Here is a 72,089-nt window from a genome sequence, read left to right on the forward strand (position 1 = left end):
CAGCAATATCTTCATTACAACAGTTGCCACCCCTCCCATACCTAGTGCTCCCTCTCTATCTGCGGTCATTGTATTTGCAACCATCCCGAATCCCTCACAAATACCTCAAAAACCTACACCACTCCCTTCTCCAATGAGGATACCCAGATTCTCTCCTCCATAAAAAAAGACTCAAACGTCCTACACCCCCAAGCCTGCCTCAACCACAGACTCCCACCGGGTCTAACTGTCCTTTACTGATGAGAATGGTCTAAATTGTCACTTTGTGGAAGTGATGTATATCGGAGAGGTGAATGCTTTGTTTTTCCACATGAGTTTTAGTGTGCGTGGCCTTTGTTTCAACTTGCAGGGTCTTGATCATGACTTTGTAAGTTGAAACTTGGGTCTTGGATGCTGCAACAGTTGTGGTGAGCAGATTGTTTTCTTTTCTGATTTTGTGTCAATTCCACCTCCTCCCTCTCCCTCCTTCCCTATCTCCACTCCCCTCTAGGCTCTCCTCTCCCTTTCCTCTCCCCCAACCACTCCTCTTGCCCCTTGTCCGCCTCCCATTCTCCCCTTCCCCTGGCCCCCTTCCACTGGCCCCCTTCCCTTTCTCTCGCTCCCCTCACCTCTCCTATTCCAGTGGTCATTACTTCTATTTCTTCTGATGAAGATGGAGTTGAATTCAGTCAAAATGATCAAGAAACAACGTGTGAGTGATCTATTTATGTTTTTTTATATTGTTTGTTGCTGCCAAAGTTTGTTATTCTACATTTCTTTGTTACCTGGACGAAATCATCCATATGTATGTCTGAAGAATATGGTTTTTCTTCTTCCCCAATCATCTCCTCTGGTAGAAATATGTGGCAGCCCCATAGATGTGATGGAGGAAGTGGAGGGGTCAGCGGGAGGTCACTGGCTTATTTCGGAAGAATGGTCCGCTAAGACATCCTGCACAAAGTAATTGCACACCCACACATCTAAGTCTCCCGAGGGAATAAGTGATAACTTGTCCCTCTGCACCCAGACACAGCTTACCCACCAGAAGGTAAGCGGTGTATGGGTGCAGGGGGACAAGTTATCACTTATTCCCTCGGGAGACTTAGATGTTTGTGTGTAGGTGTGCAATTACTTTGTGCAGGACATCTTAGTGGCCAGCAGTAAGGACTGCATGCTAATGATTGGTGGTAACTAAGCGACCAAGGTCTGTTGAATGTTTCCTTAATTCCTCTGCAAAACGAAACAAAGGAAGGATATTGGAATAATCTCATTATTTTTGTTTAATGATTGAATTGATTTACGGTAGATTTTGTTTGGGTTCAAGGCCAACAATCAATACATTTCTTAATGCTGTTCAAAAGAGCACGTCGTGACACTCTACTATACAGCGCAGCGGACCATTCTTCTGTAATGCATTAAGCCTTTCTCTTCCCCTTCCATCCAATTGGTCCTATTCCTGCCTCCTTGCTTGCCCAAAAGTTATCCCCTTTATAAATGTCTTCTAGATTAGACTGACATTTGTGCAAAATGCAACGTTTCTTTGAATCAATCAAGGTAAGTGCATTTAATTTCTCGAATTACTCCTGGCTCTGATTCACTGCAATATTTGTGTCTAATGTTGCATTACTGTCTTGTCACTCTTTGATGGGTGGCTCTTAACCATGGCCATCAAGGTTTAAGTTTTTCTATTTTACAGGCACCTGCTTGGAAATCTCTTATGTATTTTCACATTACAATAATGATGCACATTATTTTCTATTATTTCAATTTCTGTTCACATAAAAGTTTCTCGTATCACAGTGATCGGCATTTCATCCATTTTTTGATCACTGAGTCAATTGATTCTTCCTGCTCCTAATAAAATCTTTTCCAAAGGAATGTCAATTTTTGGTTGCACCACTAAAATTTTCCAAAGATGCCTCCTTATTTTCTAGTAACTGCCTCTGCAATAAAGAATGCATAAATTTTTACGTCGACGGAGGAGAGTTGAGTGTATATGTTTTTCTGATCTTGTTCAGCTCCTCCTTCGATACAGTCTTTATCTCGTCAATCGTAGCATAGCATCATCACACCTTTATGGGCCTCTTCAGTTTTGGGAACGAGAAAAAGTCACTGGTGGCCAGATCTGGGTAATACGGAGCTGCAGCATCAGTAATAGTTTTATTGTTAAAAATTTGTGCTTGAGTAACTGTGTGAGCAGGGGCGTGGTCATGGTGAAAAAGCCAATTTTGGTTCTTCCACAAATCAAGCTGTTTGTGATGGATGATTTGGTGCAAATTGGGCATTACTTGCAGGTAATATTCCTTAATTACAGTTCTACCCTGGGTCAAGAACTTATGATGCACCATGCCGCTGCAATTGAAGAAACACTTTCACATTCAACCAAACTTAGTGCGCTTTCTTTGGTCTTGGTGCATGCTGCAGCTTCCATTGAGATGATTGAGCTTTAGTTACCACGTCATAACCGTAAACCCATGATTGGTCTCCAGTTTTGACCCTCTGGGGCAAATTTGGGTAACTGCGGACAGAGTCATCAGCAATGTGGAATGTGCTTTGCTGTTTCTGGTCGAAATTGAGCACTTTTGGTACAAATTTTGCGGCAACCCGTGTCACGCCAAAATCATTGGTAAAAACCGAATGGCATGAGCCAATTGATACGTTTAGGTCCTCAGAAACTTCTCTAATGGTGATTTGACGGTTGGTCAATACTATTTTCTTTACTTCAAATATGTTTTTGTCTTTTGTTGATGTGATTGGGCGTCCGGCATACTCTTCTTCGTTCACATATTTTCGGCCCTCTGAGAACATTTCTTACCACCAATAAATGTCTCTTTGGTCCAAGGTAGCTTCTCCATATGCCACAGTCAAAATTTGGTATGTGTCCGCGCTCTCAATTTCATTTTTCACACAAAATTTGATACAGATTCTTTGACCCATTTTTTGGAAGGGGCAAAAATCAAAGATAAGCCAAAACACGTCAAAGCAAAATAGCTGTCAAAAAGTAATGGAACATTCAAAGTGTCGGAATGTTGCGGAATAATTGAGAGACATAAGTACCAACATAATGCCACAAAAAAATCAAAGATCAAAAATTTAGGTAACCCTGCAGAAATTCAAAATTCACAATACTTTTTGAACAGACCTTGTATGTCTAATATTATATTACTGTGTTTCCTTGAATCTCTTTGATCGTAGGCCATTAACCTTGGTGTTCAAGGTTAATCTCCTGCTATTTTACAGGCACCTGCTTTGAAATCTATTATTTATTTTCAAATTACATTAATAATGTGCAATATATTAAATTATTTCAATGTCTGTTCAAATTAAGTTTCTTGTTTCATTGTGATTGACATTTCATTTATTTTTAGATCAATGTTTCAATTGATTCTTCCAGGTCTTAATAAAACTTCACCAAAGGAATGTCTTTTGATGGACAGTACTAAAACCTTCCAAAGAAGCCTACTTCTTTTCCTATAACTGGCTCTGCAATAAAGAATGCATACATTTTTATGTTGACAGAGCAAAGCTGAGAGTGTAGTGTTTAATTAGCCAGGAGTGTAACATGCAGACGAAGCAATTGAGGCCCTCGAGGCGATTTGAGATATATGGTTACTTGCCGATAACTCAGCAATGGCGATAAAAACTTCTTAAATAATGAGGCAAGGCATTGGGGTGCCCAAGGAAGGAAATACTACCTCCAAACTGAAGAGGGACGATGAATAAGATTCAATGTGTTGATATACAAGTGGGGCCCGATAATAAATAAAACAGTCTTGGGATTAATTCCCAAACATTGCTACCAGCTGCTTTTTGCTTAAGAATAACATCCACGTGAATTGGCTCTGTGAAATGACATTGGAAGTTATTTCTTTAAAGACACCATTGATGCCATTTGAGTGTCTGGCTGCAGATGCCATGGCATTATGGCATTGCAGAAATAGCATCGACAGGCGCATTGCTTTGTGATAAATCATTTGCCAAAATCATCTCACAAAACAATGCCAACATGAGATTTGGAGAGTTAATTCAGGGAGTTTTAATGCACTGGATTTTTATGCTGTACCTAAAGACTGTGAAAATATAAGTTTTAATAATTCAAAGGTTAAGCCTACAAGATAAATCAAATTATTTTGCAGCCTGCAACGAAGATTTAGTCAATTGTATTTGAGTTCTCTTTAGAATATTGAAGACAGCGATTGATGGGAGATTGTTAAGTAAGCAAGGAATGGGAAAGAAAAGCATTGGGATTAAATGAAATAAGTTCGAATTATGGATGAGACAAATTGCAATGATGTCACTAGATAAGATTATTATTGCTGCCCAAGTAGATGAATGATTCGACGTCATTCCACTAGTTTCACTCCTCAAATTGTGATATCTCTGGATTCAACTTCTCTCTTTCACACACAAGGATTTTTGTTTTCTTCTTGTTGATGTTAATATTATATTACCAAAGTACTTGGTTTGTTGTAATCAGATTTGCTTGCAGGTCCTCTTGCATCTTTGCTACTACTGCGATCATCGTCTGCGAACCACAGCATGTTAATTTCTTTGCCATTCACCTTGACTCCTTTGATGACCAATGCTTATGCTTCCTTCATCGACTCTTCTACATATATGTTAAATAGTGCTGGCAATTGGCATCCTCGTCAAACTCCTTTGTTTATTATGGCTTCTATTTTCCTTCAGATTCACATTTGCATGGTGGTTATTATTAGTAGTAGTAGTTGCTTATCTGATTACCTTTAAAATTGTGTTTTAGCAAGAGTCTGATTCAACTAATTTCTGTTAAATATTCAGTAGTGCTTGGGTTAAATTATTCCTAAAGACATGGCCTTATTTGTTTTCCTTTGATAATTTATATGCCTATCTTTTCATGAAGAATGTCTAGCTACTTTTTATCATCATGATTAATGAATTGCCTTGTTATATGAAATCTACATCTGTTCTGTATGCTGATGACAACGCTTCAGTCTAAAAATGTCAACACCTAGGAGATGCAAAGGTATGATCTAGCAAGCTAAGACAGGCTAAGGATGGTAATGGTTTGTTATCATTCATTTACATATAAATACTCAAAAAACTAAACATTTTGTATGCAGTTTTATATGAAAAATTACTGATGTTGAAAATGCTAAAATATTATGAATTTATATTTTAACAAAACTAAAATGGGAGACCCACATCAGTCAGATCTGTAATTGACTGAGTAGAGCTCTTTATATGTTATGGAAGCTGAACTTTCTCATTTCAAATGAATATTGTTAAACACTTTGCCATGCCTTCTTTCAATGTTATTTGAATTATGGTGTTGAGTTTTGTGGACATTCCCCCGAAATGTGTCATAAAAATTTGCTAATACGACAGAGCTATTTGCTCTTTTGCTTATGTACCAAAACATGATACCTGCAAACCTTTTTTTATTAGGTAAGGAATCATGACTGTATATAGGTTATATATCTTTAAGGCTCTGATTCATGTAAGAATTAATCTAGAAACTTAACATTTAAGATCTGACATCCATAGCAACACCCCTAGAGATAAAGCAAATCTAAGTGTTACTTGTTGTAGATTGTCATTTAGTTCCAACACATTTCATAATGTGAGCATTTTTTTTAAGGTAATCTACCAGTTAAGGTAGGTTTTTGGATGGACACAACTACCAAACAAACATTTTATTACTCCTAACAAAACACAAAATTTATCATCCTACTCTATATCAGGTCCCTCTTCATCTCTGAGTACTTTCTTCCTCCCTTTATCCCATCAACAATCCCTATCCTGTTCCTTTCCTTTCCTCTTTTGCTCAACATTCTCCCCTCTATCACAGTCTTCAACATCCCACTGCCAGTCAACACCCCCTTCATCCACTTTTCCTTCCTCCATAGGATTTCTCCCAACAAACCCCTCTCTTCGCCCACAATACCAAGTACTTCCTCGTTTTCTTCTCTGTCCATTTCACCTTATCCATTCTTCTCCACACCCACATTTCAAAAGCCTCCAGTCTACGTCTATCCTCCTGCTTCAATGACCACATTTCCGCACCGTACATAGCTACGCTCCATATCAAAGTTTTTAAAAGTCTTTTCTTAATATCTTTGGTCAACGTCCCTGTCATCAACTCCCTCCTCCTTGTGAAAGCCTCATTGCCTAGCGATATTCTTCTCCTTACGTCCCTACGACTTTGACCGTGTTGGTCCAAAACACTACCGAGATACGTAAACTGTTCTACCTGCTCTAGTTTTGCCCTCCTATTTTAATGTTAAGCCTAGCCTTTTTCTTCCTAGAATATTGCATAACCTTTGTTTTATTAATATTGATTCAGAACTAGAATTGCAAATAGGTACACGTTAGAATAACAAATGGAAGAAAAATATCTTGGGGAATATATTATTTTCTTTCAACTTTGAAAACTATGTTGATTAATTTCCTTTATATTGCAATATAATGCAAAGTATGTAGTTTTTTAACATGGATAGAACTTGTGGTAGAAAAACAATACTTTACCCTCATTTTTATCAATGCCACAATTATTCAATACTTTTAACCCAGTGTTATGTTTTCTTAAGTATTTAATTTGCACATTTCTACAGTCATGTGATATTGTCCTTTGGGGCTAATGTTCCCAAATGAATGATATTTTTTTTAATTGGAAGAAAATGATAAAATCAATGTGTAATGTTAAATCAACTTTTTTAAAGAACTGGGATTACTTAGTGCACTTTCGATATGTTTTCAAATGTTATGATTTATGTAAGAATAAACCTCACTTCTTTTGTGAGGAATGACAACAATTGCAACAACTACAACAGAAAAGTGGGTGATCGATCTTGCTGTTGTGTGAAAGAACATAAAAATTCATTATCTGGGACCGAAGGTGATGTGCTTAAAGCTGTACCTTGATGCCCTTCCTACTTCTTTGAAAGATTTGATAACACTTGTGTCATTGAAGCAAGAGTCGCATAAGTTCTAATTAGAGAAGTTTCTGTGATATGTCGATATTATCTTAAACATAATTGACTTTATATTTGGTTTATATATTATATTTATCTGAAAATATGACATTTCCTATACATTCTATGATGTGCCTTTGAAAAAGAAAAACAATAAATTCTTGAATGAAAGAAGAATACTAAACATTTTCTACATACCTTTTATTTGGAACAACTAGAGTCCACACATAGGCATCATCCTCAGTTATCTGAGGATGACTCCTATACATTGAAAGTAGTCTTACAAAATAAAAAGTGAGCAAAAAATGTGTAGTATTCTTCATTCATTCAAGTTGAATTTCCATGTAGTCAAGCCTGGTAACATTGAGTGTTCAATAAATTTTCTTTGACTGTAGAAAGGCAAGTATTAATAATCCGCTGAAATTGCCATTAAGTGGAAGGGGTGTACCTAACCAGAGTAATCAACCTGAGGGTTCCAAGGAAACTGTGGGAGATGCCGCTGCAGTAACTTTTGATGGAGTCATCTGTTGATGTGCATTTCAATGCAACAAACCTGAGGGTTGGTTGAATGAGGATAAGTGCAGCTTTCCAACCCACAATGAGGATATAGCCCATGAAGAACTGGCCCATGACTCTCTCTTGCCTGGAACAGACTCTAGATTTTACAGTAATACCATCACATGCATAATGGTATCCTCTTTTCAATCAGATTCCATAAAGTGTGCGACTATATCTCGTAAACCAGCTAATTGATCTCCCTGAGATCGACAATTCTCTGAGTATTACTCTTTCCATTTGCCTAATTATGCAAACCTTAGGCTCATGATCTAGTATAGGATATATTTGTATACATTCCGAAGTTTCTACATCCTGATTTTTACTAATAGGCTTAAGGTTATTCAATAAACTTCCCCATGCAATCAAATATGAAACAAAATGTACCTATTTTCAAGAAAAAGCTGTTCAACCTACTGAAAAATAATGTTCTATTCTGTAAATGAATACCTGGAATTGTCACTATGCATTAATTCTGGCTTAACCAATGTAAATTTACTAGTGCATTGGTATGCTTATACATATATATTGTATTTATTTTGAAAATGTGAAATTTATATCTGACGTGCTCTATATTTGTGTAAGTATGACTATGCAACAAATATCCTGACAAATAAATGCATTATTATAATAATTACCTTGGTCTGTAATTTGAAATTATTGTATAGCACCTAGGTGTTACAAATATTTATATTGTTCAAAAGTTGTTCATCATTGTTTTGAAGCCATAAAAGCTCCCCTTTCATGAATCTTTGATACAAGGGATTTTTCCATCTCAATTAAAAGAATCAAAAGTAGTGCCCATTTATAAAAACCATGGCTGTGTCAATGATTTGAACAACTACAGACCAATAGCCGTCCAAAATACATTTGCTAAAATATTCGAAAAAGCCATGTATATGCAAATAGCATCTTATCTCGAAAAAAACTTCATACTATCAAATTCTCAGCATGGATTTCGATCTGACAGGTCTACCGCAACGGCCATATGTCAGGCAATAGACAGCATACTTAATTCATTAGATGCTAAACGCAAAACTCTTGGAATGTTTTTTGACTTGTCAAAGGCTTTTGACAATGTTAACCACAATAGACTATAAATTAAACTCAATAGAATAGGAATTAGAGGAATTCCTCTAAACTGGATGAAGTCCTATATTTATAATCGCACTCAGAAAGTAGTGTTATCAGTTGATGGGTCAAAATATTCATCTGAAGCATACCAAGTTAACAAAGGTGTTTCACAAGGCTCAACCCTTGGGCTACTCCTCTTTCTGATATACATCAATGACCTACCCAACTGCTTACCAAATAATGATGGAATAATACCAGTGTTTTATGCTGATGACGCTAATTTAATAATATCAACACAAAAATATCCCAGCCTTGTGGAAAAATCTAAGTCTGTCACACTTGCAATAAACAAGTGGTGTACAGACAACCTTCTAGATTTAAATGTAAATAAAAGTAAAATAGTATACTTTACACGCAATAAGAACGTGTCAGATGATCTGCTGGTAAAAATCAATGACCAATTAATTGAGCATAACACAGAACAGAATGCAAATTTCTAGGTATTTCTCCATGGGCAAATATTTCATGGGATACTCATGTAAAAGCCCTTCAACACAAGCCCAGTTCAACTTGCTACTTATTAAGACACCTGTATGAAACTACAAGTAAAACAGTACTACTCAATTTATACTATGGGGAAACGTTTTCAAATATAACTTACAGTATAATATTATGGGGATCAGCTGCTATTTCTCAAACCATCTTTAAAATGCAAAAGAACGCTATTAGAATCATCACCAGGAAACTTCACAATGCTCCATCAAGGCCTATTTTCCATGAATTAAAATTTGCTACCACTCCCGTGCATCTGCATTATGTTTTTAATTCTATATATATAAAATAACATTGGCAACTATTCTCTTTACTCTGGCTATCATCATCATTACACCAGAGGCAGGAATGACTTCCATTATGGGAATATAAGAACTAGACCATTGAAATTATGACCCAATGAAATGGGCATCAGATTATATAACAAACTACCCAAAAGTATCAAGGATACAAAGGGAACTGCTGCATTCAAGCACAAGTTAAAAAGATATCTACAGCGCAATATGTTCTACTCGGTTGACGAATATCTCGACAATATTCCCAACCAGTAAGTTCATACTTGTAATTTCTAGCAATGATCATGGTCAGATTTATGTTGGTGATCAATGATTTTTCTGAATTTGATATTGCATGTGCATGTTATAGCCTATGTTCATGGGTTTGTGCCAAACATTTATGTAACTATAAGCATCATTTCTTTTTTGTATCTTAATTGAGCCTGTGTCTTTGCTCCTCTTTGACGTGCCTTATATCATGTACATACGCCACCCACCTGGTATCTTTGTATTGTGATCTCTGGGCAAATAAAAAGTAATAATAACAATAATTCTGTGGAGTATACCAACCATTCGTGGTAGACAAATTGTGATCTTTCATTTGCATTATTATCATTACTTTATTTACCATAAACCAGAATGATTAGATTTTATGAAATGTTAATAGAACTGAGATATTTTAATCTTCGTTTGGTGAATTTATAAGGATAGGATCTTCTTATTTGTGTACTTCAATGAGACTGACTGAACAATCTATCTCCGTGATTAAAGGTATCATCTTTTTTTCCTCTCCAGACCTCATCAGTGGTTTGTGCCATCATAGGGCTCCTGATAAGCTCATGACTTGCAATTAAGGGTCAAACCACCGGCAATGACACGTAACCTATACCCGAGGCTGCACTCAACCCATGCTTTGGGTTATCAGCATTCTTGCAAAAAGGTATTTCTATAATATGCGTGTATTTTTATTTTCTAATTTCATGCATTTCACTCTATTTTCTTTGCAACATCCGGCAATATAACCCACAAATGGTGGTTTTATACCGCTCATGCCTAATTTTAATATTCAGATCAATATTGATCAACCGCAAATTGGGAGGTGTAATTTTACTTTAATTTTTTATGTTCTCCTTTTAAATTAATAAGTTCGTGGAAAGGTTAATGAAATATAATCATAGAGATTATATTGCATGGCTTTCCAACAACAAACTTTTAAATGAATAGGTTTGACGTAGATATGGAATTATATGTTTTTTTTAATATTTCACATCACATTCATTGACTAAAAGGCAACAAGCTGGATCACTTCTACACTCTGCACCCTGGAATCACAAAGCAACACTTTCAGCCCGATAGTCATAGTTATCTCCTGGGTCAAGCACATTGCTCATCCTTACCATGACCGCATGAATGTTTCAAAGATCAAGGTAAAGTTCTTAGGGCCATTATCTGAAGTAAGAAAGAACACCCAATCTATTTGGGCAAGAGAGTCGGCACAATAGATACTAAAGGCTCTGGGTAAAATATCAAGTTGAGTAATGCACCTTGAGCACAGGTCACATCAACGTTTAAGTCAGTCCCTATGATAGTATTAGCATTAAACTTTTGAAGAAAGATCAAGACCTCCTCTAGTTGATTACAGAAGATACTACAATCACCTTCAGGTGAGAAATAAATGGAGCCAAAAATTAAGTTATAACTCTTAAAGAAAACAGCAATAATTTCAAAGTGCAAGTCAACACAGAAACACACCACATCTTAAGTCTTACACTCTAATATGTTTTATGTAAATAAATATTTACATAAAACGACCCCATTTTTGAGTGATTTGCAACAGTATAGAGAGCTAAGAGTTAATCTTCAAAGTTGATACAAGTTTACTTAATCCTAATGAAACCAGGGCTCCATTAGACCAGAGGATATCGCATTTCATAAGATATAGCGAGTGTTCAATTTGATACAATTCGTTTCTAAGGTCTTTCCCGCAATAGACAGCATTCTAAATGGATGAGAGTGGACACTCTTGAACCCAAATCAGTCTGAGCGCATGAAACATGACTAAAATATAAATAACTCTGTAAATTTCCACCTCTCTTGCACTTTTTTCCCTTTTTATGTATCTCCATCAGCCTTGATATCACATGGGCATGGTCTGTACAATATCACTTGTTACTACTCAGTATACACATTAGGAGAATATGTGACCTTGGGATTACTTGTGACCACTAAAATAGTTGAAATGTAATTTACCATAGTCATATGCGAGATCAATAAAGGAACTTAAATGGTGCGGTGGCTATCATACTGGCTTCCCATCCAGAGCGCCTGGGTTCAAATCCCGGCGGTGTTGAATACTTTTCAGTGGTATCCCAATCCCTACTTGAGGTACTTTGTGGAGGGTCCTTTGAGTAAGTATGCCATCCATCGGATGGGATGTTAAGCTGCGGACCCCTAGGCACCTTTTGTAAAGAGTAGACTAATGTTGACGCCAAATTTCTCTCCACCTTTCGTCCTTTCCTAATGGCGCAAATGACCTCAGCTGTCGGTCGCCTCTCCTAAATACTACTACTATCAAGGAACTTGGTCGTTGAGATAAGAAGATGAGCATAGATGGTATGATAGGGTTTTGAGATGTGGTTGCGAAGCAGGACGAACAAGTGATGAAAGAGTAGAAATACTGGCTTCCCATCCAGAGGGCCTGGGTTCAAATCCTGGCGGTGTTGAATACTTTTCAGTGGTATCCCAATCCCTACTTGAGGTACTTTGTGGAGGGTCCTTTGAGTAAGTACGCCATCCATCGGATGGGATGTTAAGCTGCGGACCCCAAGGCGCCTTTTGTAAAGAGTAGACTAATGCTGATGCCAAGTTTTTCTCCACCTTTCGTCCTTTCCTGTCCATACCTAATGGCGCAAATGACCTCAGCTGTTGGTCGCCTCTCCTAAATACTACTACTATCAAGGAACTTGGTCGTTGAGATAAGAAGATGAGCATAGATGGTATGATAGGGTTTTGAGATGTGGTTGCGAAGCAGGACGAACAAGTGATGAAAGAGTAGAAGAAAGATTATTGCAGCATAGAGTGTCACGTTATTTAGTTTCACATTAGGTAGGGCTTAAAATGGGAGCATAGCATAGTGCCTGGATTAAGAAATAAAACACTGACAGGCAGAATACTGTTAATTGATCTTTGAAATAATGATGGGATGATATCTGGTAAAATACTGGCATTACTTCTTACACAGTTTGCTAGCTCAGTACACTGATTGCACCATATGGATTCCTTTTCTTATAACCCAAATACTGGTTGAACAAAAACACATTCTCATTTATTAAAAAATGTTTATGTAAAAAAAGATAATTTATCACAAGAACTTCCTCTTACATAATAATTTCTATGTATTTTAAATACAATAGAGCTGCAGAAAACTGTACAAAGTTAGAATTATAATTGTCAGTAACAACAATAGACTTTATATTCCATGTCAAATTTCAACAGTTGGTTTTTAGTGATTACAGAAACATTTTATGGGAATCTCAAAAGAGGATCGGAAGTTTGGTGGAAATAGATTTGGGGAGAAGCAAGACAAGTGAGAACAACTTCAAGTCCCATTATAATGCATTATTTCCAAACATTGCAGAGCCCAGAGTTTAGCTTGGAGAGTAGAATCATACAATTAATAAGGAAATGGAAGAGAACATTTTTCAAGACACGAAGTCAAATAACAATTTCCATCAAATGGAAATTTGCAGTTATGAAAATTCTGCTAACTTGAGGTGTCATATTCAAGAATAAAACTCTTTACACTCTCACATGACATCCCCTTCAGAATCCATATAATATTATAAATAGAACACATACTTAACACTCATCACAAAGTAGGTAGTTTCTTATGGACCCAAATTATGAACATGAACAACTGAGAATAAAAAGAGTAACACTGCAGTGCACAAATTTATTCACTATGATCTGGATTCCAACACGTTCCTCTTTAATCAACCAATCTAATTACTCCTTTTATTCTCAGCTCAAAAGAATCCCACGATGTGATGCCTCAGACTATTCAACTTAAACATGAACAAATACTCAATATGTCTAAACTCATATGAGTACATCCTTTTGAGTTACAATTCTAACACTATGATGATGGAAAAGAATGATCATTAAGAAATACCAAAACAGTCATTATAAAAGTATTTATAGCAACATATCAACATTATTGCTTCATATAACATGAAGTGGCATTTCTTCCAGAGAGCAACATAGATAAATATTAATAAAAACTTAAGACAAGATACTAAATTAAATGCATTCAGAACCTGTTGGAGCAGGAAATGCCACCTGTCCAGTATTTATAAGGACCAACAGAAAACAATCTTTGAGAAAGACAAAGATAGCACGAGGAAATCACATGCAAAAGCCCTTACGAGCAAACCTTTTCTTAAAACACCCAAAGCAGATGGAACAACAATTAAATAGTCTCCAAGCAAAGGTGACTGGCAGCACAGAGCTAACTATATAGAGTATAACAGAGAACACTAGCCCTTAACCCAGATACAGGATATTGTGATCCTTTCACTGTCAAAAACAAAATATATTCAGCATAACACTGAGTTGGTTAATTCTAGTACACCAAATAAGTGTCTCCTTGAGCACTGGAAGAGCAACATAAAGATTTGTGATCACTAAGTACAGGCCCACCACACATACCATCACATTAAAAATAAATGCTGTTGCACAGAAAATATCCTTATACTCATTAAAGAATGCTGAATTTGGCCCCAAAAGTATGATTCCTAATAAGTTAACTCAAGCAACAACAGTTCTGATAGCATCAACTTCATTATTGATATGTCAAATTTCACCTAAACAATAACCAAAGACTAATATTCAGCAAAAATTTTACAAATTTCCAGGATTCAAACATTAAAAAAGTTTGTTTGTCTGGAAACTGAAGCTTGTGTATAAAAATTCCATTTATAAAATTGACCCAGGACTATTATAGCATCTTGCAGCATCAAGCAAACCAATGAATCAAATACCATAACAGTATCACTCACTGAGGAAACAATAACTTGGAGGAATGATATTACGAAGGATACGCGGGTTAAGTTAAAAAAATGATGCATTTTCCACAGTTTAAATTTGGTTATTGAGCGCAACCACTTAAAAAAAATAACATCACAATCTGTCCAGTTCACATAGTAGTCGTGTTCTGAAGCCAACTTTCATTGAACTAACTTCGGCACCAATATGATTCCAGCAAAAAATACACCATATTCAAACACACTTTGATTTAATGCACATGCAAAAAAGGACCAATTTATTCCAAAAAAAAACTTATGGATGAGTCATGAAAGTGACAATATCAGAATGCAAATATCTATGAATTCATAATCAATCTTCTTTTGTTATATCACCATTTGTGAGTACCAAATAGCAGTGGTAATGTTTTTTGGGGGTGCCCTGAATAGCATGAGATCAGATGACACAGTGAACTCATTCTGAGAAAAACCCACTGAATAAATGTTCCACACACATGCTTAAGATGGGATTTGAATTTTTCATTTTGGGCACATTAGAATCTTTAACTTTGTGAGCACATCGCTTGCTGGGTTGCTCTGCATCTCATAATTTAATGCAAAATTTACAGTACTTTGTCTTATTTTGGAAGTCTTGGTAGTGCACCATCAACGTTGTGCATATATTCCAATAAGTTCTTGTTATAACACAATATTGATGACTATTGAAATACAAGGTATTTGCAATTAGTGGTGAATAAATTATTTGATCAACTGTGAATGGTGCCTACAAAAATAATGAAATACATACACTAACCTCAAATCCTATATTAATTATACCAATATTTAATTAAGGATAAAAATTGATTCATATCAGCAAAAAAAGCAGAAGTAAAGGGGCAGCACATTTTTAGATTCTCTAAATTTCCAAAATCCTTCTATTTCAATTACAAATTTTATGCATTACCAATGACCTTTTCATGAATTATCATCAATGGAAGTCTCAACTTTTGAGACAATGAATGGGCAATTTCAATGAAATTAGAATCTTATTTGATGAAAGGGATTAAAGAATCATATTATCAATGGCATCCACATCAATATTAGACATGAGCTGGAATTGTATTGGAACTGTATCAATGTACTACAGCTATTCCATAATCCACTTTTCCCCAATAACCAATTTTGGACTTATGAAATTACATGTTACATTGAATTGACAACTTCTTGCAAAATAGCTTTTAGTCAACATTAAAGGAGACACCTAACGGGGAACTTGAGGTGACTTCTAAAATATTTGTTTGGTTTAACCTCATACAAATGGTTACCTCAGCAGTGTTTTACTTAAGATAACTCAGAAGAAGATAACACATAAGTCTGAATTTAGGCTGACAGGTTCATAAAATGACACAAATCAATAGTAAAATTGTACACATTAAATGCTAAAAACTCAACAGCTAGTATTTTTTTCCTGGTCATTTTCACACGAGGTTATATCTTTACTTAACTGTTTGAATCAAAATTGAAAATTAATCATATCAACATTGCAAAGCAAATTTTGTTCCGTAAGACCATGAGATATACCATCACAAATTAGAGCTGTTTTCTGTTTATATTATTTTAATGAAATCTCTCTCCACAACTAACTGAGGTTTTAAATCAATTTTTTTTTTTAATTTCACCATTTTCCAAAATTACGTGCATATTTAATGCTTGGATGTTAACATGCAAACTGTACAACCTAATTATACACAGTCATAATCATAAAATTTCTAGTTTCAACATAGGTATCACAAAGATTGGTCATGAATTCCATCTTTATAAAAAGAGATTATTCAATTAAATAAATAATTATTTGAGCAAGACTCAGAATATTAGATTATTAAGTATAATCTAAATTGGAAAACAAAGTGATCTCAATAGTATTAAAATACAATCTCCATTCAGTGTTTGCACAAGATTATTTACCAATGGATTTTTTTCTAATTGGGTTCACCTTTCCTACCAGAAGGAATAAAGATGCAATTTCTTTCTTACCAGTCGAAAATGTAGTGGCAACAGATAATATTTACTATTATCACCCTCATGTGCCACTGAAAGCCTATTTATTCAAAGCATCAATGCATAGTGGTCAATATTTTTTCTTCAAATGCTTTAAATGGAGAGTCACTTTGTACTTAACAGTTTTATAAATAATTTACTTCCACACAACCGCAAATTCCAAATAGGAATGTCATCCCATTGTCATTATTTTACTCTGCTTTTTTCTGGCAAACACTTTTCCATCCCAGAGTATTTAACTTCTCCAGTTACTGATTACTAACAAGTAAAAGGGCCATTAACACATGTAAAAAGACATATGCCAGCAAGAACAATACATTCAACAGTCAAAACTTCCTCATTAAAAATAAATTCACTCTCCAAGCTCTCTTAAATTGTTTCTCATTCACTTCATCTCGTTCCAAAATCTGAGTAAAACAACAGAATCAACACGTATGGGACAGGACAAGCCTTGCGTCATCGTAAAACAACTATCAGCCTAATGGACTCATAAGTCTCATCACAGCTGCAATCACAAGGAAACTCTTTCAGCAATAGCATTTGAGCCAGCCACGCAAGCCCAAATTGGCCAAAATTGAACAAGAACATAATATCCAAAACATCAACAATGGAAATGCACACTTAGTCCCATGACCTTGGTAGACTGTACGTTTTTCTCAGCAGGTGGCCATCCTTTGGTCCAGCTTGGGCCACCAACATTAGGTAGTTGTCATCACCAATTGGAGCTTGTCTGAAAATGAAATGAATCAACTATTAGCACCAGCAAGGTCGACACATGGCAATAGGAGGAGGTTAAGGTCTTTATTTTCATCTAGGGACACAATGGATGTAATGGATATATTAATCTGAATCAATTTCCATAAAACATTATGCCAAGCACATGCTTCTTCCTGACAGATTTTCGTTATTTATGGGTTCATGTTCTGACCCCAGTCATTACGCAGAACAAATTTATAATCTCTCTTAAAGACTAAAATCTTCAGAACTGACAGAAAATTCTTTTAAAAATATGCATCTTGCCTACTTTTCAATTAACACCATTCAATTTGATCATCGACCATGATAATAAGAAAATTTCCCACGGTTGGGTGACCAACAAATACTAATAACTTGATGTTATGGGTTTTAATACCCATACACTATGCAAGTGAGAATGAGAGCACAAATCATTAATAGATCAGCCACAATGAACTCTCAGTCAGTACAGACTAAGGACACAAGGTACAAAAGCGAACAGTGCTCATGAACTCCATAAATTAATAACGCTGACAGATATATTAAAAATATGCAATGATTTTATAACATGGATATTTCCACCATGGGATTAAATTATCCTAAATCAATGAAAGATACCCATGGAGTACTTAATATTTTATTTTGAACAACAATAAAGTTCAGTTTAATTAAGAGAGACATGCTTTTATAGTCACAAATAGTTTTTTAAAACAGCATTTATACTTCATTATCAAATTCTCTAAAAAGGGCAAAAACCTTGACAAGGGGGAGGTATTCTTATGACTTAAAATTTGATTGGGATGGGAGTAAAAGGGATCTAAGCCACTCGATAGACCCACAATGCCACTTGATTCAACTACCAAACCACACAGCAGTACTGCCTTGCAGCTTATGGCTGAAGGAAAACATGAAAAAAGCATACAGCTTTGAAAGCTTACAATTCCACGTGTTTGAACTACACACCAGGGACACAAAATCTAACAATAAACATGGAGAGACCACCCCTTCTGAATCTAGGGCCAGCACCACTACTTACTTGCTCCCAATAGTCATCTCTTGTGCTGTGCTCTGCAGGTACCTATTATGCTCCATCTCCAACTTTGCCACAGCTTCCTGCAGCATTGCCACGGTTCGGAGGCACGAAACTGGATCTTCTATTGGAGCTGTCCAACTATCCCTCAACTGGTTACGTGGCCCTCCATAATCCTTTGTTCTCTCTGCAAGACAAGATGAAATCTCCATTAGGTTCTGGTACTATTTCCAGAAAAGCAGGAATGGAAAGTGGGTCCCCAATCACGAAGAGGGAATTTGAACATGCCATTCAAAAGCTGAATGCTGGAAAAACTACAGGTATAGATTATGTAACGGCTGAGATATTGAATAAACTTGGAAATAAAATGAAAAAAAGATGCTTTAAAATTATGCATGAATGTTTTGAAAATGGGGAGATACCTGGAGACTTAATTAAAAGCAAAACTATTATGAAACCAAATCCTAGGAAAGCAACTGAATGCATGAACTACAGAACTATTGGTATTCAGTCACATGCTTCCAAGGTTCTTTTACATACATGTACAATACGGAACAGAATCAAAAAGAAAGAGGAAAATGTTAGAGAAGATCAACTTGGCATCCGGGAAGGTAAAGGAACAAGAGACACAATACTGGCAATGCGTTGGATCCTAGAGAAAAGGCTAGAAATGAACAGGAAAGTTTTCCTTGCCTTCATTGATTTGGAAAAAGCCTTCGATACTGTAGATTGGAAACTAAGAGGAGAAAAGGAATAGACTACACAGTCAGGAAGCTTACTGGGTGTGGCATTTACATACGGACAAATTTTAAGTTGAATTTTCTGCCATATCATAGTTTCACTGGAGGTTGCGATTGGCATTCTTGAAAGCTATAGGCATCTAGTAAACAGTCATAACCTAAAAATGGCCAAGATTAGTACAATCGAAGAGCCGCTATTATCAAAATTGTTCATGCAGGGCATTATAATTCGTAAAGGTTCGATTCTTCTGGGACCCCAGATCAACTGTTTCCGATATTGTGGTTAAGTTTAATCATTTGAAGAAGTCTGGGGAAGGTTTTGCTAACCCGGCGAGGAAATCTCATTTGAGGAAACACTTGTTTGTCCAAATTTAAGCACCGCACTGTGTATATCGGTATATTTAAGCTCCACTAGGACCAAGGCACTTTTATAGAAGTAAAGGGTTGTGAGAAAGAAGCTAAGATTAGAAAAGGAGTAATACATAGATGTCCAATTTTGACATATCTATTTAATTTCTATATTGAAGAAGCTATAGAGACAATGAAGGAGAAAACAAACTTCATAAAGATAAATGGAAGAAAGATACACAGCATTAGGTTTGCAGATGATAATGTGACCCTGGCAGAATCAGCCAAAGATCTGAATAGAAAGCTCAAAACTCTGTCTGCAGCTTTGGAAAAAATGGAAACTGAAAATAAATGTGAAGAAAACCAAAGCTGTGATAGTTTCTAGAAACAGGACAAAACCCCCTGTAAATTTAATAATATGGGAGTCAATTATGAGCCCAGTAGAAGAGTTCTGCTAACTTGGGAGTGTAATTACAAGAGACAACAGATGCACCTCTGCAGTGAAAAGAAGCCTCGGCAAAGAAGCCATATGAACATAAAAAGAATCTTTTAGGAAACAAACATTTGAAATTGGAAATTAGAATATCTTTGGCAAAAACGTTAATTTGGAGTACATTAATAAATATATGGATACAAAGCTTGGACATTGGGAAAGAGGAAAAAAAAATATTGAGAGAAATTAAAGAGGAAAGGAATTTTATAAAAGAAACGGACAAAAGGAAAATATAATTTTTTTGATGGGTTCTCAAACATAACAACTTCCTAAAAAAATATAATCGAGGGATAAATAATGGAAAAAAAGAAAGAGGAACACCAAGACAAATTTTTAGATGATTTAAAAAGTACTGTGAGAGTAACAACCTACAATGAATGGAAAATAATGACAATGCAGAGAGACCAATGGCTGAAACGACAAGGCTCAGCTTTAAGAAGATGATGAATATTTCCAGAATACTTTTCTATCATAAAAAATTCAAATTCAATTACTCATTTGCAATTTGACTTTCTTTAGATGATCTTAATTTACTCAAATAAAAATCTTACGATAACATTTTTATTTAACTACAACTTGAGTTATCTGCAATGGCATATCTCTTCAAAAACAAAACTTCTTTCTCATGTTGGTGAATTTTTTTCCTATCAATTATTATTATTATTATTACTACATGACATCATACTGAAAATTTTAATACAAAGTTACCTGTGGGGAACATTCACCAATCTACATAAATAAAAGTATGATTCTGTTTCTCCATTACTCTTTTTCAACGTTCCCTAGCATCATCAAAGGAATTTGTTCAACATTGCTTGAAATCACCAGATAAATCTGATTATTACTACATGCATAAAGGGTTGTTGATATAAGTCATATGGAAGTAAGGGTTTGTATGGTGCGATAGTATAGCCATTGAAGCAAGATGATAGGTATAGATTGGAGGCTTTTGAAATGTTTATTTTGAGAAGGATGGAACAGAAGAAATGGACAGAAAGGAAAACAAACGAGAAAGCGTTAGGTATGGTTGGAGAGGAGAGGGCACCGTTGGGATGAATTTATTGGAGGCACAAAAGATGGATTAAGGGTGAATTGATTGGTTATGGAAAGTTGAAGACTGATAGAGGAGAGAAAGTTGGGCAAACGAGGAAGGGGGAGGAATAGGATAGTAGGTATTTGGGACGGAATGAAGGGAATAAAGAAGTGTGGATTGAAGAGGGGCTTACTGTACTACCCGAGTGCCAGGTTGTGTTTTTTGTTAAGGAAGGCAAGTGAATGTATCTTCGTAGAATTGCTTAGGCTGTGTCCATCCCAAAACCTACCCTAACCAGTAGAATACCAATATTAATAATTTACAATACGTAGTCTCCTCCAATGCATGCTGCTGTCCCACTATAGAAATTTTTTAAAAGGAGCGTCAATAACTACCAAATTAAAATTGATTCTCTGATGCAAAGAGAACCTGACTTGTCGATTAATCCATGATCCCACCTACTTATTTTATGTGGGACTAATAATTAGCAATTGTGCACAATGACTCCAGGACCACCCAGAATAAGTCTAGCAGAGCAAAACTTAGTCATTTCATACGCTTAACTTTATCAACTTTATCAACGTTTTTGATTCCTTTTTTCCCATTCTGACCAAGCACCACCATTCAGCAAGTACCCTCAAAATACAAAAAACCACAGGGTCAAACCTTTCGCATCCTCCGCATCGTCACCTTTGCAGCTCAACCTCCTCCGACACACCATGGCAATTGCTTCGAGACGTCCCATGCCAGACACCAAGAGAGATCGAATCCGCTCCAGCTGGCGCTCTGGGTCCAAGTCCCTCTGGCCCTCAACGCCACAGAGTCCATCCTCGCTGACACCCTGAGAGACCGCTCGGCACCCAGGGGCACCCTCTTTCACCTCCTTGCAACTGCATGCAGAAGAGTTATCAGTGAACAAGGAGAGCAGAGGAATTAGAGAGCAAACCAGACATTTATTTGAATAAAACCATGCCAATTTTTCATTCCTTCGCCTAGCATTCCCCCATTTTATATATTGCTGGGGAAGTGGACACAATTGTACACCCACTGCTGCTGCCACTGAAGGATTAAAATATTGGGTTTTGGAGTAGGCTCTCAGAATTAAATTAGATCATACTCAGTTCACCAGAATTTGACTAAACATAATTATGCTATGAGAATTATCATTATCATAGGAAATTTGAGAGAGTATTAGCATTGCAATGTCCACAAATAACTTTACTTTCCACGACCAGAGCTTCATTGCCATGCAACATCATCAGAGCATGGAAAATAATGTTATGTGGAAATTGTCAGGCTAGAACTTCTTCAAACTTTCGCAGTAAGAAAGATCCACCAAGTTATACCTGAGACTGTATCTCACAGAATAATTACAGTGAAAACAATATTTCAAGGCAAGGTATAAGGGTGACACAACTTCTTATGAATACACAAAGTGAGTTAATTAAAGAGGAAGAACCAAGGAAAGAAGAATAATGACACCATAAAAAAGTAGAAAAGCTAGTGGGATGAAAAAATATAGCCACATTACATAGCTTAGACAAAACTAAATGTTGAATCACTGCATAACTTTCACACTGCTTACATGATAATATAATTAAAGCCATTGATGTATCAAGGAATCTAGTAAATGAAACATTTGAAGTCAAACACACCAACACTTCTCACACAAGCACCATCATGATTGACTCACCACAACCATCTTCCATCCACATATGCTGAGGGATGGTACTGCTTCAGCCGATTGCCGTTTGTCTGACAGATCTTTGTAAGTATATCTATCCATTCCTTTTCCTCCACACAGTTGCTTGCCTGCAATATAATGTGAATATACTCAGTACAGTGGAATTCTAACAGTAACATATCTCTATATTTTCTCAATAAGAGAGACAGTGAAATAAAAGTGACTCGTATAACACCCACACATTTATAAACTACCAACACCAATTTTTTACCCATTGTGCACATAAGTGTATGTATTGTGTATATACATGAATATGGGGATGGTGAGAGGATGCAAGGGATTGGAATGGGGACTTAAGCTTACTGAAAATATGCTGCGCTTGAGGAAAGAATGAGTTCTTAAATCAATAGAGACAAGGAAGCTGAGGTGAAAGCAGGTGGGGGAACTCTTCAAATCAGTCAGATTTCTCTATGATCGTGCATTAGTCAGCCACACGGTCACAAACATTAGTTAGCACCTTACAGAATCAGTGTGGAATATGCATGGAATGGGCATTAATAATAAGAAAAGAAAGGCAATGAAATTCCATAGAATTAGGATTTCTAAGAGCAATTCTTAAGTCATAGGTCAACAATCAAAAGAGGTAACACAGGTCACCTATATTTGGGAAATGTTTTGGATGAGGTAGAGCAGAAGAGTAGTTGGAACATTAAAGGAAGAGTTGTATAAGATAAAGAAGAGCTCACAAAGAGGTTGGAGTTGGAGGGACATTAAAGGAAGAGCTGTATAAGATAAATAAGAGCTCACAAAGAGGTTGGAGTTGAGGACAGACACAGATGTAAAGAAAACTAGGGAAAAATTTAATATGGAGTAAAGTATGGTTCAGATACTTGCCCATTGAGGCAGGAGTAAAAGCACAGATTTGGAAGCCTTGGAGATTTTGGTACAGAGAAAGTAGTAAAAAAATAAATGTACATGAAGTAAAAGAAATTACGACATTCTAGGAATGGTAGGTGAAGGGAAAAGTTTGTTTGGAGAAATTTGGAAAAGGCATGAGAAGTGGATACTAAAAGACAAAAGGATGCTGAAGACAGTAATAGAGCAGGTAGAACACAGGGAAAGTGATGTGGAGTGAGAAAGGGAGAATAGGCACACTGAATGAAAATAAAGGGAGGCAGACAATATACAGCATTTTATACAAAATTTTGAGGTGCTAGGAAGAATAAGCATGGATAGTAAGCAACATAGAATATCCAAACATAGATAACTGAGAGTTCACTGAAGAATAGAACTAGAACAACCTTAGTCCAGCACATTAAAATGAACTTTTAAATTTCTTTCAACCAACCTAGACGGTGGGAGCCAATTTTAGTATGCTAATTTTAATGTTTTCATAGAACCACGAAATTTATTCCAGCAAAAGTTTCAATGGGACTACAAAATGGTTATGGTTTCCTTTGAAATCCATTGGAATATTGAAGGTAAAAATCTTTCTCACACAAAAATCCAAAATGGCGATGGCCTGAACTAAACGAACTATCAATTTTTGTGCTTCCTCATAAGAACTTAACCATATCAAACGAGATTGATTTTCAAATCACTTTTGGTGTACCCAATGTGCTTTTTCGTACAAAAGTGTAACATAAATATACATAATTTTTTTAATCTTTGAGAAAAGCAGAGTCAAAAGGATGATCAAACCAGGAATTTTTAAGGGGATAAATTACAAGGGGGCAGCAATTGGTAATAGTATTGAAATAGTACTTTAAGGGAAATATAATTTCATTTTGTCATTTTCGCCACCTTAATAAAATAAATTTTTAACTGGAACAAAACACCCTTTGGAGTGAGCTACTTTTTAATGCTCTCACAAGTCAACCATCATTGTAAAACCATTTCCCAACTTGAAAATATTTTTCATAGACGTAACACAAAATTATAATTTTCATATATAGTTAATTAAGTAAGATTCAAAAGGAAAAATTTTCACTTAAGAACCAATTTTTTGTAACACTTGAGACATTTACACTAACTTTTCTTTTATATTCAGAAGCTAGGCGATGATGGGTCTTTTCCTTTTGGCATTTGCATGCCAAAAGGAAAGTCTCCAAATGAAGAGCATGCTTGCTAGGTTGACTTCTCATCTATCGAGCCCTATCAAACTTTGGTAACATTGTGTAAGAATGACCAATTTGAAGTAGAGAGCTGTGGAGATATAACCTATATCCTTCATGCCAAATTTTAATTTAAGTAAAAATGTTACTGCAGAGTTATTCATCAAAAACATTCAAAAATAGGTATGTTTCGACACACCACGGAAGACAGCTTGCAGGAGTCATTTTGAAGATTTGAGGAATCCTGAGGCTAATAACAGTTCTCCTGATGCACATGTGCCTGAATTTACTGTAATGGAATATATTAAACTAACATGATTTGCACTTGTGAGACTCTTCTGGTAGCATACGAAACTAACACTACACACACAATACAACTGGGCAATAATATTGTATTTCCTTATTCAGAATTTCACATGGCAAATGGGTTATCGTCTTCAAAACAACAATTCATGATACTGAAGTGACTCCTTGTAAGGTTGACATCTCATCTTGAATAGCAACTCACATATGTCTGGAAAACAAGGACAAAAACCCATAGCAGGATAAAAATCATATACCTGAACATAGAGAGCCCTCTTGGGTTGTACAATCTGGAACATATTCTTCATTTTGAAGGAATCTTCATGAAGCCGCTCCACAGCCAAGATGTCTTCTAATGGAATGACACAGAGAGGTTCGCGACCAACAGGGGAGCAGAGAGAGGCTGCTTGGAATTTAAAAAAATAAAGAATGAAACAATAGAAAAGAAAAATAAGCAAACATTTATTTATTGAAGTAAGATCCTCCAGAAAATAGGCATCTACATGAAGTTGCAGATATTTAATATTACTGGAAATGTAACATGGTACAATTTGATATGAATGTAACAAGTAAAATAAAATATGATTCCAAGGTAATCACTGAATTCTTCACTAAGGTGATCACAGGAATTAACATAGAACTAATACACTAAAACTACAACACAATTTCATGAAAAAGCTAGATAAATAAAAGAATTTATTTATTCTGAAAAAAACCTTTTCCTTCATATCCAAATCCAAAATAAATCCATGCATAGCAAATGAGGTACACAATGAGAAATTGCCAAGGTAGGGTTTAGAGCCCAAAAATTTTGATGTGCAGTACATTGGCAATAGGGATGACAGACTACATTCTGCACATAGTGGTTGTTAGACATTATTAGTGACTTAACATTTGCATCAAAATTAAAGTCATTAAATTTCCTCCATATTTAAGGCTATGAGCTCATAGTAGCTTGTTTATTGCTTCCACAGGAGAAAACCATAACTGTCAGTTTAAAACTGTCTTCGCTCACAAATGTATTTGGATTATAATTCTGGATGTTACAGGCTCTTACAGTTTTAATTGAATTGTCTGAAGAGATCAGTATTTGAATGAAGTTCTAAACATACGTTAAATCATCAGCAGCATAAGCCTCCATTTAAGACAACAGCTGAACACATTTATGAAAGATTAAAAAATCAAGATTCAACATGCTCTGAGGGTCAAAAGACTTGGTTCAGATTTAGAGCATGTGTGGGCAGACTGTCTAAGTCTAGTCCCAGATCCAAAAAAGATTTTTAAAGAAGTAACATCCGCATTATTTACATAAAGGAGATGACAAAAGACTGTTCTACAACCTCGTTCCCGACACAACACTTCACTAAATAACACACACCGGAAGGTGGTGGACATGGAGGACCATTGCAACATCGATAAAAAACAGTTTCTGCCATCAAACTTTAGCTAACTAGTTTACATTTTTACATTAATAGGGATTGGTAAAATTTGGAACAGAATATTTTATTCTGATGTCTTAGTCATGACTGGTCAGCAAATAATGACATTCAAGAAGTGTCACAATTTTAAGTTTGACACTGGATAGTGTAATTATTAAAATATCAAACAATAGATTATATCTGATCAACTGAAAAGTTATGGCACTGCTTGTATTTTGCTTACAAGGACTCATTAGTTTCATGACTTGTTTTGATCATTCAAAGTTTTCCACACACATTTTCATTTTGTTAGCAAGTGTAGATATATAGCTGGTAATTTTGCCCTGGTCATATGGTTACAGATATAACATGAAAACATGAACTGAGAAACAATTTAAAATTGGCATTCACAGAGAAAACCTGAACTTGAACATTTTTATCTTTACAAAATAATAATACCATGGAAGACTTGAACATTTTATTTTTGGATTTATTCTCAAGAACCAATTAAGGCCAGGCATCCAAAAGTTCAGCAATCACATTATCCAAAAAGGATTAATTATAACAACACAGAAACAGCTCCCCCTTTATCTCAAATTGCAACAAATACATACAAGGTTCGCATAAAAAGTATCGGTAACTAGTTTTTTCCTAACGTGTGTATGAAGTGCTGAATTCAGACCGTCGGTTAAGAGTGCACATTGGCATTGATAAGATGACAGTAAACATCAAAATCACTGAAAATTGGGCCATACGAACGATCTGAGCTAACCTCATCCCAAAGGTTTTGGTGGACGACCAAAAGCAGAGTCAAGTGTCTGCTCACGAAGACCTTCTATAACGCATTGAAGACCTTCGGCAACCTCCTTACAGTCCCAACTTGGCACCAGCAGACTACTTCCGATTCCTTAAAAAAGTGAAATCCTCCCTCAAAGGACACCACTATTGGACCGTAATTGCCGTCAAAGTAGCTTGCAGGCACACCCTCGAGAACCTTCCAGAATCTGCCTACCAGGGTGCCTTGGAGTCATCGAAAAGCCACTGGCAAGTGTGTCCATGCTAAGTGGATGTATTTCGAAGAATTTTGAGGCGTATAGTTTAATGCAATGTTTTAAGCAAATAAATCTATTTTTCCAAAACTTTTCCTGGAACTTTTTATGAAAATCATGTATATCCACACCAATAAAATCTGCACTACACTATAAGAATGAAAGAACCAAATGACATATTTATCGATAAGAACTTGCAACAATAAAGAAGACTGAACACACCATGGTGAGACATGTAGAACCAGACTAAAAAATGCTTTGGGGATGGAACAAAAGCTCATAATATTATGTACCTATTCCTTAATGCAGCTTGACATTTCCTATACATAAGCAGATAAATCTTACAGAGAAATTGGAATGATATAGAATGCTAACTGAAAATATTGGATAATACACACCAGAGGTTTTGGAATAGGCAAGGTCCTGGGTGGTTAGCCGGAAGTACCTCCTCTTGAAATTCTTTCTTCCAAACTTCTTTCTTCCCTGAGCCCTCTTTATCATGACCCTAAGAATAAGAATATGAAATCAGACAAAAGAAATAAAGAGAAAGGAATTTAGTTTTTAGTCATTCATTATTCACTGTGATCGTTGAAAATGTAAAGAGTTACATTATTATTAAGAGTGCATTATTCAACATAGCAATTCATGCCAAACAGGTGTTAAGTCAAAGCACATTTCTCATGGGCCAAGATGCAATATAAAAATACACACTTCAAGTCAATGAAGAGAGTATGAGACAGATTCACTTACCTCCATCCTAATAGGAAAGGCGAGCATTTCACAAGTCAAAAGAAAGAGAAATTTTTGAGTAAAAATTCAATCAACATTCAGTCTTACGGAGATTTGGGTGCCCTCCATAATCATTCCTCATAGCACTAAATTCCCAAACAGGACAAACAAGCCTTGGGAAAGTTAAGCATAATTTTTTTGCAGAATATTTTAAAATCTCAGTGAGTAGTAAATTAAATGAGGAGATTAACTAAAAATGCGGCAGTTCTTTAATCATGCCATTTTCTTGAGTTCAACATGTCATGCAACAGGTGAACAATTTCATGATGAATCGATATATAAGATGGAATTCTATTTTTGCTATTAAAACTTTATCCACTACCAATTCGGCAGCAGAATCAGAAATCATAAGAGACCGAAAACTCAATTATGTCATGGGTGCACAAACTTCTCCACATGAACCCATCGTACACATTGCACAAGTCTTATGTTTATCAAACTATAAGGTCTTAATAAGGAGCTCTTAAGAAGGTCTTAATAAGTCTCAGTCATTTCACTTGAGAATTTTTGATATCCATAACAAACAAAGATAAGATAAAACTTCATATACACTGAAATTATATTAGCTTAATTTTGCACATTTAATCACTACATTTTAATAAACAAAAACTTTACTCACAAGTTCAACTAATGTGAGCATCTGATATAGTGAATGACATGAACCATTGATGCATACATGGTGTGGTTATGGCATTCATTTGTGCATCCCGAAATGAACTCAATTAATTGGAAATAACTGCCTTTTTATAACAACAAAATGATTGACCAACCATCCTTACTGCCTACGAACCACCTAGCAGTGCAGTCACTTTCCACTGGACTAACACTATTAATACATATCAAACTCAAAACATACAATGATTGTAACTAAATGGCATCACTGTGAGAGTGAGCAGGTGAACACTGAATCAATCATGCTTAAGTACAGTGGTGGTCACATTGCATGTTGCGTGAGCAAGTAGGGAAGCTATATAATAATGTATTTGCAGTTCCATTGAAATTACATGTGCAATTCAACAAAACATAACAAGTCCTTGATTTAGGTCACATTGAATGTGCATACATACTTTCAATTAATAATATCATATATGATTAATCATGAACAGATGTTTTCTAATAATTTTAGGGCAATTATGACAAAAATTTCAGATAAGATGAAATAACTGTGTGTATAACAGTGATGCTCACCCATATTTAAACATGGTGTATAAAAATGTGCGGCACTACTAAAATTTAGTTCCAAATATGGTGGAGGAAACTTTGTTACTGCACTAGTTGAAAAATTTTTCAACTCACTCTGCTCTCACATGCATCACTTCTACCTTCTGAACCAGTCTCATTTATTAATCTATTAAGAGTTTGAATTTATAAACTTTACCAAGGCAGTGGTATGAAAAGGATACCCATGTTAGACAAAATAAGAGGGAGATGGAAGATATATGGAATTGAAGAATAGTTTATCCAAGTGTGGGGAGTCCAGTTGTGCCTTGTTAGGGGGGTCTAAGAAATGTAGGCAGGGTCAGTTTGCATCAACCTAAAACCTGCCTTAAATGCTAGATTACCAAAGAAAATAAAATGAGAGCTGAATGCTATTTAGTAGGGATGCAACTGATGGCTGAGGTCATTTGCAACATTAGAGATCAGTAGTCTAAAAAGTATCAGAGAATGATGAAGAGAAATCCCACGTTAACTTTCGACGGGAAAATTTTCCAACTGTTCACAAAAATACAGGAGGAAATTTGCTTATTAATGCAAATGGCATAATAATATCCTAAGTAAAAGTTACCAGTATGCTTACAGTATAATATCTCATATATACAAAAAACCTGAGTGTCATTGCTATTCAGCATCTCAATTATGACTTGAATATCACTGAAAAATCCACCACTGCATAGTACTTAAGACACTTGGGTTTTCCACACTTGAAAACAGTATATTAGCCACCAAACTAATTTGATTACCACATCAATTTAATGACTAAGATATCAAGTGTGAATATCGCAATAGTAGGGTGGCCCAAAGATCTAGAGGAAAAAAATAAATCCGACCTAGGCAAAAATCAAGCAATAAAGAACGGAGAGTTACAGTTTTTCACTAGATTAGATTTATGCATGACAGCATTTTGATGTGTTAAATCAACTTCAGGATTTTTCACGAGATATGAATTATGTACGACCGGATTTTGATGCATTACATCTTCAGATGATATAATAGATCGAAACCCAGTCTTACATACATTTTACATCGTGAAAAATCCTGAGGATGATGTAATACATCAAAACGGAGTCATACATAACTCTTATCCAGTGGAAAATTGCTGCTATCCGTTCTTTATTATGTTCAAATTCCACCACCACATCACACCTGAAACTACTAAAAAATCACGCACTTTTACATTGACTTAAAATGAATTATGTTCACAATATGAAATCATCTCAGCCATCGAATCACCTAATTATAATTCAAGGCAATTGAAAATTTCCTAACCCAAATTATTTTTCAAGTCCATGTTGTTTCTATGCTATGAAGCAAAAACTTAAGGGTCTTTGGTCCAAAGAGGGCAAAAAATAATATAAAGGGGCACGCTATATCTCACCAGACATTTTAAATGCTTGTTGAGAAAAAACAAGAATTTTTGTATATGCAGATTAAATACTACAAATGCATTCTTGAGAGTCTATTTTGCTGAGAAATAAAAGCAAATGGCTCACAGCAAATGAGAAAAAATACAATACTGAACATAGAAGAACTACTGCACATGATTTGATTGATAATTAAGATGACAAAAAAATTTCCAATAGTGAAAAAAATCACATTTATCTAAAATGCCCATATGGCTCATTTAAAGTACACAGATATGTAAAAAAATATTATTGCTATTAATATTTCCACCCTAACAAACACCATTTAATTTCAAGTATTACAATTGAATACTGCTTTTCATAATAGTTAAACCTTCACATGATACGTGGGTGAGTTTCTCAAAAAATGCAATTCGTTCAGAACAAAAATCAAGAACTTGTTACAAGGTGAACCCTAACAGAAACCTGGAGCACTATGCATCTAACTGAATTAGACTAGTTGATGCCAATCATGAGCTGAATGCAGTTGTAACAATCTATGTTTGGGTTAGTCTATCAAAATAAAATTATTACCCTTCCTTGAGGACAACTGGAGTGTCAAGACCTCGGTGCGCAGGGTTAGATGACGCTGATATGATTTCCAGGAACTAGAAATGAGAACATGGTAGAATTCAGTCATTATACACACAGCCGGGTGAAAGTTACTGCAAGAAGAAAAGGTTATTGAAAGGCTCCAGCGGTGGAAGTAGAATCAATGGCTTTTGGGGCTCCTCCAATATAAGATCATTCATAGGCATTACATTCAGCATCCTCAGACCTGAAGATGCCAATTGAAACGCCAGCTAAACTGTCATCTACCGAGATGACAGTTTCACATTGGAAGGACCCAAAAGCAATTCAGTCACAGTGTTTATTGGAAAAAAATGTTTCCTTGGCTGGAGGAACATAACACACTCTTGCTGTTTGCCTAATTGGACTATAAAATAATTGGATGTGACCATTTCTGACCAAGCCCAATGTTTTTTGCACATTTCCCACAAGAATAGTTTCCCTGGGAGACCATACCACAGGCTTTGCTCAATCACAGCAGAGTGAACCTGACCATGTTATCTGGTCATGGGCTAGAATGATGGAAAGATATTTAGAATGTCACTTCATCTATCATTATAAAATTACTATAATTACATACATAACATAAATTTAATTTAACGTAAAAAAGCATTAAGAATTGGAATAAAAATTATCAAACTGTGAATAGAGTAGTGGCAATTGCCTTCAGATTAACCGACTATTCTGCCAAGCAAATTGTTGGACTTGTGCAGGATTTCCAAAACAAAGTTCACTAATGATAAATACAGGCTATACTCAAGATGGTAAGCTATTATCATAAAAAATTACCCATCCATTTATGCATCTGAAAAGTCACATTTATGCTCTGCTCAGGAAGAGAAATATGCCATGTATCTGAATCCATACCTCAGACATAGGTGCTACTAAAATAATGCTGACATATCTAAACTACAAATTTACCCAAGATTTTCAAGTTTTATTAAATTAGAATGAATTTTACATTAAATATAAATTTTATCCATTGTGATTCAAGATAAAACAACTGTTTTAATCCTCCCTATAAATTACAACCTTGACATGGTGGAAGAGCTTGCCCATACTGATGATTTCTCTGGCTACACTAATGGGAGAGAGAATAGTCACTCCTGGTAGGGTCACCCATGTGATGATAGGTCAAAGGGTAGGAGCCAGGCAAAAGGTGGACCACGCAGGGTGGATGCAAAGGGAAATGTAAAAATACATCTGGTGGAAATGGTGGCATCAATCTAAATTATTTTCAAAGTAATATTAAGTCCATTTTCAACCCCAACTGTTGAGTGTAGCTCTCTATTCCTCACGGCTGTAAACACTTCCTTTTTGATATCCTGCTGTAGGATGTGTGTGCAATTAACGCTACAGCAATATCTAGAATTTAGGAAAGACTAGAACTTGAGCATATTCGTGATGAAAATTTTCTGTTTTTAGCCAGCACTTAGTCATCAAAGTCGTCACAGAGAACTCTTTCTCTACATTCTACTTGCTTACATTTAATGTAGAATTAAAGAATAATTAAAGAGCATATCAATGCCTGTTCCAATATATGGAAGAATAAAGATTAACCCTAAAGCAGTACTTTTTGCATTTACCAGGTGGTGAGGAAGTTGGAATTTTATGAAATATTCATTAAATGAATTTTGGAAAACAACCATGAATCCATGGTAAGGATTGCCCAGCTCCGACCACATACTTCAAAGAGTCATGATAACTCTTGTTAATTAAGGTCTAGAAACCTTATGATAAGAAATAAAATTTTTAACAGGTTTAACAGGCTTAAAATAAGCTTTTGGCCTTAAAGAAATCTACCTGGAAAGGAAATACCCTTCCAGACAGAGTTCTAATTAGATATAAAATTGGCATCCTTTTTTAACCCTTTGCACTCGAGTGCTTTTTTCTCGATTGCCTTAGTCTACTCGGGATTCAATTTTTTAAATACCCCAAATTAGCTAAGCGTAGTGCTAGAATGAAAAACTGGAGTTTCTTTTCATACAAACTTATTTATTTGGATTTTTTGACATAATTATTGATAAATTTATGGATAAACCATAATTTAAACTCTATAATTTTTCATGGTATGATATATTTTAAGCATTCACCAACATGAAGACCTGGTTTACATTCACACGTCTCACAGATATATATCGTCTCTCTTCTTCCTTCTTTGATTTTCCGGTCAGAGCAAACCGCACAATCTTTGTTTTTTGTTAGGGTGAGGTGTGATTATATGGAGTTTTCCATCTAAACGTTGCTCTATGCTTGTGGATGGTAATCTAACCCTGGAAGTTTGTGTACCATCTCGGAATTCTCCAACGAGATCGTGTACTAGTTTCCTAACATTTCATTTCACAACTCACTTTTGTCACTATTATATTTGTTAATACATTTTTCAGTTTCGATGTAAAGTTCTTCGTCGCTGCTTTCTAATTCTTTGGAATAAGTGAGGAGGGAAAAATCGTTCAGAATGAGCAACTACTAGCTGGTAAAGCATTCGTCCAACTAAAGGGAAAGCATCTGTTGTAAGAGAACCCTCTGTCATTAGGGAAAACACCTGCGTTATGCTTCTAGAAACGTAAGTAAACCTCGGAGACTAAGATAAGGAAGGTTTTTTTACCACAGGAGGATGATGCAACCTCAAAAAAGCACGACAAAGGAAAAGTGCTAGGGTTTGAGTGACTATGAATCAATGACTCATGTCTTGGACACTCCTCAAACAATGATGATGCAACCTCAAAAAAGGTAGACTCCAGGAAAAGGCCTCAGGTTCGTGTTTTACTATGAATATAATACATCATATCTTGGACCCTCCTACTCAAGATTCCTGACTACGCAATAGATAGAAAAAGAGCAGGCGGAATGTTTGATGAGACAGCGGACACTAGGAAGAAAAGGAAAATGAAGAGTCCAAACTAGAAAGCACTGAACTAAGGATCAGCTGACTGAGGTAACTACATTCTGGCGATCTTTTTTCAGACACCGATAATCTCTAAAAGACATTGCTTCACATTTAGCTGACTTCCAAGTAATGAAAGGCAAACAATGCAAATGAAAAAGAACTTACAACACAGTAAATAGATTACAACAAACATCTGCGTAGGTGGTGGCATACTTTGGGAGACGGCATTTATGTCGACGACGACATCATGGGTCGATACTATTCATTTATAAAACAAGCCATGCAATTAATTAAGCTTTAACTTTCCTTTTCCTTTCATGCAGATGATTACAAGAAAAGTTATTGGAAAAATAGACAAAAATCCCAATTCCCCTCGTGGTGAAACTCCGTGTTGAGTGTGGCTCGACATATGAGCTGCTGCCGTTGCTAACCGTGTCGAGTCACACTCGACATCCGAGTGCAAAAGGTTAAAGTCTATGCCAAAACCTTGCTTTAATAAAAACTAGAAAACAAATTTATTTTTCAAGTCTCAAAAGATATTACCATGTCATTGTTCTAATACTTCAACTTAATCCTATTAGAAAAGTTACGATTTTCAAAGCAGTCTACTCTTCAGAGATAGAAAGTAAATATTATGCCACAAAAATTTCAAATAGTAGTTCAAACCATTTAGTAACATAAAAACTCATTTAATTGTTTTCTGCAGTACAAATTAGAATTAAATGAACTGATACTTCTGAAGATCTTTGATGAGTAAAACTGAAGAGCAACCCCTTATAATAACACAGCTAATTCCGCAGAGTACTCATTGTAGGATGTTACTTCAACAAAATTTCATGCGAACAGAGGATCATATAAATCAAAATGAGAACACTCCTACAATTCTAAAATTGTGAAGTTTAACTCTGACTATATAATGTCCTATATTTGTGTAAGTGTGAATATGAACCAAATTTCCAGACAAATAAATGCATTTTTATTACTATTATTACAGAGGAGGAGAAGAAGAAGAAAAAATAAGACTAACCTGTCGAACTGCATTAATATGACGATCTGTGAGAAAGGCACGCTGAATAGCACCCATGTATTCCTCCTTGAAGCAGTGCTGTGAAGAACGGGAGCTAACAAGGTTTCCAATGCTCTGGATTGTCTTTGAGATAAGTGTGAAGGTACGATTTGTTTGAGAATCCTGCAAAAGCATATACACCATTGACACAAATAATTACAAACCAGCATCAATATTATTTCTGAAGCTTACACGGGAATCAGGACAAATACAAAATTTTCACCATTAACAACCAAAATTTCATGATTTAGATCACATTAACAGCACACTTAATAATGTCAAAGAACCATTAAAAACCATAAACACAGTAATCAACCCGAAGGTTGGTTTGGTAGGTGATGGTAGAGTTCACCCAATACTAAGCCCGACGGTGTGTAAAATTCACACATCAGGGTAGGGGAGCCATATCCTTTCCTTGTGCCAGTTATGGTTCCCCAGGAAGATCTGGTACCCAAAAAATCACATAGCTAGTGTGGAGCTGCAGGTGCCCAGAGTGCCTTGCCCGGGAATCGAAACCGGGTCCCTGCGGTCAGCAGTCCAGTGCTTTACCCCCTGGACTGCCGCGACCCACGTCAAAGAACCATGGGTACTATAATTTTTAGGGCATGAAATATCTATAGCTTTTAATTTCTACAGAGAGTTTTGATAATTTTCAAAAAGATTGGATTTGGGATGAAAGCTTAGACAAGGTTTGTATAAAAAGTATCTGTCCAATTTTTTCCTGACGTGTGCGTGTAGTGCTGAATTCAGACCGTTGGTTCAAGTGTGTGCATTAATGCAGATCGTATTGACATTAATAAGATGACAGTGCACACCATTATCCCTGAAAATTTGGCAATGCAAAACATCTGCACTAAACTCCTTCTGAAGGTCTTGATGGTCGACCAAGAGTAGAGTCGAGTGTCTGCTTGCGAAGGCCTGCAAGGCAACGCGATCATTCCCTAACCCCCTAGCATTCCCGACTCAGCACCAGCGGACTGTTTCCTATTCCTAAAAGTGAAATCCTCTCTCAAAGGAAACCACCATGGGGCCATGTGTGCCGTCAAAGAAGCTTGCCCTTACCCTTAAAAGCCTTCCGGAATCCGCCCACCAGGAAGCCTTTGAGTTGTGAAAAAGCTACTGGCAAAAGTGTGTCGACACTCTTAAGAGATATACTTTGAAGAATTTTGAGGCATTGTAAAAATATTTGAAATAAATTATTTTTTTTCGAAAATTTTCCCGATACTTTTTACACAAAGCATGTATGACAGAGGTGACCAACACACCAAATGGTTACTTTCCTTTAGGATTATAAAGTTAGTTAGTATCATGTTATTGGAAAAATTACAATATCTACAGGGGGTCTGAAGGTAATGGACAGAGGGAAGTTGAAATTAAATGGGCCCAGAACAAAATCATCTGTTATTCTTGAGAATGACAATGAGTAAGGGTAAACAGCAAAATAGAGAAACAATTGGATTAGTATGCATATCTAGGTAGAATGCTAGGGGAAGATGGTAGGACAAAGGCATGCAAATGGCAGCAAAAATGTTATTGGTATGTAACAATTAGAGAGTGGAAAAGTCATTCAAAGTTCCTCCTCATTAGTCACATGAAAGTGAAACTAGAATACGCCAGAATAAGTAAAGATGTTGATCAAAGGCAGCTGGTATTGAGGACTAAGGTGATTGTCGTAAGAGGATGAGAGTAAGAGAGATTGATTGGAAGGGGGGTTGGTGGTAAGAAACACACATTAATCTGCACATAGTGATCTGTGATATTATTTTCTAGCATAATATGAGAAAATCAACACTTTTTTCTAATAATTTGACCAAATCAAAATAATGAATTTGAATAAAATATATTTAAAATCTTATTTATCTCAGAAAAAGGATTAATAGTCCTTCCCTGAAATAAAGGGTGAACTTTAATTCTTCCTACGATCTGATAGAACTTGTCTGTAGTTTTGTTTTAAGTAGCAAGACAAACTGGAAAATATGACAATACTTCACTAACTCAAGTCTTCCTTCATAAAATACCTTTGGAAAAATATTGTATTGAAGGAGGAAAAAAGCAAAGAACAAAAACATTTTTTCCAGTGATTTTTCTTTCAATTCCTGGACTTTTTCCAGGTTGGTGGCAGCCATGAGTAAGTGGCTTATGAGAGAATGCACAATGGATGCATTAGTTTGCCAGCAGCAAGAAAGAAGTGTGTCCTATTCAGTGCATGTTTTGCCCTTAGATGACCTGATCAATTAGCAGGATATTATAAGCTACAAAAAATATGCACTGCATCACTTCAGTCCCTTTGTGCTATATATCGTTTGGTTTACAAGGTGTATGTAAATATTATTATCTTTTGTCAATGTTCTCTCCAATGTGAAGTTTTGGATCAAATATTCCTCTTCTGTAATTCCACATTAATTAAAATACATCATAGACATATTTTATGACTAGAATCTCTACATCAGCAATTTTACTCACAATCTGCTCATTGGTCAAATCAAACAGCCGTGGCCCAAGAATGGCAGGAGCAAAAAAACGAAGAAATATAAAGCCGGATATCACAGAATAACGCACTTCCATATTTTCTGAAATGAAAATCATTAAATCATGCTATTAAAAACCCAGCAGTCTCAATATCTGGATTCCTTTCAAGTGTGCACCGCCAACAATACGGACATATTCACATTTGAAAGAGCCAGGAATTCACATGTTGAAATGAAATGGCACAAGAACATTTCAATTACTATAAAGCTGAAACTATGGAAAATCATTAGTGCCTCCCTCTAGGAGCGGCAATATAAGAAAAATGAACGAGATGAAAATAGTTTTCATTATTCTGTTTTATTTTCATACTATAATATTTCCACATCATTAATATTGACATACTGTTTTCCAATCAGCATTTGTATTTACATTAGGTATTCACATATGCTAATGAATTCTAAATTCAACCTTTTGAGAATTTGTCAAGTTCTTACTTCCAGGTAATCTACAGGTATAATGCTGTAGAAGTCCATGAATTCTGAACTATCTAAACTCAAATATGAAATTTGTTGGAATCCATAACGTATTAAACTTAGTTTATTTCAGTTAATTGAAGTAGAAAAAATTGGCACGGCAGACTTCTCTCCCAAAATATGTTTTGCATCAATTATATCCCAGGACGAATTGTTATTCATTAAAATTACCTGAAACTAGATTTAATCTATTTATTTGCCTTCACATTACAACAGAGTTACGAAAACATTGAAAACAAAAGACTTTCATAAAAGATAAGACAAAGTCATCAATAAGTACCTGAGTATCAACATATTTTGTACATTTATCATTTAAATGCAACAATTTCAGAGTGTAAAAATCATTCGCCTTGTCCGGGATTCGAACCTGGATCCCTCAATATCCAGTCAAGTGCTTTAGCCATTTAAGCTATCGAGGCATCCTCTTAAACTCTGAAATTTTGGGGCTTTTAAAGGAACTAGATGTGGTGAAATACCTTACATACAATGTCACGGGCATTCATAGTCGTGCGCGACGTGCCACAGTCCACGAGGTTAAAGCCCACTTTTAAACACGTAGGCTCTTTTTACCTTGACAAATTTCCAAAGAAACTGCGGGAGATTCCACAACAGTAACTCTGCCAATGCAACAGTAACTTTGCCAATGTTTTTAAAGTCTAGAGATTTGTTTGTAACTATCCATTGAATAGACATATATATTGGTGTTTCAAAATAATAATTTTGTTTAATTTTCAGTGCGACTTTATTTTTTGATGAACACTGAAATATGCATTCAAATTACTCTTTTTGATTATTTTTTTGGGGAAAAACCAAAGATATATTAACTCGAGATTATCCGTTTTTCAGATTATCTATGCTATTCTCACCATAGCACCTCAAAATTTTTATAAAATTACAATCATAAAGGCAATTAAATTCTTTGAAACGTCACACTTCGTACTTAAAAAAAATACAGGTTTGAAATACGACGACTTCCTTAAAAGTTATTAATTTCACAAAATAAAAGGTCAATCGTACGTTACGTTATAATTTAAATATTTTATTACACCCTGTACTTTCCCATTTTCTAATTCCTCACACTCTCTGGGAATTCCAGGCAAGGCAAGAACAAATGCATAGTTTTACTATTCAACAAATAAGCCATTGACTATCATCATTGCATTATTTTAATTAGTATATTGGATGACAAATACAAATCCACATCAGTGATCCTTTGTCAATCATTTGTATCTTCCTGGCTACGTGACTGGTTAATCTTTCTCAGGAAAATACATTCTAATAATTAACTTGATGATAATTGTGTGCTCTTGTAAAACTATTTTCCACCTTTATAAGAATGGTAGGAAAATGGAAAAAATGTACTTCTAATAAAAAAACTCGAATAAATCAATGGATGAAAAAGGAGAAACTCAATATATATCAATTTCCATCACAAACATACTTTCAGCATATTTCAGCAATGTGTTTTTTGATTTTCCGAGCTTATATCATGAGCATATACACTATCACATGGATAATACTGCAAGTTTACTGTATAATTATTAGATCTCTATTTATTAGAAATAATGATGAGATAATGCAAAGCTGTCAACTGTTGAAATATACTTTTAATGTGGTCATATAAGCTATTCATCCATATTCAACATTGAAGTTCATTTAGGATTAAAACTTAATCAAACATTGTCATGAACAGTAGGTCATCCATTACCACATTTTTTGCTGGCTGTTGTGAGAAATGTGAAATTTAAAACAGGCAAATGACAGCAAAAAAACTTACTATAAGGGCAGGAGAAAGTTAAATGATTACAATTGGAAGATGAATGAATTGCCAAACATTTCTGTTGTTATGTTAAACAATAAAGCAGCCTTAGATTCTTGGTATAAAATAGCTAGAATGGTTCATATTAAATATAAAGAAATGAAATACATGCTCTCATGAACAGTTATTCAGATAAATTGACAGGATATTTAGTGTCCTTTTAAACCGAAAGTAAAAAAACAATACTCAGGAAGAAACCTTATAATGGTCAAATTCACATTATACACCTACCTGGAAAATAAGTGCTGGCTAACTCCTTGAGATCATGGAAGGTTTGGCACAATAATTTTGGGCAATGAAATGCTGAGTGAATTATAGCCTGGAATGCTTTTTCTACATATTCCTGAAAAGTAACAAACTATTACTTCAAGTTACATAATCGGAAGCAAAAATTTGAATTATTAGCAGAGATGAATGAAATTTAAAACTTGCAAATACAAAAAAAAATTATAATAGAGTATGTCTCCCTTTACGGAAATTTACAAACTATAAATTCATCAGAATGATAACTCAAAATCAACTCCAATATTCTTTTAATGACATACCTTGTTTCGCTAAGTTTACAAGCTTTTTTTAAATCAAACTTCAACTTTGAGAAAGGGGCCACCATTGGTTTCTTGATATCGCACTTGCATAGAAGTTGATCGTCATTACAAGAGAGATCATTTTACATCTAACTTCATGAAAAAATGCTTTCCTTGGAAATTTTTGCTTCCTTCAGAAATTTTGAAAGATAACCAATTACCGCATAATGTTCCACACCTACACACATTTTCATAATACCAAGATTTTGCTCTTATAACAATATCAATATGAAACAGTTTAGAAAAAGAATAAAAATGTAGGATGGCTCCTGGTTCAAGTGTTAAGTTCGGCTGATATCGGATACAGAGTGAAAGTTGTGCAAGATACATATACTGAATAACAAAATTCAAATTAGAACTACAGATCCAACTTGAGATTTTAATGGAGAATTATTACTTTCCTGTTTTCTTACCCCATTGACACACATCCAATCATTGACGGAATGAATATAAGACATAGCATTACAAAGGATCGCACATTACGAGGGATCATAAAAAACCATTTATTCATTGCATATGCAAAACTGCAAATGAAAAATGATACAATAGGAATTGTAACCCTGGATAATGGTTAAAAACAGGGAATGGCTAAAACACAAGCTATCTGTCATATATCCTAGGCAGATTCAATGAGCGAGATTTATTTAAGCACAGACAAAGTCAACTTGCCTTGAGATTTGTAACGCCAGCTTCCACCAGAGTGGCATCCCGTACACGAGTGGGATCAATCTCGCAGGGCTTCCGCTCCCTAATAACACATTCCACAACCGGCTTGAGAGTGGTGTGTAAGTAGTGGAGGCCGGCAAGTTTCATGAACTCGTCCATCAGCTTTGACACCAAAGAGTTCCCTCGGAATATAGTATTCACATCACTGGGCAGAAAAAGAATGAAACCTCACTGTAAGCAAGTATGACTTGATACAAATGTTTTACAACTTTAAATTTTTACATGGATTAATTATGAATTGATAAAATTTGCATCTCATTTTTTAACAGTTCTCAGACACTTTTTCATTGAAAACAAATGTAAATCCATGCATATATTCCAAGCCCATTTCAAAATCACACGTAGAACACTTTATAGGAATTTTTTAACGAGTTGAAATCACAGTTAAGTCAGAAGAAATAAATACCCATGGATAATGGAGCTTGCTGTTCTGGAAATTTTCCCAGACATCACAATCAAAATAAGAGCAACTTCTCCCTCCCTTCGACACACTTTAACAAAAACATCATATTCGCCTCATGCACACACATATTTCAGTGGATGTATTAACAATTTCAAATTCAATCTGTGAGATAATTTGTACACAGACAGTTTCCAAAATGAATTGGTACAAAATTTAAGGAATTATAAGAAGAACATGGCATGGTGTGTGGCTGAGGTGCTGCTGAATAAATATAAATGTGTGCAGGATAGCATGAGATTTATGTAGGTTTAGAACTGAATAGGGGACAATGTTACATGACATAGGTACACACTGAGATTGCACAATTGTGAAAATAACTAGGTATTTCCTGAGAAATTATAAATACCACACTGACAGAAATCACACTTTGGTTTTATTTAGAGTCTAGGTATCTTAAATAGCATTTAACGATGTGCAATTATCAGGGTCAATTAATTGTTTTTTTTAAATTTATGTGAAGGGCATGGATATCGGTTCTTGAATTTCACAGAGCACTGAATTAAATTTGCCATAAGCTGTTCCCCATATTTCTCTGCCTTTAACCCCTTCCACTTCAATTTATTTTCTGAATATCGTAGCCCTATTCATTTTTTCTGTGGTTCTTTTAAAATAGTATGGTGGGTAATGAAATGATATTTTGTAGTTGGCAATCAACGTAGAATAGTGAAATAAAAAGTTATTATTATTTCATATTGTAAAGTATCTAGTTAAATGATTTTTTTCCTCAAGACATTTTTCTTTTTAACTACAACTGTAATAAAAATAATATTAAATATTAACAAAAAAGAAAATTACATCTATTTTTTTTTAGATAATCTATTAGATTATAACAAATGATGGCATGCTTCAAGATGCACAAATACAATGAATTATCGTGTGAATTCTATCAATGACAAAATCCAGCAATGGTGATTAGTGCGTAATTTTGATACACCAGCTATTTACTCCATGAAAGCTACTTCTTCCCACAATTTTATGTTGAGACAATTCGTCAATATATGTCTGAATAAGACTGTGATTTGATGGAAAAATTGGATGATTGTTATTTGATGATATGATAACTATTTTTCAATGGGGAATCATTTATCTCTTGATTCAAAGGAAGAAAAAAAACCCTGCTCCTACCACCTTTTCTTCTCATATAATCAAATGGAGCCGTAGGTTAGTACCACAAAAGAGAAAACAAGTACCACAAATAGAAAACTACACTCTGTCAACTCACGTTACTTTGGAAATTTCCCACTGGGCCAGGGTGCGAATGAGAGGAACAATGAGCTTGTGGTGGGTGAACACTCTGACCAGGGGCTGTGCTGCATCCAACTTGCTGCCAGCCACCTCTCCCAGAATGTAGGCCGCACTTGAGGTTATGGGCTGGAAGGAAACAAACCAAAAGGCAATTACGCAGACTGTAATATTTGATATTGAGCATTCAACGAACAATTTTCAACCCATCAAAGTGTAAACTTGTAAATTAAAGAGTTTGCCAGAATGGCATACACAAATAGGTGTAAAAAATTATGAAAACCTTCTTTTAACACACCTCATCCGTTGGACTACGAAGAATGAGTTTACGTAGATCATCATAAGCATGGCTAGCCAGGACATGATCTACTATGTACTCTATTCGAAGTCGTAAATTGCCCAAATCTGTTTTCCTTGGTCTATTGTGATGCCTTGGCCTAAGAAAGTACCTAAGAAAACAAAGAGCAAAAATCCATAAGGAGAAATTGCAATATGAAGCATGCATACTTTTTTCAATGACAGCCCACAATCTTTATGCAGGGGCTCATTTCTAAAAGCCATAAGTCAGCTTAAAATATTAATCGTAATTGGCATATACAAGTCTTCGGATGATAACAAATGGTGCATTACCTTCCTCCGTTACACTATATGGAGATTTGAAAGTTATACAGGTACATTACATTTTGAACTTTTCAGAGGACTTATAAATTGATTTGGGGATCTGAGAAACACATTTGCAGGATTCCAAAGAAACTGCGGGAGATGCCGCAACAGTAACTTTTAATGGAGTCATCCACTAATGTGCATTTCAATGCAAAAATTTCAGAGAGTAAAAATCATTCGCCTTGACTGGGATGATCCCAGTCAAGGCGAATGATTTTTACACTCTAAAATTGTGCATTGACATTTGCAGGAATTTGCAATCTAAACACATTGGTGAGGCACAGCAGTGCTGCCTCTTGTGACCCCTTAATTAGACACTTACAGTACATGGACGTATTCTGCCAGATTAGTGAGGGTTTGCTGGACCATTTTTGACAGCATAAGAGATTAAATTCTTTTCCATAATAATGGCACAAAAATAACACCCAAGTCTAGCATATTAAGGCAAGGTCTTCTGCTTAACTGATGCTCACTAATGTTGTTTAATTTTCCTTGAGATGGTGAGTACTACCTCACCTAATTCCAGAAGTTTATTATTAAGAAATATTACAATTATTATTGGTGAAGGTATTATATGGTAGAAGGAATGTAAACTTAACTAAACTAACTCTTGACTAAAAACTATCTCTCTAAAATATAACTGAATGAAATTGAGATGAATCTCATAGGCCATCAAAATTATAGAAATTACAAAAGACAAAATTTCAAATTTCTTAGCCAAATGGTTCTCAAATTTTTGCATATTTATTCATCTCACTTAAACGCAAGTACTATTTATTGTTCTAAGCAAAATGCTGTGCTCTATAAATAATGCATCCCTTGAATTCAGCCTGTATGAAGTGAAACACTTACCATGCTTCTTTTCTCTGACCTGTTTCCTTACCTAAGGGCAAACGCACCTCACCAAGGAAAACATGGTCAGAAATGGCAGAGGGTGCATCATGCCAGAGTGCCACACGGACCTCGGGAGTGAAGGAACCCCGGCGCATAGAGGAAGTTCTTCCACTGCTGCTGAGACTATTGCTATCTTCTTTTTCGTCATCTTCTCTAGTGCTTTCAAAGCTCTGAGACCAATCTTCCCATGAAAACTATTAGCGGAAGAAATGAGAGTGTTAGTCAAAATTGACAAGAAACCAATTTCAACTAAAGAGCTCATCCAGGTGACAATATATTAACTTTCACATCTCAGTCATTCTATAATTTGTGAATATTTTCCAGGAGCCATTTTTCTTATAACCATCAGAACTTTTGGGGTTTCATGAACCCAGAAATCACAGTTATCTAAATGGAAAATTTTCATTTGATGACCTCTTTGTAACCAATCTGCACATGGTCATACAACTTAGAGGTACTCTTTAAAACAACCAATTTTACATGAAATACTGACTCAATTCGGAAATCTTTCTTGGGAGGGATGGCTGGTTAAGTTTTGTAGACCAGTTTTTCAATGCTCTTATGCATTCAATATCAATACATACTAACTGCATTTGAAAGTACACTGGCATTTGTTTTTAAGAATCGAAGTCAGTGGAATTATTCAAAAGCAGGAATATAGTTTCAATATCATCTGACTATCACTGGAAAGTGAGAGTTTTGTCAGTTAAGCCATTCACTCACATGATTTCCCCATAAATTATGAAAGTGAAGCTGTGAGCTATTGGCTATGAGATGTTGGAAGCAATATTCTAAGCTAGTATAATTACAATGACAAAATGAACTCCTACACCAGTGTTTCAGCCAACACCGTGGTGATCTATAGGAACGAGGGATGTATTGCAAAAAAATCTAAGCACAGAGAAGTCATGTTTGATGAAGTATAGACAATGTAATGAGTGTTATGGGAGTCTTCTTTGAGCTTTCATTTTCTTTGATGCACACCCCTCCTCTACACAGAAGGTTGCCGCCCCAAACTAAATGCAAGCATAAGAGTTAGTTTCTTGGTTGTATATATATTGGCTGACAATATTACAACAACTAAAAAGACTAGCTGCTGTACAAATTCACAATGAAAAATTATATCAGAACACTACTGATCATCCATTTTCCTCTTCCCAACATTTCAATTGTGATGGAATTTCATTTTATTGAATAATGAAAGACTTAGAGCATGCTTCCTGTAAGTGATTACCTCTTCAAAATGCAATCTCAGCAGCAACTCACCTCAAATGAAAATACCTCATCAAATCGAGGGCAAACAGTTTTTTTCTTCACCTTGGTCTTTTTACTTTCTTGCTTGGTGTTGGGATGGCATAGGGTCACAGTAGCAAAAGGGTCACAGGAACCATTCTTTATCGTGAGATCACTGCATTCAATAATTCTAAAATATAAAAATTAACAAGGCACATAAACTATTTGTATTTATAAACACTTAGATATAGTACTACATAAATATTCATACCTGTAGTTTAATAAAATAAAAAAAATTGCACCTAAGTATGCTTGCACATAGCTTACACAATAAAATATGGGGAGAGTTCTAGACAGAATAATCATAAATTTTTTGATTGCATCACCTATCATGCAAAAAGTTAATTGTATGTTATACTGTTATCTTTGCATTAAAATATTTAGTGATTTGACTCAAGTATTGTGTCAACAGCAGCTGTTCAAAGCTGAAACACATTCAGTTTCCCTATGGCAGCAATAGAGGCAATATACAAAGCTGCATTGATGTGTTGCTTTTGCCTGAACAAATTATAAGCCAGGGCCTACGTAATAATACTAGAATGCGTGCAGAGTCTGCCCTTCCCTATAGCATAGCTAAGAGATGATTCAATATACATAAAGGGGGCAGGCATTTGATACCTGAGGAAATTGGTTCTTGAGCTCCAGCCAACGCTCTTTTTGTATAGCTTGGTGGGTTTCAAGAAATTCGTGGCGAAATCATGATTATGTCACAGCAATCAATGTGAGGTGCGTTCCCTACTCTGCATTTAGACCTAACTGAGGCCAATGTGACTTTTTCCTGCTCTCCTATTTCAAGAAACACCTCTTTGGAAAGCATTTTTCCACATTAGAAGGATGCATAGGTCAACTAAACATTTCACAACTTGAAACAAATACTGATGATGCAATACTGGAGTCGAATCAATGAAACTTGAGCCAAATATACATTACATATAAAACAAATAATTAAAAACAAAATTATTTATTTGAACAATAAATTTTCCACAAACAAATTATAACACTTCATTGGACAATGCTCAATTTAACACATTCACTGTTGTTTGTCATATGACAAGTTCCCAGTAAGACTTTTTTTTTTGCATTTGGTAGATACAACATTAAAATCCTCAATTTCTTATCTCATTACGAGTGACAGAGTTATGAAAAACTCTGCCATTTTCCTGGAAGATTATTAAGGGATTATTTTCAAGATGCTCTCTTTTTCTTTACACTAGTTATTTTTAACTTGTCCACTAATAAAAAAAACAATTTGTTTGTCTAACAATTCTGAGACTATATAAATGTCCATTTGGCACCCATTAATTCAACCTACTATATATCACTTACCTTAGACTCAATCTATAAAGACTGAGTTCGAAACCACCACATGATATCTGTACAGGTTCCACAATATGCTCAATGTGAGCTTTTCCCTAAAACGAAAATGTTGCTAAAATGAATATAACATCAATTAAATATGTAAATTTATTTCTTCATCCAGAATTCTACCAGAATGAATTAAGTATGATGAATATATGGTACTTTGAATAGTTGTGCTAATATTTTTCATAACCAACTTAAAATAATAATATATTTTAATTGTGCAAAAAATTCAAATTCATATCAATAAAATTCAAGAATGAAATTCAAATGATGTAAATTACAACTGAGATTTTTTAAAGATCGAGGGCTTTCCGACTCGCGGTATTAGAAAGAATAACTAGCGTTAACTAACTCTACAAGAGTAATTACTTGAACTTCACTGTCAGCATCAACAGGCTGTATTCCAAACCAATGATCTTGCCCATGAAACCTGGGCAGTTCTTCCCGCTTGATGGCAACCTTTCCTAGGGCTCTCTCCACCCTTGCAGGCCTATCTCTCTCACCTCGATCGTGGACATAGACGGATAAATGCCTGAAGTGTCGAGGAACCTCAAACTGGAACTCTTCCCCAAAGAAGGGACTGCAAAATTAATACAAAAACCGCCGTAAAGTTGCTCACCAAAAATTTAAATGTTTAAGCATTACTAAAATATATTTTACATTAAAACTTACTTAAGACTCCTTTCGGATGTAGTAGTTCGAAAAATTTCTTCTTGATCCAACGACAAGGTACAATAGACTTCCCTCTGGCCAACTGAGCCATGGCTCCTGGGTGGCAGATTTTTCGCTTCTCCTAAGATGTCATAATGCAAATATTTTGTAGGTTTAACACACTCTAATAAAAGGCGACAGATCATTAACATTGCCGAAAATTAGAAAATAATAACATTTCTAGAAAAACACAAAATGCATCAACCTTAAGACTAGAGAAATAATTACCGTCTATAAAATACAAAGCACTTTCACATTTAATGATAAAATTTATAATAAAAAATCGGATTGTAGATGCACTAACAATGAATTACACAAGTACATTTCAGCATAGAATTCCTTGAATTACATTACCCCTAATTGGCTTTTGCAACAACATTGTACTACTATTAAAAACTGCAAATAAAAAGCCTTGTATACATAATATGTGCGCTCGACGTAACAAAACAAACATCTGTTTTCCGTTGAAAAACTTCCAATGGACAGTTGACATTTCACTCTAGCTTTAAAAGCTTTCCCTTCTGTGGTTACATTAACACTGGATTCAGTTATTTAAGGTATTGATTTAATGCTAATTAATTGTAATTTTTAATGAAAACAAAGGATGCTACGCTTTGCTTGTGTTGCCGAAACACCACCTGTTACACTAGTATTGGCACACGAGGTGCAAACGAGCATAATACAGCAAGAAAGTTTCTTCATGACAACTCGAATATTAGATTAAATGCCAGATAATCACAAGTGATGTATTAAGTCATACTACTCACCTATTTTGATTTTTAAGCTTTCCTTCACTCTCACCTTCTCCGCATCCTCCGCCATGTTGCCTCCATTCCTGCCTCTGCCTGCTACCCCTTTAAGTTCGACCACATGCACAGCAGGCCGACTTCCTGAATGGCGCAATCTTCAATTCTCATTGTTTCAGCCACACCTCTTGCTGTGGGCTTCGTTTCATCGCACCCTATTCATGAAATATGGCAACATATTCTTCAATCCTGGATTAGAAATACACTTTTAATCTTTAAATATTATCCTATAAACTTATATTTAGCATGGAAATTATTGCGAAATTCCTTTTCTTTCTTTAACCCTAATTTTACATATGTTGTAGTCCTAAAAGAATAAAGACACGTTTTCGCTCAAATAAGTTGAAATGCTTTAATTTTTACCCGTTTACTAATAAACATAAACAGAATACGCACATTCAATTCCAAGAGAAAATTACGGGCATAATGATAAGAGATATCCGGTTTTGATATTGAGTCATCCTACTAGAAAATCGCTTACCGCAAAACAAAAACGCTTTTCATCATTTCAAGAAACATAGTCACTGGAACTCGGACTGTAAAATGTTTAATTAAATGAATTCATAAACAAAATCAACCCATATTTTCCTTTGAGGATTTAAAAATGGTGCCCGTAAAGATCATAGCGGAAATCTATAATGGCTTCAAAGATGGAGTAGAATGAGTTTTAAGAACATTAATGTTTGAATACTAACAACTCTTAAGAATTTTACTGCCATAAAAGTCGCCGAGACGGGGTGGGTCGCTGGGTGACTCACGCGCTGGGTATCCCAATAGCCTCGCGTTCGAATTCTGCTTTGGTAAGGGCGTTGCGTTTCCTCGTAAAGGACTCTTTACTGCGGAGTTTACTTTGTGATATCATTAAAGCACCTAAATTCGAAGTAACCGATAAGATTCAAACGAATACACTCGAAAAGATAAAACATTACTTCTTCGCATTGGTTTGATACAACACTCATTGGTTTTCCTTCTGACTGTAAGGAAAGTACATGAAAAGTTTTCTACTGGCCTACTTCTAGCACAGTATTTGCATTCAATAGATGGACAAAATCAATATTAAACTGTGCACTACCCAACACAATCCAAAAACACCGATTTTTTAATACTTATTAAAAAGCGGACGGAATTCTGTTGTATGACAAAAAATTAACCGTGCAACAACATAAATAATGATTTTTATGGACAAAGTCGAGTCAAAAATATTTTTGCTGGTAATGCATGCACTAACCTTTATAGAAAGACGGTCGTGGATCGGTAATTCAAAGTCATAATTTAATCTAATGAGATCTATTTTTATTTTGGACTGTATTTCTTCAAGATTTAATTTCTGGGGATGAAATTTTAATGGCGAAAAAAATGAAAGCCTGAGGTAATGGTGCACTTAAGAACGCCAAAGATTCACTGTTTCTACGATTGAAAACATTGCAATAAAAAATTATCAACCACCTAAAGCTAAATCTGAGAATGGCCCCTATATTTCAAGGTTCCACCACGGGACCATTCCAGGTAAATTTTGGAAAGGGAGAATCCTTGTTCTCCCCCTGTACTAATCCCTGTTCCCTTCCTCATTTCCTTCTGTTCATCCTGGAACTTAAAGATTTCCAGAAATTGTTACGGGGGATCTGGAACTTAAAGATTTCCAGAAATTGTTATGGGGGATTTGCAATGAATACATTTGGGGGAACATTTGACATGGTAGCCGCAAATGAAAATTGAAATGGACGAACTTTGGCGGCAATAAACCATCACAAACGGAAATGAGACCTTACCTAGACATTTTTAGGACTGTACCGACTGAGGTGCCATGGCAGCGAAAAATACAGCTTTAAAATACGAAATATAATTCCTCAGTTCCAATATGAGCATTTAACTGAGAAACAATCGAAAAATAAGTCTTTCCACCTTCCATTCCTCCTTCACCCGATTATTCAAATTGCATGTTTGTTAACATGGCAAAAGTATAATAATACGTAAATACATTTGTGTAACTGAGAGTACTGGAATAAAAATCAAAATTTCTCACTTAAGTCTCAGTTAGGTGGAAACTACATATCATTTGAAAATAATAATTAAAAAACGCCGAACTTAGCCGTTCCTGATCCACCGAAAAGTCCATTTTTCTATCCTTTGAAAATTCCCGTCCCTGAGGACGTAATTCCACTCACGCCCGTTTCGATTTCAGCTACACATTGCGGGATTCCACCCAAGATATTTAGCCGATGCATTTGGGAAGTAATAGCGGCTCAACCAACGTCCTAGAAATTCACCCACAGATATTTAATTAGAAATTCGTACACGTCCTTCCGCACTTAACTCCGCACATGACAGATAAAAAATATACGTATCTATTTAATTGCAGCATTAATTTCAGCGATTGCTATTTCATGCTGCGGTTCGTATACGGCGTCGCAGTAGTAGCGGAGACGCGAGAGGACCTGCAAGCAAATCGGAATACTATGGACCAAGTACATCGGGAATATAATATGAGCATCAACAGAAGAAAACTGAAATCCTCGTGTGTTGAAGACAGAAGCTGATTGCAGATATCACAATTCGAGGAGTGAAACTATAGCAAGTGGAATCCTTCATCTATTTGGGCGGCAGGAAAACTTGGGATGGAAGAAGCTCGACCGACATCGAGCGAAGAATCGCACAAGCAAAGAAGGCGTTCATTGAGAAGAGGCGACTACTACTATGTTCAAAAAACATAATATTGCAAACAAGGAAACAGTTCGTCAAATCGTTCGCGTGGAGCATTGTACTCTACGGATCGGAGGCATGGAATATTGGAAAAGTGGAAAAATGAAGAATATAAACATTTGAAACATAGTGCTGGAGGAGAATGCTGAAGATTAAATGGACAGACAAAATGAGGAACGATGAAGTATACAGAAGGACAGAATAGGATAGGAACATATGGAGAACTATACGGCAAAGAAGAATTAGATGGATTGGATATACCTTGAGGCACAATGGATTAGTTAGAAACATAATACTTAGAAGGAAAAATTAAAGGAAAGATCCCGCGAGGAAAGCCAAGGGACAAGTACATAGGTCAAATTAAGAAGGACATAAAACAGAGAACCTATCAGAGGGTGAGGGAATTAAGACTAAATAGGGAAGAATGGAGGGCTGCAATGAAACCAATCTTAGGATTGTAATAATAATAATGATGATAATGATTCACAGACCAATAAATGAGACATTTTAAGAAAGTCTAGAAGGAACCCTGAATTGTAAAATGAATGCCAAAGATTCAGCGGCAGGGCATTCTTTATGGTGATATTATTCTGAAGCAAAAGTTACCATTCACATTTCATAATACGGTGTTGCGCGTCATGAATGATCCAATATATTCTCGCAGCAAGCTCTCAGGAAAAAAACTTCTCTCGCAGAATTCTCCTGAGAAAAATACAGAGCGAAGCGAGCTAATTATGGGCCTCCGGATGAGGCAGGAAGACAGCCTTCGTTAATGAGCCTCTCACCGTTTCTTAGCTCTGGTGCATTGTTTAGAGCAGTGGTGCGGAAATCCCAGGACTGGAGTAGCCACAGACCTCAGTCATACGCAGTGTATGGAGCTACTAATGGATTTTTTTAATATGCAGCCGCCGCTCCCACGTCCATTCAAACGTTAAGACAAAGAAAAAATCCTTAACGGTATCGACGTCATTGAAGTTAAGGGTCAACCGTCTCAGCTGTTTTGAACCTATAACGAATTAAACCAACGTGGTATGCTGCTATTGTGGATATTTTTCGCCACTGGCATTATTATTGATAGTTGATGTGTGCCTCGGAAAGAATTTGAATCCAGAGAGTGTGCGAATGTGAAGATTAAAATATCAAAGTTTATGTCTCCCATGGAAATGATCATGATTTTTTATTCGGGGGTTGGTTGGTCCGGTTAGGCAGGGGAGTGAGGGTAACGGGGGTGCTCCGTTGAAACGGCCACTAGGAAGCGGAAACACAAGTAACGGATTGACATTATTTTCTTTGTTTTAATTATTCCAAAAATGCCCGCCACGATTTTATGGTACATACATAACAAACAACACGTAGTTCATAATTTGAACCAAATTAAAATTTTGCTCCTTCATATTTTGTACATACAACTATCCATTTTGCTTCCTGTTTAAGCATTGGACTTTCGTAACTATGGACAATTTTTTGTCAGGTCAAAGCTATTATTTGTGGTTGCCATACGTGATAGATCGGAAAATCCTGTGTAAATTCGATCAATATTTAAAGAAATATTTGCAGTTTGTATGTACACTTGCATTCAAATTCGAGTCTAGCCTAGATTTGTGAATATTCTTTTTATTCATCCGCGCATGAAAGTCAACTATGAGACGATTTTTGATAGTCCTCGTAACTATTTTACAGCGTGTCGTCCTGGGCTTAGAATTAAATGAGCTCTCTCCTCACATATTAAACCAATTATTGATTATTATGATGGCTGTCGAATCACTGGAAACATTATTAGAAAGGAATATGAAATATAATCAGACTTTTGTAGGAGTTCGACAAAGGGGAGAAAGCTAATGAAAGTAGAGCAGAATATAAGAGTAGGCTAGACTTACTGGAAACGTGTGCGAGTCTGTGAGTACACATAGATGAGGGTCGCGGAGGGAGATTCGGGTAGGGCGTTGAAAGTCAGGGGAGTGGGACAGAGTGGGAATGTTCGTCCTAGCGTGTAAATTTTGATTTTGTGTTTCTTTAAATTCTTTAATGTTTTACTGTTTTGGCAATATTTTGTAAAAAAATTATCAGCCGAATCTTTATCAACCCCAGGGAAAATGTGAGAATTGCGAATGAAGGGTGCTTTATATAAATCTATGAATGTACGAATAAATTAAAATGGTGCCATTATAATTCATTTGGAAAAATCCGTGAATTCAATCAATGTATTAAGCGAAGTATTAAGTGGATGGTAACTACGGCCGTATGAATATAATGGGAAAAGTCAACCCCAGCCGCACTCTTACAAATGGACAAAGGATGGGTGAGGTAAATTAGAGAGGATATATGTAATATGAGGAGATTTCAATCAAGTAGGAGTGCAAATAAAAGGAAGAAGTACTGCCATTATCCGTGTTAAATTATTTCCCTTCCTAGCATTGATTGTGTTGTAAACGTGTAGACTCTAGCCCAGTTCAGATCGTGAAATTAGCGGCTAACAATAGCATTGTATATCTGGCCGACGTAACTCGCTTCGAAATCTATCAGTGGTCTAGAAATATTTAATGAGAGGGTAAAAAATCGTATACAAATGATCAGCCATTTCATTTTTCATGGTTACCGGTCATTGCAATACAAAATGCACTATCCTCCGATTGAAAGAAAAGTTTTTGGGTGGTGAGAGGCGAGTTTATCCTGAATTTGCTCTTCTGTTGATCTGACTCTATACTCAAGGATTCCTTCAACACTCTGGATTCGTGATTTTTTGAAAATTACTTTACAAATGTGTGTATCAGGTTGGTGCAGTGGCTAGTGCACTGAATTCCCTTAGAACCAGAGTGTCAGGGTACCGAATCGAGTTTGAAGAATTTACAGGGTATATAGATCTCCATTTAGATGTCACGCGGTGAGCAATTCAAGCACAGCGTGCCTGATGTCGGATAGTACATTATATTGTAGACCCCTTGACATCTTTTGCTATGGTTAGGATGATACTGACGCTGTGTTTCTCTACACTCTTCCCCCTTTCCCTGAAAATTACGCCTCTACCAAATCACTCCACCTATCTCTAATGACACCAATTTATCAGTTATTAGTCTCTTCCACGCTATAAACTAGCTAATATTTCTACGAAAGTTTGTCATCAGCAAAGGAGTTAGCATTAGCTATTTCTGGCGATGACTAAATGAAAGACTTTTTATAGTACACTACACTTCTCTGTTGCGGGGAGTACTAAATTCACCGAGTCGATAAATTTACTCTTGATCCCTGAAATGTTTATTCTCAAGATCAAGTCCAGCACGAGGCGTTAACCGCTGCTCCAATCAAAAGTGCTCCAAATCACTATTACATCATCTGCCGTTATAAAAGAGAAAATAAATGCACTATCGATTAGGAAGTAAAATGAATTATTTACTAATATCGCTTTGCGTTTTGCTATTCATCTATTGGGTGAAATTGATTAAAATTTGTATTTTGTAAAATGCTTGCGTGCAGAGAGAACTGTTCAAATCTGCCGCGGTACATTATGTCGATACGAAGATTTCGAAATACTTTAGGGAAACCCCCCGAGGATATTGGAAAAAATAACGCTTTAGTAAGTTACAGTTCGCTGGCAAATATTTTTAGTTCCCTCCCACAATTATAAATAATAATAGTTTCAAAAGAACTTACATAGTCTCTAGAGCTAGAGCAACTGCTTTGTAAAGTAAAAAGAATGTTATTAAATATAATATGTGTGCCTCCACATAATGATCCCATATTTTCAGCTAGATTAGATATTATAAGTTTTCAGTATTACTGTTAATTATTTCATTTTTGTGATTAGTTCGGGTGTTTCCATCGGCATTGAAAAGTTAAAGAGCAAACAAAAGAGAACGACACGTAGCGGAGATGGACATCAACTTCATAAAAAATGGCGAAAGGAATGCGCTGAAAAGGTCGGAACGTCTGTTCATGATAGTAAATTACGTCATAGTTAAATGTCCTTAAAAAGCTATGTTAGCTAACGAAACGTGGAGAAGAAACTTTTAATGTTTCTATTATTTTACAACCTCGAGGCGATTTATCTTTTTCTGTCTTTTGTTACTAGTTAAGTTTTATTAGTAGCATACCACGTTTTTCTATTGAGTTGTTCCTTTTACTTTAGTAATATTTTAATTTCTTTCTTTTCCGTTGTTTTTCATTTTCGACATATTTATTGTTTAGTTATGTCCAGCAGATGTTTTATCAGTATTTATTACATTTGACCTCTTTTTATAGTTTATGTAAATATTTTAAAAATAGTCTAATTTTTGAAAACTTTCTTCCTAGGCGACATTAATACCATTCCTGATGACTCCAGTAAAAGAATGAATGCAAGGTAAAGGACATGAAAGATTGATGCTTTTAATGGCGTGCTTGCTTCATAAAATTATACATTGTAAGCAATAAAAATGTTCAGTAATTCTCAAAGTGAGTGGTTTGCATTAGAATTTACGTATTAGTTTTCTCTTACATGATAATTGCCATAATTTAGTGATAAATAAAATACTTCCAAAACCCACCGGTTATTAAAAAATGCGATGGCGTAATTTATTTTTAGTGCTATCTGAACAACATCGGTAAGGCACAACCTAGTAGATAATTACATTTACTGGTCCGTAAAAAGGGGGTTTAGAAATTTAGAACATTATTATCTATTCAGGATCGCAGGCTATGTCTTGTGAATTGATGAGGTCCAGCACCAGTTGATATGAGCTGGCCCCTCATGAAGACTGACATGTGCTTAAGTTAAGATTTATGCTTAAAAACAAATTATTGGTGTACCATTATCGAGCAAACGCACGTTAATATGTTATATCATGTTCTTTAAATTAATACCGTCAATTGTTTTAAGTTCATGCCAGGTAATTAATTTTTTGTTAAATGCAAATCATTCATATTTGTAGTTAATATATATATCCACTTCTGTCGTCCTACGTGTGCTAAATAAGAGAATGTAAGTAGAATTAGAACTCTAATCATTCATCTCCTATCAATTAATGAACGATACCCTGAGTTCAGATTTTATCCATGCATCTTTAACTTGAAGGGAAATCAAAAAAGTTCGATTGAATGATAACGGTTCATTATTAAAACTTTGGCATCATCAAAATCACAAGAGTCGCGACAATAAATGGAATATTGTAGTTGTTAAAGAACAAATTTGGCCTTTGGTGAAAGTTCTATTAATGGATTTCACACCATTGAACCCAATAAAAACACATTTTCATATAACTAGTGGCTTTTTATGTACTCAATGAAATGTTATTCCCCTGCTAGTTGGTCCTCCATGTATTGATGTATGATCATGTGTTTCAATGCACTTGCACTGTAGTCTCTTTCTGAAAGAAGCGAATTTCACTTTGTACTTTCAGGGAAGAAGTAGTGTATTTTTTTGGGATCCCTGCCAGGTGATAAACTTGATAACTTCCTCTTTCATTTTTGTGTGCTTTTAATGTTAGAATTTAAGTAAAAATTATTGAGCGTTGAAATATTTTTCATGGCTTGGATGGGTCTTGAAAGTGAGTGGCACGTGCCATTAATGTTTAACATTGAATTTCAGTTAAGAGGTGGAGGGTTTTCCCTATGTAAATACATAACATTATTTATGTAGAAATTGTCTGGTTGGCAAAGCCTAACTGTAACGAGGCACATTAACCTCATAATTTCTATCTGGTTGTGATGTTTTTACTTTTTAAGTAGCATGCGCAGAGTCAACCTGCAAATGAAAAATGCGATTTTGAGTCAACTTATTGGAAAATTTATTCTTGTACATTATATTGGTTTGTGGATCCTTAGAATGACGGATATTTTTTAGAATTTGTTGAAGTAGCACTTAAATTACAAAAAGCATTATGAGATACAATACTATTTGCTTAAAGTTTTGGGTAACATGCACAATATTTGGGATCATCATCAGTAAGCTTGAGTAAATTATTGAAGAAACTCGAATTTGGCTTGCAACAGAGAATTCAGTTGACCTCGGGTCTTTTGGAGTTGCGGTACAGGGTCCATCACAAAAATGGATAGTTTTTGGTGATTATTTCAATAAATATTAGGGCCTGAGGTATTTAGTAATTTTCAAGCAATATGGGGAGTAATGTTTCAGCATAGGAAAGTGTTTAGAGTAAATATAATCTTAAATTCAAATTATTAAATAGTAAATTTGGAGTTTGTTTTGGTGACCCATTAGCTATCATCAATAATAATAAAATAGAAAGTTAAGGTTTTTTTTATTAACTTATGTACAGTTTTAATGTTTTAGGCAAAGCTAGGTTAGGTAATTGGTGTTGTGGTTGCCTTCTCTGTCTATGATTCAGTAATGTATTAATGACACTTAAAAGCTTTATGTGATACATAGGATTCATTAATTATTCTATTAGTAAAAGTGGGTTTTTACTTTAGTTCACTTACATTTTGTTAATGAAATGGAATGAATGACAAAAATGGAGCTGCTACTACTATAATGGTGCCATAAAGTTTTAGTAACATGTTGAAATAATGTGGTTAAAGGGTTGTAGTTTCTGATGTGTGCTTGCAGAAATCTCTCTAGCACCTACACAATGCTTTGGCAATTCGGCAGTAGAGTTAGTACTCAGGATTAACAGAAACATGATTAACTGATGAGTAATCATCTTTGTTAGTGATGTGTTAATTTAGTGCCTACTGATTCGCCTTCAAAATAATATCATTAATAATATTTTTTCTTTTCATGCATAGTCATTTTGCACAAAGAATGGTTGTGCTGAATTAAAAAAACGTATTAATATTAAAAACAATTCATATAGGAAATTTAGCAATCTAACTTGATACATGCGCAGACCAGTTGAAAGTTGTTAATGTGATTCTGTTGATACAATAGGGTAGAATGATGTAATTTACAAAAATGTCTTGTTTTGGTGAGCTTTAGAAAAGAATTTCCCTAGTTGACATCATTGGTATTTTTACATTTTGAGATGTTATGGAAAGCACCCTGTTGATAGGTTTATCAAGTTTTTGCTTTGAAACCACCTCAGCAGTTCTATTCATTGGCGTTTTCATTCAACTTAGGGCCGCTATCGGAGAGCATATGCTGATGACAAATAAAAATAATGGGTGAATTTGTACCTCACGCCTGTAATGCATGTGTACTAGATGTATTAATCTTAAAATTGCTTTAAGGGTGCAGTTAACGCATCCTTAGACATCATAAACATGTTTGCTGTTACTTATCTAATAATTCAAAAAAGGATGTTTTAATCTGGTAATCTTTGTCATAGATATGTTCTTTACTTGTAAAGTATGAGACAATAATTGAAATTATTTTTTAGTTTGTACAACAGTGGATTAATATTTGAAGTTATTGCCATGATCAATTAGCTAAAATATACTACAAATACCCATTCTAAATTAGAAAATAGAAAGAAAAGTATTTTAATTATGTTCAAAAATATAATAATAAGTGCCATATAACCTCTCCTGAAAGACTTAGTGCGTGAATATTCATATATTATGTTTAGGCCAATGGAATCTTTTATACAATCCTTTCTAAATTGATAGAATCAATAATGCAAGGCCCAAAATGGTATCTAATGCTTCAATAGCCATAAATAAATTGTAATATTCATGGTATTTATAACAGATAGCAAGTTTCTGAGCTACATTTTGTATAGCCCATGAGCCATGGGGAACTAATGAAATCAGGGATGTAAGGAAAATGCCTTGATTACTATGAAACCCTTATATGCAATACATATGAGGGGACCATCTTTGCAGGACGTAGCTATATCAGTAATCTTACTTGTGATTTGCCCTGTGGGGTATTATATTTTTTTGCTGGCACAATAAAAGAGAAATTAAAGAAGCAGCATTTTTTGTTGCCTGTCAGATAAATGCCATGGAAATAATCATTTCATAAATTTTGTCAATGAGGCACTTTTCATTATTATAATAGCATATGGTAAACAATTAATTATGGTCTAGGTATATCATTTGTCTGCTTAATAGTACTTGATATGTCCTTCCCAGATAAATCAGCTTAATTGTCATGGATTAAAAAGTCTTCTCAAAATATTTTGGTACAATAATGATAAGTAGGAATTTCAATCAAAGCCTGAACCTACTATGAAATTCAGAGTTTCATATCATTATTGCCATATCACATCTTTGGATGTAGTTAACTAACAGGGAAATGGCAATCTCATGTTGTTTGCATATATAGCTAACTTCCAATTGCTCATTTACACGAATGTAGTGACTCAACTCCTAAATCATAGCACTAAAGGAATCTTGCACTGTAGTCATTCTGTCCCAAGTGGGGATTGGGGAAGAATTCAAAATGCAGGGGGACTTACTGTATGGAGACACCCATTTATTATGTCATTTAATTGTAAAATTATATATATTTTCATGGTTCCCTTTTAAGAAAACTAAGACTTCTCCAAATTAATATTGTAATTCAGAGTTAATAAAAAAGTGTCAATGATATTACCTGCTATTTATGAAGTAAATGAACTAGCACCAATCTCAGCTTCTGTTTTTCACTGCACCAGCTCAACAGTTAAAGTTTTGCACAGTTATGGCTTTCAGTGAAATCCAATTCTCACATATTTATTAAAAATTAGTGCTGATTGGATACCTAAGGAAGCCATCATTAGTCTTCCATTAATTATCATTGATCCATGTTGATGTACGAGAGAGGAAGCAATATTGTGGTTTGTGTTCTGGGCTATTACCCCTTTTGAGTGTGAATGATTGATCCACTTGTCAGATACCTGACAAAGGAGGCGATGAAAAATGGGATTATCAATAAACTTGGCACCACATCAATCATTTTGAGACTGATGGCTCCATTATAAAGTTTGTTACTGCTGGCAAGCAATTATGGTCAAATATACTTTTAAGTTAAGTAACTGATAGAAGGAATATGTAAAATATTTATTTTATATAAACATTGTTTGCAGATTAAGCTGCCACTATTTGTACTATTCTTAGAAGACCGGAACTGCTGACGAAACTGGTTTTCATAATGGTCTACCAGATGCATTTGATTCTGAGATCATTGTGAAAACTGATTTTGCACATAATTTACATCGACTCCTGTGCATTATCCCCTCGTTATGATGCAACATTTCTGCTTCCATAGTCCGCTGAGTGTCTTTTAAAAAAAATGTAAGTACAGTTTTTTAAAAGTTGCTTCCTGCTGAAAGAAATGCTCTAATCCTATGGGAATTGATAAGTGGTAAGCTGACGATTAAACGAGGCCGATGATATTCTAGTAATATTCCTAAATGTTTTCAAATATATTGTGGGTAACTTAAAGTAAATTAATACTAATATTTTGATTTATTATTCTGGGGTCAAAGCTAAGAATAATCACCCACATCCTACTGACTGTGGCTTAACCAAGGGTGTTAAGACAAAATTCACTAACTAGTCCAGTACTTATTTGAAAAAAAGGCAAGACAGGAATCCTTTCCTACATTTACCTCTAATCTATCTAATCCAACTTTAACAGCGGTTGAACAAAATCGAATAACAAAGACCTTGCAGAACAGATATGACAAGGGTTTTACCACCTTGGGAATCCATCAAGTTCGCTTACTATGTCTATTCAGTTATATTTCATAACAGGTACTGACTCAGGAACTATGAATGACACAGCGACGGTGAAAAATCCTCGAAGACGCCACGCTATTCTAACGGAAATATGTGCACACAAGAAAAACGATCTATTTACGCCAACAATAATAAATCTTCAACTACAGATCAATATACGACCATTTAATGCACAAATTACAGAAACGATAGAGGAACCTTAAATGTATCTTTTTCGTGAAGAACGCGCTTGTTCATGTAACATGCCCTTATAGTATGAGAATATTATGTATTCATACATAAATAAGAGACGACATTAAGCTGTAAATAGTTTTTAAAAAATCTAAGCAATTTTACAACCTTCGCCAAACCAACAGCCACAGCTATGGAAACTATTCTTGATTTTCGATTTCACTGCCCCCTGTCAGTTTCTGCTTCACACCAGGCGTAGGAATACTTGACCTTGAAATTCATTTGCCCGCTTATACAAATAGCGGAAGACCTCGGATATTTTACACTTATTTTTTCATAACTCTGATAGTTCCTACGATTGCCATATGTGTCCTTCCTAAAACATAATTCAGAAATGCAATACTGCGTACCGAATGATTAAGAGGAATAAGCGACCGAATATGCCGGGTACCTACTGGCTAGCCATTCCTTAGGTCTCAGCCTATAATATAGGCGAGGGCAGTTCCAACACGATTTTGCGATAATGGAAAAACACGTCGTTTTAATGTATTTCATTAGTTAGCTTAGATATGGTGCCCAAAAAGCATTAATTACTAGGCAAAATGACTCTCCGTGTCCCATGCAGCTTGAAAGTAAGCATGTTTCTGAATACTCTGGATCCAATGTCCTTAAAAAAAGAAGTGTTCTCTATGGAGTAAATAATTCTATGAATGAATAATCGAAAACAATTTATCTGCTCAAGTAGGCCGTTCTGATATGTCCATTGCCACCGTATATCTCTACCGCGAACTGTCGGTAAATAATAATAAAGAAAAATGCGTTATAGAGTTATTCAGTACAGGGCGAGAAAAGTATCATTCAACGCAGGGAAGATGCGTATAGAATCGAAAGAGGCAAAAAAAACTCTAAGGTAAATAAATACCTTGTAACAACCGTCTAGATCTATACGAGAATAAAGTCGTCAAGGACAGCTCAGGTCCAGGAGTAGGCAAATATTAGCGAATGAGAGAAACCACTGCGGAAATGAAAACAAACACGGCTGTAGGGATAGTTAATATCCCTGCAAAAATACTCAAAGAGTTTGAGAAAATATGAAAGGAAATATTTACATTCCCCACATTTATGGGTTTCTTCCGCTGATACATCAGGGCTCATTCCCCTTCCTCTGCCATCTATTAGGGAGGAAGTTGTCGTGAAGATTTCGTTAATGCTCTCCTCTCACTTCTCATCTGATCCTCACCCTCAATAGTTCCTCCCTCCTGAAGAAGGTCCATCTCCAAAATATACATTTGCTTATACATGATTTTATATGATGCATATAATGTGAGCCACCTAGTGCCTTGACCGAAGTGTTCAGCATGCACCATATGGTGCTACGAAGACACCATATAAGTTATATTATTATTTGTAGGTAATCTACTGGTCAAAGTAGGTTTTGGATGGGCACAACTACCAAATAAATATTTTGGACTCCTAACAAAACACAAAATCCAGCATCCTACTTTATATCAGGTCCCTCTTCATCTCTGTGCACTTTCTTCCTCCCTTCATCCCATCCAACATCTCTATTCACTATTATTGCCCATTTCTCGTTTGCCTAACATTCTCCCCTCTATTACGGTCGTCAACATCCCACTTCCGATCAATATGCTTTTCATCCATTTTCCTACCTCCTTATGATTTTTCTCAACAGTCCCCTCTCCTCGCCTACCATACTTAGTACTTCCTCATTTGTTTTATTCTCGGTCCATTTCACCTTGTCCGTTTTTCTCCTCACCCGCATTTGAAAAGCCTCCAATCTACGCTTCAGTGACCATGTTTACGCGTCGTACATAACTACGCTCCATATCAAAGTTTGGACGAGTCTTTTCTTAATATCCTTACTCAACGTCCCTGTCATCAACTTCCGCTTCCTTGTGAAAGCCTCTTTGCCTTGCGCATCTCTTCTCCTTACATCCCTATTACTTTGACCATTTTGGTCCAAAATAATTCCGAGATACGTAAACTGTTCCGAATTTCCAATTCACTCACCAATGTTTGCAACCCCTTGGCTGACTGACAAACTAAATCTTGGTCATCAGCAAATATCAATTCCTATTTTCTGCATGACACTCATTAGTTTTTCCCAATTCACTCTATCAAAGGCTTTTTCGAAATCTACGACACATGCAAATACGTCCTGAATAAAAAATGTAGAATACAACTATACTATATTCTTCTCGATTAGTGATCTCATGACTGCAATGGCATCACGCGTGCCTCTCCCCTTCCTAAACCCAAACTGATCATCCCCTAAGTAATCATTTGCCCTACTGTATATACTTTTGTTTATGATCCTGAGAACAGCTTTAGCTCCGAGGGATATCAAACTTATTGTCCTGTAGTCCTCACATGATGTAGCTTTATATTATATTATGATAAAATTTAGCTTTAAGATATCTGAAATAAGGTCTCATAAAAATAAATAATGGAATACTAATTTTTTTTAAATGCTACAATTTCAGAGAGCAAAAATCGTTCGCCTTAATTGCGGATGACTCCGTAAAAAGTTACTCTACCGGCCTCTCTAGCGGTTAATTGGAATTTGCTTTACAAAGCGCAAATTATTTATTCTGTAGTTGTCGAAGAAGAAATGCGAGGGAATGTGAATTTCAATAATGAAATGTTAAAGAATTGTTTTCTTAATTTATACTGATTTTTATTGCATTGCATTTTATTACTTCCTCACTACTATTCAGAACCATGTATTGTACTTGTACATTTTCCTCAATTAGACTCAGGTATACGTACGTGAAGAATTCACGGGAATTCAGAAGGATATCGGCAAAACTATATTACGACTAGGCACACATTTATGAACAGCGTAATAAATTCTCACAGTGTCCCAGAAGTGGTTTCAGATGATAATTTATCACTAAAGTTGTGCATTGTCAGACTCAAGAGGATCAACAGGGAAGAAGGAATGTAGAGTTAAACAGAACGAAAAGGAGGGAGTGCTGGGAGTAATTAGGAAAGCATATGAGCGAGGCCAGGGAGATGGGTTCAGTGTATTTAAAATTAGAACACACAAAACAGGGACATCGTAAGTATCAAACGAAACTGAAGAGACGATTAATCGGAAAAGGATAATGGAACCATGAATAACAGGTGAAAAGATTAGAAAGATAGGACATGAAGGAAAGTAACCATGGCATTGGGAAGACGGAAGTACAAAGAGACAAAATAATAAACTGAGGCGAGAAAATAATTATGACATTATTAGAAGAATTGTGTAGGTAGACGCAATTCGAGATTTTACAAAGGAAGAGAGAACTGGGTGTGATATAAAGCCAGGTAAAAGCATTATCTAGAAGCAGTAAGTACAAGCATTATCCATTTTTAAAGATATGGTCGGGAAATTATTACTTGAGGGAGGAAAGATTCGAGAGAGATTGAAAGAATATATAGAGGATCTATATAATAAAGATATCAATCCAGCAAATTAAGACACAAGAAGATAGCATGACAAAGATGGGGATGGCTAGGACCCAGTCATGCTTTTTTGATGGGAAAGGCAGTCATAGTGTGGCTATAGTTGAATATGTGAATATAGTTGAATGTGAGCTGTATAAAACAATAAGTTAGATTTTGCGCGCAGCTTAAGTGATACTTAGGATCATCAATACGTAAAAGTATCGAGAGGAGAGTAAATGAATACTTGGGGGATGATGAATTTGGTTTCAGACATGAGATAGGCAATGCCATAGCATTGATGAGATCACTTAAAGAATGGCACACATGTACTTGTACAATCAGGGTGTGTTTGTTTCTTAGGAAGATTTCAAGAAAACAAACTAACAATTATAATAATTGATTTAGTGAATTGTAAAATAAGTATGATAGGTATCAGTGTAAGCAAAACAAATGTTAAAAGGTTTTCGAGAAAGAGGAAAACCACGTTAAACTTTAAAATAGGGGTGAAATTTAATATTTTGTGTTTTGGACCAAAATTGTCAAAGTAATAGTGTCGTAAGAAGAATTGCTTGAGGAAAATAAGCTTTCACAAGGCGTGAATTGATGAAAGGTACCCACATGGGGCAAGGATGGCGAGAAAACCCCAGTGAAAATTTTGACATGGAACGTGGCTTTGCATGTCACGGAAACACGGTCGTTGAATGAAGATCATAGGGGTAGATTGGAGGATTTTGAAATTTGTGTGGGGAGGAGATGGAAAAGGTAAAATCTGCGAAAAGAAAAGCAAAGGAAGAAGTACAAGACATGGTGGAGGAGAAGGTGAGGGGATTTTAATGGGAAATCCGAAGAAATATATGTAGATACAGTGTGTTTTGATTGGGGATGGAATGTTGAAGACTTTTGAAGAAGGGACTTATGATTGGGGATGGACTGTTAAAGACTATGATAGCGGATAGAATGTTTGGAAGTAGGCGACGTAGCGGAAGGAAAAAAAGAGACATGTTGGATGGGATGAAGGAAGGTAAAAAAAACATGTGGAATAAAGAGCGGTTTAATGCATTTTGGGGTGTCAGGTAGTCTTGTTAGGCTAAGGCAAGATATAGTTCTGCCCAATCTTTATCCAACTGAAACCTAACTTAAACGGTAGCATAGCAAAACATCAGTTATTAACCCGTTGGTTGGTTTGATAGGTGAGGATAGAGCTCATTTAGGTCTCAACCCAACGGCGTGTGAAATTCAAACATCAAGTCTGGAGGCCAGCTCCTTTCCCTGTGCTGGATGTGGTTTTCCAGCAATATCTGTGGCTCAAAAAAATACCACAGCTTGGGTAAAGCTGACGGTGCCCAGAGGTATCACCCGAAATCAAACCCTACAATCAGAAGCCCAGAGCTTTTACCTACTAGACTAACACGCCCCTAACAATTAATTGGTTAATTTTTGCACCACACCGTAAATACATGTATAAGTCGGTAATAGGGATCAATTATGAAGAGAGGCCGATTTCAAGGTCGGTTGTGCCAGCTAGGATGATGAAGAGTTAGATGTTACATCTGGGTGATGGAGAATATCTTACGATATAGGGGAGGAGGCTCACGTCCCCAATAACCTGCTCTACTACGCCTTGTTGCTACGCCTCAAGCGAATGGGCGGAGCGGACGTTCCGCCAAACTCCAGTGCCGGATTTAATCAATGTTTACAATGGCAAATTATGAAGAAAAATGAAACTAAAGGGGAAAATTACGTACAACTAGAATTTATTCATGTAATCGAAAAAGCCATTTTAATTAATACAGGTATACAACACGTGTATTACAGCATCATGATAGTCCAGTGTCTGAAAAATTTGGTCTGCCCCATGGAGATTACTAAACTCAAGTCCATAATTGGAATAATTTGTGCATAATTTTTCATCTGTACTCCAGCACTATCGTCATTTTTTCCTGATTCTTCCGATTTTTCCTGTCGTACAATAAATGGCGCAACATCCTCCGACAACAGTAAAACTGAATATCTCCATATAACTGAAAGAGAATAAAGGACATGAAATAGCCACACGGTTACCTCAAATTATTTTCCAAGAGTAAAAAAATGTCGGCAATACTTGGTCCCCGGTTGTCTGCTTCGTCTGATGGCTCTTCGTCTCTAACGAAGCGTTTTTCGCGTGGAAACGAACAAACTTTTATCCGAATATCTGTCGAAGCGAATGTCATGCCTCCAGTGCTTGCCATAGTGATCCGATCGAGAGTGGACAAAGCATGGCTCGCGCGTTCCATAGTTACGCAGTGATTCGGAAGTGCCATCGCTGGACATCACACGCGTAGCAATTGGGAAAAAGTTGTTCGCTTTTTATTTCCATACAAAAATGCATCATGAATGTGACCCTATCAGCATACAAAAGGACTAGTCATCAACGCAGTTTTTCTTTCAAGAAATTATTTATCAATGTTTGTTTTGAGAACAACCGATTATTGGAAATCCTCGTTTCGGAATTTAGGCGAAATGCGCCTTTCTAAGCCGTACACTCAGACTCCTTCCACCATTGGTCCAGTTACTATTGTGGTGTGCTCCTGCGGAATAGCTCACGCGGCGGTACTGGTGGGCGTGTCAAGGTCCCGTTTGGTTCCCAACGTGCCCGAGGATGCACTCGGTCGGCGACGCCACAGCCGCGTGAATGGGAGAGGCCCCCAAAATACTCTCCCGTGCTGGAGTGGAGCCAGAGAGAGAGAGAGTTGAGGGCCGGATGGGCAGAGTGCATAAATAAAAGATTTAGGACTGCCAAACTCTGCCGCTGTTCAATGGAGTCGCAGCTGGTCGACAGATTCCGGGAACAAACGAGACGGGAGAGGCTGCGGAATGGAGCAGGACTTCCCCTCCCCCCGCTCCTCCTTCCTCCCCCCCCCCGAAATCAGTGCCATCGGAAATATAAAAATCTCCCCTCTTCTATCGCGCTTTCTTTCGTTACTACGCCGCCATTATATCTGAATTCAATCATTATTTCCTTTTAATACGCCAGGGCAATTGCTCAGTTTGAAATGACTAAACTTCAAATAAAACCTTGAAAGTCTTTCATTTACTCGTCTAGTAAATGTAAATCGCCGATTCCACTTCACTGGTCGGGTTAGTTGACAGGTTATGTAAAAATTGATTAGATGATAATTCGCTTAAAGAATAGTTTGAAAAGCAGGTGTCCCAGAGTTTGAGGTGGACCGTGAAGCAAGAATTTCCTTGTGAATGAACGCCAGAATTAAGAAAAATTATTCTCGCCAGCTGTGTAAATAGAGAGTTTTGCCCCACAGAAATATATATTGATCGCCGTTTCTGGAGACATATTTATAGAAATCCTTGGTGGAATGAAAACGGCACTTTTCACTGTGTTAAGTTGTTTTATACCGCGATTTGGGACCAAATGAGCACTCAACAGGCACCATCTAAAGTAAAAGTGCAATTCGCACTCTTCCTATGAGGAAATTTAACAAGTACGAGGGCGATTCGAAAAGTAAGGTCTCCTTTTTTTTCATGAAAAATCAAATCTATTCTCAACTTTGTGTACATCTTTGGACAGGTTGAGCATTTAGCTATTTTTCTACATATTCGCCTTGACGATCAACCACTTTTTGCATCCTTGTAAGCAGCTTTTTAATCCCAGCGTCATACCTTTCTCTCGCCGCGTTGCGAAGCAAACTGACGACTGTTTCTCCGATATAAAGCCATCGCCATTTAGTGGAAGTGTACGGTGAGAAGTGTATGGACATCAAAAACGTGCGGAAGTGGTACAGGGAGTATTTTGATGACCGGGAAAACGTCCACGATGAGCAGCGGTCAAGGCGGCCGAGTTTGCCGGAATCGACGGTGGCCCCAATTGACGAGATGATGCGCAATAACCGAAGAATTACCCTTCATGAGATAAAGGAAGGCCTTAATGAAGAGAGTGGCTACTTCTCCGCGCAGAATATTGTGTCGGAGGCCCTCGGTTGCAACAAGGTGTCTCACCAAAGGAGTGTGTTTGCATCATGACGATGCACGTCCACATGTGTAACATCAAACGACCATCCTACTCAATGAATACGACTGGGATATCATCGACCACCCTCCTTACGAACCGGACGTTGCCCCCAGCGACTACCACTTGTTTCCCGCTCCCGAAAAACACCTTGGAGGACATAGATATTCAAGCCAGACGAGGAAGTGCAAGAAGCAGTGGTCAGTTGGCTTCGTGACGCGGCGGGAGAAATTTACGACGCCGGTATGAAAAAGATGGTTACAAGGATGCAAAAAATGAATGATCGTCAAGGTGACTACATAGAAAAATAGCTAAATGCTTAGGCTTTCCTACGATGTGCACAAAGTTGAGAATAAATTTGTTTTTTTATGAAAAAAATAGGAGACCTTACTTTTCGAATCGCCCTCGTATTTCTAACTGTCGTCTAAAAAGACTACCAGACATCCCAGAATACTTAAAATTGCTCTTCAACTCCGCATTCTACCTTCCTCCCTAAATTCATCCAGAATTCCTATACTACATATTCCTACGCCTTCCTCATTTAATAAACGTTCTCTCCTCTATCACAGTCTTCAACATTCAATCCCCAAGTAAAATGCTCTGCATCCATCGTCCCAGCCTCCTTTGGATTTCTCCCAACAAACCCCTCTCCTTCCCCACTACACCCTGCACTTCCTCATTTACTTTATTTTTCTTACATTTAACCTTCTCCATCCTTCTCCAAACCCACATCTCAAAAGCCTCCAATCTACGCCGATCAATCTGCTTCAATTACCGTGTTTCCGCGCGGTTCAAAACCACGCTCCATTGACGAGCCTTTTCTCAACCTCCTTACCCTGCTACTACTGCTACTACTCCAGTAGTCTAAGTCCCCGTCATCAAATCACTACTCCCTGCGAAAGCCTTTTAATCTAGTGCAACTCTTCTCCTTATGTCCCTCGTAATTTGACCATTTCGGTCCAAAACATTACCAATATACTTGTTGGTGAATCGCTCCACCTGCTCCAGTTATTGCACTCCTATTTTGACGTTTAACGTGATTTTCCTCTTTCTCGAAAACCGTTTAACATTTGTTTTGCTTGCACTGATACCTATCATACTGATTTTACAATTCACTAAATCAATTATTATAATTGTTAGTTTATGTCTTCTTGAAATCTTCCTAACATACAAACACACCCTGATTGTACAAGTACATGTGTGCCATTCTTTAAGTGATCTCATCAATGCTTTGGCATTGCCTATCTCATGTCTGAAACCAAATTCATCATCCCCCAAGTATTCATTAGTAGGGGGAAAATGTTTGTCCTGGCGCAGGTTTGACCTTGACATTCCAACCCGGAACTATCGGTCGCAGAGAAAAACAAATGACGTCACGTGAAAGAGGGGGGCATTTGTCCTTCAAAGGCAATATAATTGCATCACGTCAACCCAACCCACGCAGGAAAAATCATCCTGGCGCAAGTTTCACCTTGAAACTCAAACCCGGATACATCAACAACTATCGGTCGTAGAGAAAAACAAATAACGTCACGTGAAAGAGGGGGGAGGGAGCATTTTTCCTTCATATGCAATCTAGTTGTACGACGTCAACCCAACCCATGCAGGAAAAATCATGACCCAAGGCCATCGCCTCTTATATCTCCAGAACTATCGATTGAAGAGTACAACAAACGGTGCCAAGTGAAAAGGGAGGCAATTATACTTCAGATAAATGCCTTAAAGTGTCCCCTTTAAATTGAACAATATATAGATTTCATCAATTATCTCGTTAATTTCCTATCAAATACCCTAGTGCTGTAAAATAGAATTGGCAGATAAAAACATAGGACACAGGCCATCACCTCTGTCCTATCGATAACCATCCCAGCATCCGGTATAGGACCCGCCTTCTAGAAAATCCAAGATGGCGTGTTTCAGGAACGGCTTCTCGTATCTACTACCCTAATGCTGCCATATCCCATTGGCAGTTACCAAGATCTTAACAAGTGAGGTTGCAACGTGACTCCTCCCACTTATGTATATAAATAACCTCTTCCGAAAAGAAGCTCATTCTCCGTCAACATGAGCGTGAAAATTGACTTTTTATGTGCTCGCTTGGGTGACGCATATCTGCGCATGGAGCGAATAGAAGATGAGGATGCGTACTCAATATACATCCCGAGAGAAAGAATTGAAAATACCGATTTTATGCTATCAGTTTCTTTCCTAACTACGTACTACTGTGTGTTCCGACACCAGAACCGTGAGTTTGATGTCGTCGGGCAAAAAGTGAAATTTTCCGGCTTTCAAGATGGAAGTGGGAGAGTCGTGAGATTCAACATCACCCAGGCATCTGACATCTCCGATCCTGAGAGGCGTCTAAAGGCCGAGGAGCAGCTTCCCTTCATTTGGCTGGACGTGTACGAAGCACATCGCCCGCAATCGAGAGTAAATGGAGGATATGTTCTAGAGCGTCGAGGAAGAACTGAGTTTGACGGTGGATCGCAATTTGTTAGCAAAGGAGATCGCGTGGAAGTTGACGGAGTGAAGCCAGTTTGCTACACAGACCATAAAGAATCGAAAGTGCGATACTGTACCACGGACCATATCCGAGGCACCCGTCTGAGAGTGATCAAATTTGTACTCAAATTTGAAGATGAAATGTTTGTATATTAAAGTAAATAAAAGTTTATTATTGAACATTGTTTTTTATTACTCATTTTATGGGATATAAGGTTAGAAATAAAACACGGATACGGGTTTTACACAATTTATTAAAGCATACATACATTTTTTTACTGGTTTTCATTACAACAATAATAATTTTTACATTTTTTATTTACAAATTTTATTTTGAATACACCATTCAGCCAACTTGAAACAGTTTTTTCTTGCACATTGTGTGGTATTCTGGTGTGCAGGTAATAAGCATCCCTCATGTGTAGTTAATTTCTTGAGCGAGGGACAGCCGTACAGTTCGAGATTAGCAACACAAATTCCCTCGGGAAGAAGACCGTTTAAGAAAGATGCCTTTTGTACACCCTTGGTATATAAATATTTATATGGCCTCGTATAATTGGATAATACACTCTCCAAATCAGAATAATCCACGTCTCCAGAATATTCCGTCAAGCCGTGATAATTGTTACGCAGCCAAGTCGCCTCTTTAGTATAAAGAATTCTCGCCGGCGATTTAAATAGCCACGTATTACAACATTTGTTCTGGACAGCGATGATTGCCAATTCCTTGACAATAAATTTTCCATCGCTGGTC

General features: G+C 36.2%; 1 protein-coding gene across 1 annotated transcript; it reads right to left on the reverse strand.

The window, feature by feature from the left end:
* Window positions 1-15,806: 15,806 nt before the first annotated feature.
* Window positions 15,807-48,949, reverse strand: RasGAP1 (Ras GTPase activating protein 1). Its single transcript, XM_071599387.1, has 19 exons — window positions 48,877-48,949; window positions 48,071-48,191; window positions 47,768-47,978; window positions 47,363-47,448; window positions 46,010-46,166; window positions 44,702-44,937; window positions 43,485-43,635; window positions 43,167-43,315; window positions 41,425-41,626; window positions 40,403-40,514; window positions 37,814-37,920; window positions 35,312-35,473; window positions 31,359-31,432; window positions 27,813-27,919; window positions 25,205-25,350; window positions 22,540-22,658; window positions 21,513-21,736; window positions 18,239-18,419; window positions 15,807-17,197 (listed from the first exon to the last, which is right to left on the reverse strand). The coding sequence occupies exons 1-19, from the start codon at window positions 48,929-48,931 to the stop codon at window positions 17,089-17,091; spliced, it is 2,709 nt and encodes a 902-aa protein (XP_071455488.1). The 5' UTR covers window positions 48,932-48,949; the 3' UTR covers window positions 15,807-17,088.
* Between the last annotated feature and the right edge of the window lie 23,140 nt (window positions 48,950-72,089).

Source organism: Hetaerina americana, unplaced genomic scaffold, assembly GCF_022747635.1.
Source record: "Hetaerina americana unplaced genomic scaffold, ioHetAmer1.1.p SCAF_11, whole genome shotgun sequence".
Lineage (NCBI taxonomy): Eukaryota > Metazoa > Arthropoda > Insecta > Odonata > Calopterygidae > Hetaerina > Hetaerina americana.

Bases quoted from the DNA above. Each gene is read 5' to 3' on its own strand.
- RasGAP1 (XM_071599387.1), bottom strand. From the start codon at position 48,931: ATGGCGGAGGATGCGGAGAAGGTGAGAGTGAAGGAAAGCTTAAAAATC. The intron at 48,192-48,876 runs GTGAGTAGTATG...ATGACATCTTAG, and splicing joins AAGCTTAAAAATCAAAATAG to GAGAAGCGAAAAATCTGCCA. The intron at 47,449-47,767 runs GTAATTACTCTT...TTTTCGTTTTAG, and splicing joins ATGCTGACAGTGAAGTTCAA to GGAAAAGCTCACATTGAGCA.